This window comes from Phaethon aethereus (assembly GCF_964289735.1).
Source record: "Phaethon aethereus genome assembly, chromosome: 4".
Lineage (NCBI taxonomy): Eukaryota > Metazoa > Chordata > Aves > Phaethontiformes > Phaethontidae > Phaethon > Phaethon aethereus.
In genome coordinates, this window is record NC_138578.1 from 28,639,618 (window position 1) to 28,711,105 (window position 71,488).

Consider the following 71,488-nt stretch of genomic DNA (forward strand, 5'->3'; position numbering starts at 1 on the left):
CCAACACATAAAAGTGTCCTGATGCATTACCGCTTAGAACTAAGTCACCCCTAACACACATGTGCCAGAAAGCGAATCTGCAGCTCTGTGGCCATGTTAGCACATGGAGCTCTGCATGTGCTGCTGTAAATGTATCTGTCTACCTTTTAAGCAAAGTAGCTGAAAGCCCCTCAGGGTGTTCTTACGAAATGTAAATTCACTGACTTGGAGACCTCAGCATAAAATTGCTGCTTTTAGTGGATGGCAGTTTAACCCTCTCCTTTCCATGAGAAAGCGAGGAAAAAGAAATGCAGTCCCATGGCTGTTTTTATGTACATTCAGTATTTGACTTTTTTCTTATTCTTTGACAAAATAAAAGCAGTTTAGGCATCTATAAAAGTAGTATTTTTTTTTTTTTTTAGAAATAAGCGATAAATTCTTAATGCCCTTGTGACAGATCAGTCTCAACCTGTCAGTAATTTGTATTTGATACTTCTGCTATTTAAGTTAAGAAGGAATTGTGAGGAAAGATGATGAGCCTTCTTTTGGGTTCAGATTGACACCTCCTGCCAAGACTGTTAATATGCCTAAGGAAAAAAAAAAAAAGCACACACATGGGAGCTTAAATTCATTAGTGATCTTCTTGCAAGTATTTTGACAATACTGCGTAAATCACTCGCTTTTTCTTTGAACGGTGCGCAGGCACACTTGATTTAATGTGTGTTGGAAAGTCCAACTAATTGTAGATTCAGACACATAAAAATACTCATCCAGAGTGGAGGCACCCACATATTTGACTTCAGTGGAACTGTTGCAGTTCCTTCACGACTGAAAATCGTTCAATGTGGAGTGGGGTGCCCAGTGTTATCTGTCCAGTTCTGTGGCCACTAGGCTGTGGCCATGGGGCAAGAGCAAAACGCGGGTGCCCTTGGGAAGAGAGCTTGTTGCCTGGAAGACTGCTGTGACTTGAGCGCTTTACTCAAGAGTCAGTCGTTCAAGTCTTAAATTATTTTTGTAGTAAGGTTGCGTTCTTGACGGGACAGCAAACCCAGGACATGTTAAAGACGACAGTTAAGAAGAAGATACTACCTGCCCCAGAGCAGTCAGATGAGCTGAAGTCGTCACGACTGCTAGCCAAATTCTGGATGCTTTCAATTTGGAAAACGGGCTATCTAAGACAAATCATAGAAGTCAGGACCCAAAGGTTTTGCTCATGATCTTTCTAAGCACTTTAAGACTTAAAAAAGTAGGCATTGAGAATATTTAGTGCATTTAAAGATCTCTGCATGCCTTTCTGAGGTGAATAGACCCACTGTCCTAGCAGTGTTTTTCAACTTCTTCCAGTTTGAACATGCTTAAACATTTTCCAGTGGATGGGCAGACACCCTGGTCAGCAGGTGTAAGTTTCCTTACAACAGGCTTCCTTTTCTCAGTTACTTTTTTCATCCTATTGGAAAGAGTTAATGGGAAACCACCAGTCTTAATGCATTTCAATAAGCTAATTCTCTTCGGGATCTTTAAAGGGCAATGTTAAAACAGCCTTGAGTTTTAAAGCGTAGCGGTACTCTATGTAAAAATGTTCTCTGAGTTTCTTGTATATGTTGCTAGTGATGTAAACAGTCAGCTTTCTTCCATTTAGAAGTTAAAATGCTACTTTTCCTTGTCTAATTCTTCAAATTTGGCTGGGCTCTGATGGTCATGTCTCTGTTCTTTTTATTTTCATCACCGTCTTTCCCCCCCCCCTTTTTTTTTTAAGATCAAGTGAACTATTTCATAGACTGGCCGATTAATATGAGCTGCCTCCTGTCCTAAGTGCTGTACAAACATAGTGGAAGATATGGTTCCTTCCATGAAGGTCTTCCTTGATGATCTAAACCCAGAAGGAGCTGATGGACATGTACTAAAACAGGCCTTGCAGGTCAGTGATATCAGTAGATTTTGGCTGGTGGGGTGATGGAACAAGTTAGCAGAAAATGTCATTGAAAATGCACAAATTGAAAAAGTTTATTCAGCGCCGGATCAGAGAGGTGTACAGAAGCCGGGGAGAACTTCCTCACGATATGCTAAGGGAACAGGACGCACTCATCCTGTTCTCAGGGCTGTGTATGAACTGCTTCACAAAGCTTAAAGGGTATATCACAAGGCTAGGGAAAGGGTGCAGTCCTGCTTACCCCCCAGGGAACAGGTAAGAGGAAAGCCAGTTGTATTCCTGATGTGCAGTAAAGTCTTAATTTCTCTGGGCCAGTGTGGTTCTGCAGCTGTCTTCTCTGAATTAACCACAGCTGGTTTCTCAACCCAAGCAAACTCTTACGGAAACTTGCTTCTCTGCTGTGAATGCATGCAAGGAAGTGATTTTTTTTTTTTTTAATGTAGTCATATTTCAGATTAGAACTAAATGATATAAGCACAAGACACATCATTAACTAGGGGAATCTGTTAATACCCATAATCAATAAATGGGTACAGGACTGTTTCTTGCATTACAGTCACAAAACGATGCATAGTGTTTGCTAACTGCTGTTCACTTCTAAATACTGCATGTTACTCGCTCATTAATTACTGCTGCAGTTTGCAGGAAATTTTCCATAATTAATTGGCCTCTAAAACACTCTGCTGTATCTCTTTCACATTTGGGAAGTGCTACTCAACATCCTATTTTTCATACAAGTTTTTCGTACAAGCTTTGCCAAAGCTCTTCGAATATGTCACCTTGGCAGATAAAAACATGACTTAGGAATGGCTACAAGAAATGAGATAGTGTGAAAAGTTTTAGAAGCAATGAAATATCACTATTAAATGTAAAAATAATGTGGCATTCCTACATCATGAAATCCTTCCTACCAAACTATAAACCAGGCAATACTGTAAAAAAATTTGAATGCATACTACTTAATAATTTATGTAGTAATTCAGGAATTGGTTCAAGCCTTAGAAAGACTGATTTATTTGAATCCGTTTGAACAATATGACTGACATAATGGCCTAAATAATAACCTATACAAACCCAGCATCCTTCGCTAGCGTGGATCCCAAAGTAAAGCATCCGTTTCGATACGAAACCACCACTTCAGGCACCTGTGCCAGCTATATTACAGATCCAATCTTCCCCGCTGCCTCTGGTGAGCCATTTATGAACCGCAGGGATTCAGCGTCACAGATGAGTGGGCCAGCCTCTGTTAGGAAAGAAGTATCTTCTCTACAGAGAGTTGCAGAGAGAGAAGGGCAGGCAGAGAAGTAATTATTTATGTGGCACATAGCTCTTTATGATCTCTAATGACTGAAAATACTGGGAATGAGTTTAAGTCTCATTTGAAAATACTGGGAATGAGTTTACCGTCACAAATGGTAAACAGCAAAATCCCCACTTCACAGGGCTCAGTTTTCAAGAGCCAATCTCATAGTGCCAGTCCACGCAGCACTCAACATGCAGGGCTCCTGGAAAATCTTGACATTTATTTAGGTGCTTACATGGGAGCAGAAATCTTCCAAAAATCTAGTCCTAGCTGCAGGGGGTGCAAGACCTTTGGGAAATTCCAGCCGGTAGCTGGACTGTAAAGCAAGAGATCACACAACAGCCTCGGAGTAAATCAGTATTGTGCGCTGTTAATCCATACCCACTATCCAGCCAAAATAAATAAAATAAAAGCTCTTAGTGCATTACACTAATGCACAGCCCAAGACAATACAGGCGAAGCTCTCCCATGAGCCAGAACGCCTGTTAGGCTGAGCTGGTGAGCGCTGATGATCAGGGCACGACCGAGCGCACCGAGGAAGAAGTGTCAGGGACAGAAAGGGAGGCGGAATAGGAAAAGTTGGCTACAGGCCAGAGGACGGTGTCACCCCATCCATCAGAACCACACATGCCACAAACTAATAACTCCTGCCTGCTCTCTGCTGGTAATGACGTCCACGATAACCTGCCTATTGCCCGCTCTGGCAAATACCACCTCGCCCAGTCAAAACAACTAAATGGTGTTTCATTTTCCTGTACCTTTCTCCCTAAAAATCCTCTGTCATGAAGCTTTTGAACTTTTCCTCTTCGGCCTTGGTTAGACCAAAGGGCAAGTTGAGACCTTTGCTTTCCTATTCAACTCTTTTGGTTTTGTCAGCTCTGGTTCCCTATTGCGGTCTGTTTTTCCTGTGCACTGAAGCCATCCTCAGAAGGCAAACTCTTCAAGGAGAGCAAAATCTTCCCAGGCACAAACCTATACAGCGCATAGTGATGAGGGTTGCAAAGTGCTTCCGTGAAAGTGATCTCCTAAGTCATCCCTGCTATGAGGTAGACACAGTTGTGGCTTTTTTAGTAGAGAAAATGATTCTGAACTGTATATTCATTAAAAAAATTAGATGATGGTTGTGGAGATGGAGGAGGTCAGTATTGTGGTGGCTCCATTTAGTAGTAACTGAAGATTGATGTGGTTTGGGTGCCTTGATAAGCGTTGAAGATGAATAGATGTGTACAAAACGAAACGAAGCCGTAACCAGAGTTAGCATGTCATCTGCCTTCTGGCCTCAGAAGGGCTAAATGGGTACTGCAGCTGAAGGACCAACCTGTACAGGTGGCCTCACAGAATAAAAAGTGATACACATTACACAGTTAAATACGGCAGAAGATTCTACAGTTGTGTGTTCAGCTCCTGTAAATACATCAGTGTACTTTGATCTCCAGGGTTGCCAGGCCAGCTTCCGCTTTTGTTAAATCGGATCTTTTTTTGATGAATCTGCAGTGGATGTGGTGGGTTGTTGAGCATTACACTGAGCTAAAACTACTGAGACAAGCAGTTGTGGACCTAAGCTGAAGAGCATTAACGATTAAGCTTTGGTGGCAGTATTTGATAAAAGAAAGATACATTACCCTAACTTTGCTGAAAGGACTGCTAATGTTGTAGAGCATTGGACGTGACTCTGAGGAGAGTACGAATGGATTACATGAGTAAAATGTGAAGGAAGTTAGTATTGAATTAAATATGAAAATGGTTGAACTGTAGGTTTAGCTTGGAAGTTAAAGATCTGAATTTTTGCATAGTAACAGAAATTTTACCAGCTATTTGATGAATGTATCGTTGCGTATGAACAGGTTTGATTAGAAACCAGTGGCTAACAGTGATCCAGAGCACAAGAGAGAGCACAGAAACGTACTGAGGAATGCAGAATCGACTGGCCCGTATTAATACTGTGACAGCAAATACAGCTAAGCTATCAAGATAGTAGAAAGGCTTTCTAGCTCTAATACAAATTCCCAAATTGTTTTGGCACTGAACTCAGAACTGCACAGGCAGAGGCATAGGATGACTCTGAACATGATAGGAACGCAAATAGCTGCTTTTGCTGAAACACTGAAATGCTATCCTTAGTACTAAACGGAAAAAACATGATTTGGGGAGACATCATCCAAGTGTTGTCAGGTGAGAAAATGAGGTCAAAGTAAAAGAAATGTGCTTTTTTCTAATGTTTAAGGAGGCAGAACCAAAGCTGCGTTTCAAACTGGCAGAAAAAAATCGAGGGAGAGAAAATGATGCAGGAATCTGACTGAGACTGCAGCTAAATCAAAGGGGTAGGAATTAATGATCTACCCTGAGGTATCACCCACATGGCATAGTTGAGGTGGCCCAGCAGAGGCAGCAAATCAAGCTTAGTGAGAGGTTTGGAATCAGAAAAACTGGGGAAAAAAAGATCAATTTATTGCAAAGGGAGAAAAGTTTATAATAAATGGGAAGTAAGGTATAATACAAAGTGAATATGTGGGATTAGCTAGATGCATTGTTTTCTTCGTGAGCAGTATGACTGAACACTAATATAGCTTCTATATATGAGAAAAGTAGCAGAGCTTTGCAGGAAGAGCTTTAATGTCTTATCAAAATACGGTTCTCAACCTAGAACTTGAGGTAAAACACTGCAGTTGTCACTCCCCTGCACCAAAATGATACCAGGGAGACCGAGTTAGACCAGCTGTACTTTCCTACCAACATACAAACGTCTAAACCAAAAGCTTTGTTGGTCTAATTATCTGCTACAGCTAGTCTAAATGGTACCTCAAACCATGCAATTAATGTTACTCCATCCTTTTGGTTGTTAGTCTGCCATACGTGTGTGGCACTTGAGGATAAAAATGAGTTTAGGTTGAATGGGAAAGTCTTCTGTTCCCTTCACTGATGTATGTTAACGCTGTTAGAGCATACATGGATGATACCATATTCTATTTGATCTACCTGACTTCATCTCAAATGTTTTAAAGGATGGTCATAGTCAGTGGAGGAAAACATCAAACAAGAAGCTATAACTGAGATGAGAGTACGACTGAAAGGAAAATGCAGGTTAAAATTGTTGATGCTTTTTACAAATTATAGGAACCGAATCATCTATTCCCTTTCCTCCTACCGCCAAATCAAACAACGTACAGCTAGAACCAAGGGAACTGTCCTTCTGACATAGAAACAGCATGTAATCATTAATATATAGCTTATGTTTTCTATGCTGTACCAAGCCATGTAGGTACTTTTTCTTGGGTCTTAACCAGCTGCAACCAGGAGACAGATAGCTTCCTAATGAAATGGAAGCATTATGATATCTGACTTTTATCGCTGTTATTGAGCCAGCAGACTTCCCTTCTCACTAGGTCTATTTCAGAGCCTACGAGATAAATCCTTTTGGGTAAAAAGCCCTGGAGGAATTAAGTGGTATTAGAGACATACGTGTATACGCAGATCTCCATGTATTCTAAGGCTCTTCCTAACAATTTAAAAACCCCTTTTAAAAGATAACCCAGTGTACAAAAATGATCTCTGGAAATCCCTTGTTGGGCAGTCTTTAGTAGTACTTTAGTCTTTAATGGCAATTCCTCTTCCAAGTCAGGGACTGCAAGAGGTCTTAGAAACTTGGTTGCCTTTGGCTTAAATGTGTTTAGACTTCCCAGCAATGCAAGAGGTAACGCTCTTTCCCTGGTACAACACATGTGCAGTACTCGGCACTTCTGTTGGGGGAGAGCTGAATACATTATCCTTAACGAAGAGAGAAAAGGTGAGACTTTCAGCCCTTTTGCTCCTTTGCACCAGATAAAAAGGAAAGAATAAATTAAAGGCACCCTCCATATCCTGTATCCGGCTGATGGAGATGGCTGGAAGCACGGCAGAGGCCAGCTGTGAGGGTCCCATTTTCCCTGTGGCAGGTATTAGCAGGGACAGGGCTTAGAGTGGCAAGGAAAGGAAAAAGACACAAGTCTAGGGAGGATAACCTTAGGGTGTTTATGAAGACTGCAGGACTTTGACTTCTCCCGCACCCTAAAGCTCTAGGACAGCTTCTCCCTTTGGACTAACTCTGATTTTTGTCTTTTTAATTACATTACTGGCATAATGGATAATCAGTTAGAATCACATAAAATAGGGAGGAAACATCCAGGAATCACATAAAATAGGGAGGAAACATCCAGGAATTTAAGTTACTTAGAAAAAAGAGCAACTTCATAAATATAACAATAAATGTGAACTTAAAAGTATAATATTATTTTTTTAGTTCGATAAGTGGAAACGTAGCAAGGAGGAACACATGTTGGAAATGTAATCCTGAAAATTCTTGACGTGTTGAATGACATGTTAATGAATTCTGAAAACCTCAAAACTACAGAGAAAGTAAACAGTAAACAGAGAAAATAGAGGAAACTGTTAAAATAGGAAAAATAGTTCTTCGGGGTATTTTTCTGGGACCTGACTACTTTCTCTCACCAGCGTATATGTCTTTCTGTTCCCTCTTTCTCTCCCTTTCTCCCTCCTAAATATTGTAAGTGAGGAACGTGTCACTAAATATTGTAAGTGAGGAACGTTCCTGTGAGGAACAGGGTCGATGGAGAACACACTGTGATTGTACATGAACGGGTTGTGAAACGTGCTGAAGAGCAGGTGTACAGGCTGGGCTAAAGTAATTGCAATAACTATATGTTACTATTAACATATTTATTCATCTTGGTAGCAAGATTTATTTTGAGGGAAATGTTAGCAGGCATTTGATGGCGGAAGAAACTGAGACTTGCGTACTAGAGATTCCTGGAGACAGGTAATACAGTCGATCTTGCTTACAACTGGAGCAGACTCTTCCACAGCGACAGACAGAGTGATCTTACGTGTCCACTAGATGGAAGGAAGACCAGTGAGTCAAATCATGTCCACCTTTCCCTCCCAGGGCAATACTAATTTTCTTTCCTTCCGTAAGGATCTCTAATCCATCCCAGCTGCATCTGCCTCTTAAATCCTTCTTCAGAATCCACTTTTTACTGCGATGCTTGAAGAAAACACCTTGACAAAGGTACCTAGCTTGATTGGTAATTGAGGAGAAATGGTTTTATTTATAGTTAAAGAGACCAGACCTAGTAATAACTAAAACTGCTTTGATTCACAACTACCCCCTTGTGCATAGTTGCTGTGAACATATGACTACTACTATTACTTATATCTTCTCCAGTCTTCCCCTTTTCATTGCTTCCCACCCTTACTAATTGTATTGCTTCTCAAATTAAGTCTGCTGTAAGTCTGATCAATATTTGAGTTTTGAGTCTTCTCTGGATCAGTCTTGGATTGTGCTTTGGAAACCTGTCGTTTCCATGCACGCTCTGTCTCACAGCGTCGAATGCATCGGCCTCCTCATTGTGAATGGATTCTTTGGGCACTGTGGGTTGCACTCATCTCACCTGACTTTACCTTTTAACATGTAAATCTGAGTCGAGGGAAATAAGTAAGAATCTTTCAGGTGCCATTCAGACCTATCTGTGACCTGTACTCTAAAAGCAGATTATCTTATTGACAGCTCAAGTTTGGTCTTCCCCAGGACCACTGCGCAAGCAAGCAGCCATTGTACTTATGTAAAAATACATATGTATATGCCTATATTCATTTTGAAGTCTACCCTGGGAAGCAAAAATCACTTGGAAACTTCCAGTGGTTTTTTAGGCAAAATGAATGGGTTTGTTGAGTCGGATCAAAGGCAGAGGAAGGTCCTGTGAACTGACGGTGCTGAAGTGATTGCTGTGGGATGCAGCGGCCAAGGACAAATATCAGCCAAAGTGAACAGTGAACTGAATTCTGGAGGCTTAGCATGGGTGTGTTTAAGCATGGGATGCATATATTATCTGTAGACTCATACATCAAACTGGAATGAGCAGGATGCAGGCAAATGTTTGAAATACAGATTTGATAACAACAAAAATGAAAGATGAGTAACCCTAAAATCCCTAAATATAAAAGGACATTTATCATGGCTGCAGCAGGAAGTGAACCACAGGAATGTAGATAGAATTATACAGAGTGATGAATTTCATATGGTAGGAGAACATGGGAGCTTAGTACCCCTGTCAGTGTTGTGAAAACATACATTCCTTAAAGGTCCGTTTCTTTTACATACTCTGCAGGTCTGCTGCGACTCCGTTGCTTTGCAGCCACAGCATGGCACGAACGGGAAGCTCGAGTGTTCCTGTTTCATCGAACTTTCTCTTCTGTCCACAGTCTGCAGCAGGTTTGGCAGTGGTGGGTTTTAGCACCTGAGGTTCTCCAGACAGGAGAAGGAATGATGGGAGGAGCAGCAAAAAACTAATTCTGAGGCTGACTTTAACAAAGAGGGAGGCTAAAAAGCTCCAATCATTGAAGTAAAAATATTTAGAAGTGTTCCCAAAGGATACATTTAAGTTCTGATTCAGAACAAGACTAATGTACCATTTAACCTACAAGTTTACATGAGACTTAAATGATATGCAGTAGGAACTCTCTCCAAAGAGATACAAAGCTCTAAAACTTGCAGTGTGAATTGAATGGTACATGAAGACATTCATATTTTTGAGGTAAACATATTATTGGTGTTCTCAGTACCTTGCTTTTAAAGATGCAAAATCAATACCTATTTTAAGCGACTATTTATTCACTCATACTAGTGCTTTTACAATAACACAGACATTTAAAGAATCATAAGATAACACCTGCAATTTGTCTAAAAGTACTAAAAGAAAATAATGTATTGTTAAACAAAATGATCGTGTCTGAGGTCTTTGACAACTGTAAAAACAACACCCTCTCACAGGCAGCGCTATAAAATAATTTTTAATTTGCAGTAATAGTGGGGTTCAGGTTCTCTAACGATCCTGTGAAAACATCCACAAAAATATCAAAAGAACATTTATTTTGTGGCAGTACTAATCCTAGGTGACAGACAGCGTTCTCAAGGCTTTTTTTGTTGACGAAGACAACAATAATACTTCTTCATAAATAGCTGTATAATGACTACAATCTGCAAAATCCAAAGTCATTAAAAAAATCTACATTCAGAGAACACAGTCCTCACTCTTTCTGAAAGACAGTTTCCTTCTTATGACTTTTTCGATTTTGATTGAGCCAGATGCCAACAAATTTCTTTTGGGGTCTATTTTTTAAAAACTGAGAGCAAATTATTAGCAGAAGCCACCAGCAAAATAACAACAGAGTGCAGTTTGTTGTAACAAACTTCAGAAATAATTACCAGACCCCTTATGCCTCTTTACTTTCTCCGTGTTTTTGCTACCGAAGAGCAGGATCATCATGTCCATGCAGATGCCAGGGCACAGCTCGTTACTCCTAAGAGGGCTTGTTTCAGCACAGCTGCGATGGGGAGCATGGATACACACCATCTTAATATGCCAAGTCCCTGGGACTGCAGGAGACTGGCACAGCCTCTGGATTAACCTCAAATACCATCATTTTGCCCTCAGGACATCAAATACTGCTGACCTCTCGTAAGTCTGACCCACGTCTTGTGATCAGGGCCAAGAAGTAAACATCAGTCTTGAATTAGCAGTCTTCAGTGTCGCAACCCCATTAGAATTGGCATAAACAAAAGCAAGAAGCAATACTTTCCCCTTCCCACCTCCCAGCTTCCTCCTAGGATGGCTGTGGCCATAAAACAGAGATCGTTAAAGAGGACTTTTGTATTAATGATTGAGTGAACGTTACAGTAATCAGATAATGGCTATATCAGCTTTCATTAGAAGTCTCAAGAAACCCATCTTTGCTATGCGTGATAAACTAATTTCTTCTAAATACTTTGACAGCATTGTTGATTAAAGCCTTAGTGTTCGCTTTATCTATAAGGGCAATTGTTTTTTGGTCAGTTTATTGCTTTGTGTAGCAGCAAACCTGAATATTAAATGGGCTTGAGAGGTGTTAAGGAAAACTCTGCATACTGAGTGATCTCTACCCTAAAGTATTTGTAGAGCTGCCTTTTTTTTTTTTTCTTTAAATATACTTGCATACAGTCCAGGTATAAAAGAAACAACCCTGTTGTTTGATCTCAATTATCAGCTAAACTGTCTTAGGCCATCAAGTACGAAGAGTAATAAAATAATAATATTAATTAACAGCGGGCATTTCTGCCACCCTGCTTAGGATAACACTTTGCAGCTTGGAATCAAGCGGATCCCAGCGGAGCAGGGATAAGAGGCAGAACCTCAGGACCGAAGGTATATTGATCCTTCTTCGATTGCTTGATAGTATCTCCTGGTCTGCCTGTAGCATGTTTTAACAAGATCTCCATACTCCAGGCCTTGTTTCTTCCTTTCTGCAGGTGCCGTGTCAAGTGGGTGCGCGTCTACTCGGGGGGGCTGAAGTCACACCCAGAAAGGGCTGAAGCGCTGACTGAAACGTGAGCGTCATTCAGAGCACGTCGTGAGGCGTGCAGGGAATCGGCTGGCGCGCCAGCGAGTGAGTGAGAGGTGAGCGGGCTTTCTCCGGGGGCTCATCGAGGCAGCGCAGCACCGCCTGCCACAGTAACAACTCTCTTGCTGGCGGATGAGAGCGGCTTAAAATATTTCTGTGACTGCACGTTTGGACGGGACTGCACGCGTGTGAGAAAGGATAGCTATCTTGTTGAAACAAGAAAGTTTGCTCGTGTCCCCTGTGGCACCAGCTGTGTTTTCTTCTGCCCTCATTTTCCTGTTAAATCCTTACAATACGGTTTATCCGTATTTCTTCCACTGCTCTTACCACCTTTTTTTTGTGTTTGCTTTTCAGTGTGTTCATTCTTGTCTTTCCCAAGTCCAGTAGCTTGCATCTTGTCGCCGTTCTTGGGATGTAATGTATTCTGCTGACCACTCGTTGGCATCTGGGGTATCCTCTCCCTTTCCCAACATCTTCTTTCTTGAATGTCTGGGGCCACGGTTGTAAGTAGGTGAATACTGAAAAACGTCCAAGGAACTGGGGTGACAGTCATAAACTGATGGAAACCGGTATTACCTAAACCTCAGCAGTTTATTAACTGTTTATTAACTATTTATTAGTTTTTATTAACTAAACCTCACCTTGTCTGTGAGACGATACCTGCTGCTGAATGTCCCGCCTTACAAAGGAGGTGCTTAGTTGCAGTCGCCAAGATGCCAAGACACTGCGCTGTCAGCATCCAGCTACTTGTACCATCTTTTAAACCACCTGATGTGTGGAGCGGCCAGCTGGCCTCCACACCCCTACGCCTCTGTAGATACCTCTGGAATCAGAGAAAGAAACAAGTTCTGGGGACATCAGTAGAGGATCAGCAGTAATTCTCTGGGATCATCCGTCAGTCCTACACTGTGCTGCACATGGAGTCCCGTTTTTATGCCTTCTGACAGTAAAGCTGAGGGCTGATTAACATGACCTCAGGGGACAGTAAGGGAAATGACCATTCACTGCCTGCTGGTGCTTATTGCAAGTCAGAGCGATGGCCTGTAGAAGGATACGAGTGCTTCTGGCACTGAGACCATCTTTGAGTCATGATTGATTGTCATTCTTCCCAATGAAGCCCTAACCATAAATAATAGTATTGTGTGAAATCAAGTATTTGAAAAACATAAGCTTATTCCAGACAAGCCTGAATCTTTAACAGTGAAAATGTGACAACAGATGAGGGGAGCAAAGCATTTACAAAAACGGGTGTAAAATATACATGCGCCTTTTGCCGGAGTGTGAGATGACAGCAGAATCTCTGGGTGTTTCAATGAGGTGACCAAAGCTATGCAACATCACAACTACAAAGAAAAGACTTTTCTCTAGAGAAGAATCTCACTCAGATTCCCTCCCTATAGAAATCACCTGAAGCAGATACCATTTTCTCTTTTGTTGTTTTATGAGGTAGTAAAAAAGCTGGCTTTACTTACTATTTTGGTCTCAGATGCTCTTCCAGTCCAACAGAGCCTGTAATAGGTGGATGAAGTTAGCCTGGGCATCCCAGGGCCAAAGTCAGGGCTCAGTCAATAGTGCTACGGGCTTGATTTTTCAATGGTATAAGCTACCAGAGGTGCTTGATCACAGTGATATGCACATGATGTGAAATGAGAATCTGGCTCAAGATGACTGTCATTCACCTGAAGCTGGTGTTAAATTGACAAAACTCGGTTTTCTAATGAAATCCTTACTCTCCCAGATTCATTAAATGTGAAAATGGAACTCCCTCATCAAAAACTTAAGTACAGAGGTAAAGCAAAATGTTTTTCACTGCCAAGATGAGTACAAAAACTCAGAAAGCAGCCAAGCCAAGGGGGTAGAAACCTCCAGAATCTTTGCAAAGGTCACAAACTGAAGTGCTCAAAAGCTGGGAGATGCCCGAGTTGAGTTTATCCGTGCAATCCTTACTTTACCATCTTGATACATACGCCTAATAAGGCTCTTAACTGCCTGATCACATACTAGTCTTCCCACAGGATTGTTTCCTCATTTAGTCCGTGGCCCCTTTTCAGCATCAGTTTTTTTCTTCCTTCACTAAGTTGTCCCGGCTCCACACATCCATATACCGAAATTTCTACAGGTTCTCTCTATGGTACCTATGCACTTCTCAAACATCGGTGAGTCTGTCCCCACACTCTGGAAGTGGGATCACCCTTGTTTTGATAACTTGATAAAAGAGATGATACCTAAATTTGAGTGCTCTGTGACAGATGCTTACCTTTTGCTATTGTCATATCACTTAGCATTTCCAGTGCTGGGAATGCATTTACGGAGGGAATCTTTTTTCAAAGATCAGCCAAAAAGGAATTCTTCCCTGCTGCACTTCTTGTGATTCTCTTATGTGTGAACTAATATTTTTTTTCTTAGAGCTCAGAAATCTGTGCAATTTGTCCCAGTGAGGTATATTCATGATGACCAAGTTTCAGACTTTTGCTTCTAAGTGCAAAGGCATTAGAGCTCCTTAGAAAAGTTGTTCTTAAACAGTTATTACAGTTAAACAGTTAGTTTAATTAGTTGCAGTAAGTTAACTTAAACAGTTAGTACAGAAAATGTGTTTGTTACGAGTGAAGTCTGGAAACCAGCTGAACAGTCTTAGAAACCGCATACCTCTCAAACAGGGAACTTCCAGTCCAAAGAGGTGAAACTTGACAAATGGAGCAGTATCTGAAAATAGGGCCTGAAAGAAAAAAACCCCACCTGTCAGGTACCCTGAACTAGCAGCAGTGATGCAAACCTTTCTTATGTGTTTTTTTTTGGGGGGTGGGGATGTGCAAGCCCCAAAAGAACAAATACGCTTTCTGAGTAGCTGCCCCAGAGGAGTGTTTGTACGATGCCGTTTGACAAAAACAGAACACAACCCCCTTAGCGCCGAGGAGCCCTAAAGCTGATTAGGTGAACAAGCCCACACTTTCTGCGTGGTGGCCGGGGAGTGCTTACTCTAAACCCCCTTGTTAGCCACTGGCATGACATTTCTGGCATGTGAGGTTCATACAGCATTCGCAAGCAACATGGCTTTTAAGCTAGTCCAGCCCCGCTCCGATAACGGGCAGTTTTTTAAGAACCAGGAAGAAATGAAACCATGGCACCCGCGCATGGGACATCTTTCACGGCGGAGAGACAGATGGAGATACCGAGGTGGTCTAAGCAAACCCGGTGTTTTTAGTAGCCAGCTCTTTGGACCCAGGTGCCAGAGCCCTCGGTCTGTGTGCCATGAGGATCCCAGTATCAAGGGTCTGAAAATTGCTGTGGGTTTTCTTTTTCCTGGGCACTGCTGTTTCTCAGCTGGCAGCGTCCCATCGAACGCAGCGCTGCAACGTTGGTTGCATCGGCCGTGGATCGAGCCCTCGGGGAGTCGGCAGAACTGGAGATCAGCAGCCTGGACTCCTGCCTAGGAAGCAGCAGGAAAGCAGCTCAGCTTGAAGCAGAATCAAACCAGATTCAAAGTAATGGGAATAGTTAAGCTGTGACAACTTTTTGTTAAAAAAAAAGGCTCTGCTACATTATTTTAGTAAATATTTGTAGGTGTCTGTAATAGGGGGGTAATCACTGCCCTTCCTTTCAAATAAAAGCAAGGAGAGCAGTTTTCAGTACTACTGGACGATAAGCAAGGCATCCTAATGGGTGGTTTTCATCTTATTTTTGCCGGCAGATTATGCGTTACAGCAGTTCTTGGGTGTCTTTTCTTGCAGCACACAAAAACTAGTTCGTGCCTGGTCTTTTCCTTCCCTGATGCAATAACTCCACAGTAGCTGGCAAGCAGCGAGGCGTCCCTCCTCGGCAGGGAGCTGGGATGTGCGGAAAGCAGCGGGGGCAGGTGTGAGGTGTTCGGGAGGTGCCTGGCCACAGCCATGTTCTCATGGAGGAACGGTACATACGTGCCAGCAGAGAGGTGGGCACCTACAGAGGAAGGAAGGCGGGTGCCTGGCGCTGCTGGAAGTCACAGCTCAGAGGGGCTGGGTTTGGTATTGTGGCAGTGCAAGTGGACAGCTTTCAGGCTAGATTAGAGCCCTGGTCCCAGAGCATCCGTAGAATAATTTGTAGCTCAAAGGATGTTAAAGAGTTATGAGGGATTCCAGGCAGCGGGGTGCAGGTATGCTGTTACTGTTGTGGATGGTGTACAAGACGTTTCTGTATGTTTTGATGTGTTTCTTGCACCAATGAAATAAAAAAGAAATTGGTTTGGGAACTTTGAGAAAGCTCATGCATCTCTTCTTCAATGTACCCCTGTCCCAGAAGGGAAGGACCATACATTCGGAGTGCCCACAAGACCGGGGCTAGAAGAAGGGCTGTGCCAGAAATGCATCTCAGGTTCTTGAGGGTGGAAAACAGCTGCGCTGCCGTTTCCTTTTTCGCCAAGGGGTGAGGCGCAGAGCTGGTAAAGGAACGTGGTCCTGAATGAAAACCTACCGCTTCCAGGGCAAGGCGGGAGATCTCCCAGCGGGCAAGCGAGGGGAGCAGGGGCAGCGGCTTTTCCGGTCCCCATACGCAGCTCTTCTGTAGCAGAGGCTGGTGCCCCAAGGGTAGCCTGCCCAGGACATGTGCCGGTGGCACCCGGGGAGAGCAGGAGTCGCAGCATGTGGGGTCAGGGACGTTTTAGAGCTCCTGGCCCCCATGGAAGGGAACCCAAACACAGCGGCTGGGTGAAAGTCCAGCCCTGACAGTGGATCCCTGGGCTTTAGGAGCCCTAGGAAAGCAGTGCACCAAAGGAAAGAGTAACAATGTTAGGAAAAAAGACCCAGCTCTAGCAGTCTGTGACGAGCTGCTGCATTCCCCGAGGGCTTGCTTCACCTCCCTTTTCCAATTCTGGCGCAATGCTTATAATACTGATGGATCAGGGTGGGTTTACAACAGCCAGTTTGCAGATACACACTAGAGCCAGTCACAGAATGAGCAAGGAGAGAAAGTGAATTTCTGTTTGTTTCTTTTTTTTTTGCAACTTACTTTCAGAACAACCTTAATATTTACAAAGGCGGGGAAGCTCCCGCTTTCACACTGTTGCAACATACAGCTCTTGCTACATTCCTGCTAGAAATGAAACAGGAATGGTTTCTGGACAAAAACCAGAGCCTATGATTTTTAACTTTCCGTCCCTCCCATCAGAGCACGGATTATGGTGAAAAGGACGATCTGGAATTGCTTTCTTAAGACTCATCATGAGAAAGTTGTAGCTGGAAGGTTGGCTACCTCACCGATAAACACCTGTACATTTTCCAGTCCTCCAGTCCTCCTTGGCTCCCAGGCTCAGGGCAAGGCTGCAGGACAAAACTGATTCATACCTGAAAACAACAACAAAAAAAACCCTCTACTGAACAAAATGTTTTGGAGAAAACCCATCTGCATTGGATTCCACACTTCTTCCCCAGCACTAGAAAAGTGTGCAAGTTTTCCAAGCTGGAGCAGAAAGGTTATATATAGCACTGCAGTTTAATTCACATGACAATTAAAAAATACATGAAATGGTCTTCCTTATGCATGAGAAAAGATTATCAGAGTTTTCCCCTTTTCCTCTTTTAGGTTATTAAAAATGTAACTCCTTCAAGAGTAATAAATTAACTCGGAAAGGATTGCTTAAGTGAGACCCGGGTTGTGATTAAAGGAAGTTTGGAGTTCAGGAGGAGCCTGTGTTTGAAAAACGTCCTCGGTGTTTGGAGTATCGCATATGGCTTTTGACAAGTAATTTGGGAGAAAAGTGGTAGGGAATGAACCTCAACAGGAAAAGCGCTTGGTTTTTTTGTCACTTTGAGACATTACCGAAGCATCGTTTCCCCTCATTTGTATTTTTCCCTGTAAGTTCATATTAAAATGTATCAAAATAGAAAAAGACTTTGAAAAAGGCAGCAGAACTGTCATAAGGGATGACGCTCGCTAGTCGAGAGGTTACGCTTTATTATGTAAATACATGTTTGGGGGGTATTTTAAAATGCATATTGTGTGGTTAGAGGCAGATCATGAGTTTGATAAACCGTACCGGTTCCAAATAAAGGGTACCAGTGCATAATGTAAATACCAGTGGGGTGACTTCTTGGAGATCTGCGAGCTGCCCGATTGACTGTAACCGTCCCTCGTCGGTACCAGTTGGCCTCACTTGCTGGAGTAGGAACCGCCAGGCTGCTGGTCCTCGCCAAATCCCACTGCCGAAATCCACCTCTTCTGACTGCTCAGGGAAGAAGTTCCTGCGGCGCTTGCCGGCGGGTAATTCCCTGGCGATGCGCACCCCCCGCTTGGACTCGGCTTGGAGCGGAAGGAAATAAAACTTCGGTCTGCGGCTAAAGCCTCCACTTCCTTACATACAAAGCCAACGAGACGGTATGACTTTCTCCTCTTATTCCCTAACTTACAAATGGCTAAAATGATTTCCCTGGCAGAGACATCCGTTGCTCAACCGCGTAGTGCCCGCGTCAGCTGCGCCGGGCTGCAGCAGCGTCCCTGCCAGTGCCAGCGCTCGCTCTGGAGGTACCAGGAGGAGCTGGATGAAGAACTTGCCATGCGTAATTCGTTCGGTGAATATAGGCCCTTTTTTGGTGCGTGCGAGGACCCCGGGGAAGGCAGGGGGTTTGGGTGGGTTGTTTTACGCTTTGTTGTTGAAATTCTTTAAGGAACCGCTGCGTGTTCGCACGCGATGTCCATCTGCCCGCGGCTTTGCTGAGAGAAGACGTTTTGGGTGTCGGCAGGCCGGGCGCGGGGTGCGTGTGGCCTGCAGGGACGGGCGCCACGCACCTCCGGCACCGACGTGCTCACAGGCGAAGGGCAAACGCTTGGGAAGCGCTTCCAAGCAATCGCCGGGACCGTTTTGCCTACGTGTGCCCGAAATCCGCAGCACCTCGCGCGCCCGCAAGAAATAAGCGCGTGTGCGCGCGCGCGTGTGCGTGTGCGTGTAGTCACGAGGGATGCACAAATGCGCTTGAAAAATTAAACATCGCGTGGCGGTGCGGGGGCTGGCGCCCTGGCCTCCCGCTCCAGCCTGCCGGTGCGGCCGGGCGAGGCGGGGGGACCCCCGCTCCGCCCCGCAAACTTCCCGGAGCACAAACTTTCCCGGCAGCTCCCCGCCGGAGGGGGTGGGGGGGATGGGGGGTGTCAAGGCGAGGCGGGACGCGCCCGCCCCGCTGCGGCGCGGCCCGGGCCCCGCCCCCGCCGGCAGCCCCGCACCGTGCCGCCGGGGGGGGGTGTGTGTACGTGTGTGCGGGGGAGGGGGGGGGGGCGCGGCCCCCGCCGCGGCCCGTGCGCGCCGCTCGGCGGCGGCGGGTGCCCGCACCTCTGCGCCCGCCCCGCGCGCTCCCTCACCTCGGCGGCGATGGCCGCCCGCCTCCCGCCCGCCCCTCCCCCGCCCCGCCGCCACACGCGCGCGCGCGCATCACGCGCGCTCCCGGCGCCGTATGCGAGGGCGCCGGCAGAGGCGACCACCGCGCGCACGCACTCTCTCACACACACACACACACACACACACGCACGCACGCACTCCCGCTGTGCCTGCTCCTTCCTCGCCCCCCGCCGCCTCCCCTGCTCCCCCCCCTTCCTCCTCCTCCTCCTCTCCTTTCTCTGCAAGGAGAGAGAGAGGGAGAGGGGGGAACGCAGCCACTTACAGGTATTTGTTTAGCGGATCGGCGGCTTCACGGCCCCCCCGGCCCCCCGCAGTTTGTTTACAAGTATCAAAGTTGTACCCGAGGAGCTGCCACGGCACATCTGGATATTTTTCTTCTTCTTCTTTGTGTTAGGGACTGATGTGCAACTAATTAAAGGCAGGCAGGCTGGTAGCGTCCGCACACTCAAGCCCCCCAAATAAAGAGCCTGGTAAGTGACTGGTTTGCCTTTTTTTTCTTTTCCCCTCCTTCCTACCCCTTTTCCGTCGTGGTGTTTTTTTTTGGGGGGGGTGGTGGTGTTTTGGTTTTGGGTTTTTTTTTTTTGTATTTTTGTCGGGGGCTTTTTTTTTTTTTGTCCTCTGGGGTCATAAAAGTAGATTAATGCTAAGACTTGGGCAATAAAAGGCGCCGCTATATTAATTTATTAATTAATCTGCACCCGCCCCTCCTCCTGAATGTTAAATATGACCTTTGATCTCCCTGTCTTTGGCAGAGCAGACGTGCAATATTGAACATGTACGGCCACATTTGGCTTAAGCGGGGACAGAACCGCGAAGCCCGGCTAGCAATTTCTATTTATTTATTTCATTCGTGGAAACGAGGACGATAGCTGAGGCGGGGGGGGCAGGGGGCAGAAATCAATAACTGCCTCCCGGGTACCCTTTTCATGCTCCGGAGATGCATCGATTAAAGAATAATGACCCGGTTGGTGGGCACCAGCATTTTCTCGCTCCTGGTGGCGATAAACCCCGCGCAGGGGCTGCGGGGAGAGCAAAGGTAGCCGGCGAGGGACGCTTTGTGGAGAGAAGCCACTTTAATGCTGGGGGGGGGGGGGATAGGGCAAGCAAATGCGTATCTTCCTTGACTTCTGGCATAAAAGGCTGAACGCTAACGCTTTATTCCTTACCAGATGCGTGGCTTTCCTACACATGGCTGGCAAAACTAGTTTTATTGAGTAGTTGTTATCGAGGACATACGGCTAGGTTTTCCTTTCTGGAAACGGGAGGAGGGTGTTTTTTGGGTTTTGGTGGTTTTTGTGGGGTTTTTGTGGGTGGTTTTTTTTTTTTTTTGCTATATGCAAATCTTCGCATCCCTCCGCAAGACGACGCTTAGCCTAGAGCTTTCCGGGGCAGCCTTTGTATTGCCAGCAGACCTCTGAAGGCAGCGGAGCCGGGGTTTTTCCCTGACGTGGAAACACAGAGGTGGCTCCTGCGGGCTCGGGGTCTTTTTTTTTTTTTTTTTCCCGATGGAAAGATGCCCGCCGGTCCCTGATGCAGCAGAGGGTGAGGTTTCTTCTCTAGATTTACGCTCCCTTCACCCGGATTTGTTTACCTAAAGCCCGCTTTTTTAGTGCACGACGTCGGGAGAAGACGAAGTTTTTGCACTCGGTAGGTTGGGCTGCAAACGGTTCATTAATCTAATTATGATCGTAATTACCGTAATTGATAACCATTTTGAACCAAACATACCGGAGTCTGGAAACTAGACGTAGCCCCAGGAGCGTCCCCGAAGTGAACGTTTCTGATCGATAGCCCTACATCGGAAAAGATGCTGGAAATAAATATCTAAACTATTCAGGGAGAGCATCGGGAAAACAAAGAGGCAGTGTTCATAAACTGAGGGCTTTTTAAGTTTATGTTTTGCTTTAGTTCGTGCAGCCTGCCATAATGTGCCTTCCTCGTTGCCATAAGCTAAAATACCCCCCTTCATCTCCCCGGAGGGCGCCGGGGTGGGGGGGCCGCCGGGTCCTTACTCCCTCCTAAACTTTGCTAACCCCGGAGCCGAAAGCCATGGCTCCCCGCCGGGGGCTAGCTCAGCAGGTACCCGAGCGTCCCCGGGTTCTCTCTCCCGCGAAGCCCTCCGCCCCGCGGCGCCCGCAGAGGGGCTGTCCCCGTGTCCGTGTGTCCCCGTGTGTGTCCCTCAGCGCTGCCGGCGCACCCCCGGCGGCGGGGGAATCCTCCCCAGCGGTTGGGATAAACGCTCCGTCTTTAGCACAGCTGCAGGCGCCGGCATCACAATCTGTGAAACTGCCTGCCTTAAGTATTTCTTTTTTTAAAAATTATTATTTTATTTTTTAACCCTAGACCCGTTTTCCCCCGCGGCGGGGAGGGCCCGGGGGGGGGCCCAATGCCGCCGCCGCCGCCGCCGCCAGCGCCCGCCGGAGACCGCGGTGCCGGCGGGCAGCTAATGACCGCCGGGCGCGGAAGGACGCCGTGGCAGCTGGCGGCTCCCTCCCCCCGCCTTGTCGTCGTCGTCGTCCTTTTTTTTTTTTTAATTCCTTTTATTTATTTTTTTCCCACCCTCTTTTCCCCCTGCCTTTTCGTTTTCCCCGCTGGCGGCGGTAGGTGGGCAGCTCCCGCTCCCCGTGCCGTGTGTGTCCGTCTGTCCGTCCTTCCCCCACCCCCCGCCCCGCCGCTCGTCCCGGGACCGGGCTTGCTCCGCCCGGGCCGCCCCCCTTACACCCACTGCCCGCGCGTGCCCCCCCCCCCGTGTGTTTGTGTGTGTCCTCCCACACTCCCCCGCCCCGGGGTGGCTGTTGGCGGCCGTTAGCGCCCCCCGCGCGCGCGCACCCCCTCGGAAACGACTTTCTGTGTTTCAGCTGCGGCAGCTCCCGTGAGGATGCAGGAGGAGCGGCTGCCCGGCCAGGCACCGGCCGCGGGGATGCGCCCGCAGGAGGAGGAGGAGGAGGATTAAGCGACACCCCCCCCCCCGACCCGTCCCTCTCTCCCCGGCCCCCTAACCCCCCCCGGCCCCGTCCCTCCCCCCCACTTCCCCACGGCCACCATGAACACCAACGTGTGCGTGGAGAGCGGCCCCAACCCCGAGGCGCCGGGGCTGCCCAAAGACAGCCACCTGCCCGAGGGGGCCCTCAACAGCCTTGTGGATTACAACTCGGAGATGGAGAGGTACCGCTCCTTCGCCACCTTCTACAAGACCAACGGCGGCGCCTTCCCTCAGGCGGCCAAGATCGCCCGCATCACCACCCCCATCTTTCCCAGCGCCGCCGCCGCCGCCGCCGCCCGCATCGGCATGTCCCCCTGGAACTGCGACACCGCCACGGCCGCCGCCGCCACCGCCATGCTCTGGGGCAGCGGCGGCGGCGGCGGCGGCGGCGGCGGCGCGGCGGGCGGCGCGAGGAAGCCCTCCTCTGCCGCCGCCGCCGCCTCCGCCTCCGCGGCCGCCGCCGCCGCCTCCTCGCTGCACGCCGGCAGGGGCGGCATGCACCACCGGAGCGACTCGCAGCGGCTGGGCAAGCCCGGCTGCCCGCCGGCCGAGCAGCCCGCCCTGCCCATGGCGAACGGCAACTTCCTCTCCACCCTCTCCCCCGAGCACTGCCGGCCGCTGGCCGGCGAGTGCATGAACAAGCTCAAGTGCGGCGCCGCCGAAGCCGAGATCATGAACCTCCCCGAGCGCGTCGGCACCTTCTCGGCCATCCCGGCGCTGGGCGGCCTCTCCCTGCCGCCCGGGGTCATCGTCATGACGGCCCTGCACTCCCCCGCCGCGGCCTCGGCCGCCGTCACAGACAGCGCCTTCCAGATCGCCAACCTGGCGGACTGCCCGCAGAGCCACGCCTCGGCCTCGCCCGCCTCCGCCCTGGGCGCCGCCGCCGGCGCGGGGGGCGGCGGAGGCGGCGGCGGAGGCGGTGGCGGCGGCGGCGGAGGGGGGGCCGGCGGCAGCGGGGCCGGGGCCGGGGCGGGCAACCCCGCCAAGAAGAAGCGGAAACGCTGCGGGGTGTGCGTGCCCTGCAAGCGGCTCATCAACTGTGGAGTCTGCAGCAGTTGCAGGAACCGCAAAACGGGACACCAGATCTGCAAATTTAGGAAATGTGAAGAGCTTAAGAAAAAACCGGGCACTTCGCTAGAGGTCAGAGGAGATGATTTCTTTTTCCCCAGCCTCCCGCCGTCCCTCCTCAACCCACTGCCCCCCCCCCTCCAGTGCTTCTTGTCTAGCTTCAAGATGCAGCACCCCTTTTCCGAGGCCTCCTTCAGGCTCTGAGGGTGGCACCCCGCCCGCGGGCGCGGCACCCCCGACGCACTCCCCTGCATACCCCACCCGCGGCACTGCCCCGCCGCCCGCCCCCTCCCCGCCCCGCAGGGAAGAGCAAGGCCGCCCCCGCGGCGCCCCGCCGAGCCGGGCGCCGGCCGCGGCCCCGCCAGCTCTGGCCGTTACGAGACGCTGCTCGCCTGGTTTACCTGCCGTGCTATTCCTCTAAGACTGCTGGCTGTCTCTGGTCTTGGTTTTTTTTCTTTTTTAATTTTTTTTTTATTTTTCCGTGGCGATCATGTCGATTCGGGGCGGTTTGTAGGGATGGGGAGGTGGGAAAGGGAAAGTTTGAGCTGAACGCCTGGCTGCCGCCGTCGGAAGTTCAGGGGAAAGTAATGGCGAGTTCATCTCTAGGTTGGCTGGTAGCAGTTTGGCCAAGATGCACAACTGGCCGTAGAGCCCAGTAGCTGGTGAAACGTGCCCGAGTGATCTCTTTGGCAATATATTTTATGAAATAACCCGCTCAAGGTGTATAAAACACAATGGAAAAATAGCACAGGTATGACTGAACCGATTTCTGACTGAACTGTACATAACGGTTATTTTTACGACATGTCCTCGGAACCGACTATTGCGTTTCCCCAAGCTGTAACGACAGGCTCTCAGGTTTGCTAGACGTACGAGAGACAGGCAGATCCCATGTCGCAGATGTTGTGGTTGATGTATCGGGGACGACAGACAATGGGAACCCACATACACAATGGCACGGGAAACAGCAATCGGTTGGTATCGTTAGGTGAAGGAAGCAAGCGGGAGGAAAGACTAGTAATCATACTTAATCCCTTGTCATTATTAAAATTATAGTGTTGCTGGTTAGATGCACGTATCAGATGCATCTGAAGGTGTTGAGGATGATGGATTTAGTACAGAGGAGTCGTGTATGCTGGGTGACACCAAGATTTGTAGTTGCAGAAATTAGCAACCAAGTGAGAAATTGTAAGTTCCCTCTGTGTGCGTGTGCGTGCGTGTGTGCAGCATGGTGTATTCCCTAACTCATTGCTTACAGGAGTTCCCTCCAAGAAGAGGTGGGATGAGGGATTCCAGGGAAAAAGCAACAACAAGAGCCCATTAATTTGTTCTGTGTTAAATGGAGATAATGGTGTTGGTATTGGTACTGCCATAGGACAAAAGCAACATTTGGGGGTCTAACTGACTTTTGGCTGATACCATTAACTCTTTCCTAACCAGCCACATCAAACTACCTAATTAATTCCTCCTTGCAAGAGTGAACTGTCCTTGCTGAAAGTTTGATTTCTAGCTCTGCACCCTCATAGCTCTTTTTTTGTTGAATGTACGGTGACCCAGCATCACTAGTGCAAAACCCAGGATGGACTTCCCAGCTGCTAGGAACTAGGTTGGGTTTTCAACTCTTGGTTTTCTCAATAATATGCCTTTGTTGGTTTCGTAGCAAGTTTGCAAAGAAGATACCTAATGCCCTGGCCTGTTAATGATGGATTATAATGCTGAGTACAGCCTAAAAGAGACTTCTCTGAACCAGAGACGTGGAGAATCCCCACCCCACCCAGCACCGGGGGTGCCTTTGTGCGCCAGGTTCCTCATTAGGCTTGCAAACCAGGACACTGCTGGGATTTAATGTTTGTGAAAAATGATAGGTTCTGATGGCTTATCGATTTGTGCAGAAAGTGAGCTATCTCTGGAAGAAACGAATTTGTACTTTATCAGATCTTCCTATGGTTTTGTGTGCATCTCTGAGCACATTCCCAGAATATCCTTGCTCCTGACAGAGGTGTTCGACAGCCTTAAAAACTGCTCAGGCGTGTTATGAGAATGCCGCCCGTTAAAATTGTTTAACCACTGTGACTAGTAAAAACCATGGTTTTATTAGCCACTTGTGTACCCTCATAACCACCTGCCTTCACTTCTTTTCTCCATTCTCTCTGTCTCCCCCCTCCCTCTCTCTCTCCTGTTTGTGCTCCGTCAGATACGTAAACACAAAAGCTCTGCTGCTGTACCGCGACTCGAAGGAAACAGGTTTCTCTTTCCAGCTGTGGAGATGTCAGTAAGGCATCACTTCTCTTCAGGTCGTGGCCCGTCACCAAGTTTGTCACGGGATGTGGCTAATTTCTTTGCAGAAATGTGGCTTTTCAGTAGGAGAGGAAGAGTGCCCAAACTGAGTAACTTGCTTATACGGTTGTTTTTCTTATGTCTTCTTTCTTTTCTTCTTACCCCTCCATTTAAATTTAACTAATAAAGAGTGACAGCAGGGCTGCCTAAAGCACCTGTGCAGCAGCAGCGCTCTGGCCACAAGGCCACCAGCTGGAAGGGTGTGGGGAGCAGCAGGGCCTGCAGGAGGGCACTGCGGCAGCGCGGCTGCGGGCGGGCGAAGGCAGCCTGCCTGCGGAGCGAGCTCCTGGGGCTCGCTGGGCCTGCGCTCTCGGGGAAGCAACAGCTCTGCGGAGGTGATCCCCCACCACCTCGGCAGGCATGGTCCTGAGGAAGTGCAACAAGGATCGAGGGGCTCACGGTCCACTACATGCTTGTGAGATTTGAGACTTGCGCTCGACAGCGGCTGCAAGTTGCAGAGATGATCAAGGGCAGGGGATGGAACTGTGTTTAAAACCGAAATAAACGAAAAATGAGAATAATAACAATAAACAGTAAACTGGCTGATCCCATGGAAATCTCTCTTTTTGCTTTAAATCTCTTCTACGGGTGCAATTGAAGGCATAGGATATAACTCTCAAGGTTAGTACACGGAGTTGAAGACAGATCCACGTGAATGCTTTCCGGTCCCTGACTCTTGCATTTTTAATGGAATGCTTCCCTCCCAGCATTTTTTTTAAACACTTGAATTATTTTTTCCTATTTTTCTTGTACTATTTTCACGTTAAAAGTGTCCCAATGCTCTAGTATTTTTCATAGAATGTTATTACTACTAGGAAATTTTATGTACGGTAATAATAAATCTATAAAAATAAGATTGACGTCACGTTGCACGCTGCCTACTTGTGTATGTACATTATGCGTTCATTCAGATTTACAGTCAGTTTAAAGAGACATAATCTTTATTTACCCATAGAGACTACTTATTTTCCTCGGATTGGTATCCGCGCCTATAACTTCAGCTGCAGGTTATGAAGATTAGGAGCCTGATATTACTTTACATCCCCCTCTCTTTGAAGTAAACCATCCCGATTCAGCGTATGAATCTCAGTTGCCCCACTCCTCATTTTTATTAGTGTGGCGGCAAAGTCGGGCGGAGGGGCTGGCTCGCGTTGGCAGGGTCTGAAGGGTTCGGCCCGAATGTGAAATATCTGTTGTTTGGGCATGCCGTCATCATCCTTGCTTTATTTGTAACAGCCGCGCTAATTGATATGTGCGCTATTAAAGTAAACGCTTGCATACTGACCTGAAATAGTAAATACCAGCATCCAGATCCGAGGCACCTTGCTGAGTCGCATTTCAAGCCAGCGGGAGTTTGAGACGGCCTTCGCCGGGGATAGGGTTGTGATGATTGATTTTGACAAGAACGGCGTCTGATCCTGGGAATCTTAACACCATATGGCATTGCCACGGGGGAGAGAGGCTGCGCTGGCAACCTCCGAACTTGCACTTCGTGTTGCGGTAGCGCGCGTGAGCACCGTTAAGGGAAGATCGCTGAGCGCTGTGGATAGGGGTCAATTAGCAGGGGCCTCAGAGGGAGCAATTTCACTGCCGTCTACCTAGCTTTAAATTACATGCATAAGTTAAGCGATGGCATGATGGCATTGAGTAGCATGAGGGGGAACTTAAAAGCTTGATAAGGAGCAGGCAGCTAACACGATCCAAGTGGCTAACTGGAAGGTGGAGAGAAAGACCACCTTGTAGCCTGCGTTGCCATTCTTCACTGAAACGTTGCCGTATGGCAGTGTTTCTTGCCTCCCTGCTGTTGCCTCATAGCCCTCCATTTGGCCAAGGCTCCCCGTGCCGTTAAACACCATGCAAGCGGGCAAAAAAGCAATCCTTGTCCCCGGGCTTTTACAGCTGGAGCAAGAACCGCCATCTGTGCCGAGCGCGATTCACATTGGCTGTCGTCGGCTGTAGAGCCCTGATCGGCACCGAATGCTGGGTTTTTTCCTCTCTCCTCCTCGTGCGTGCCAGTTGTGCTCTGCCAGGCTGCTCCTGTTCTTCTGTTCCCAGGCCTGAGCCTGCAGGGAGGGTGCCTGGCGCTGGAACTGGCTGCTGGCAGCACAGGAGAGCCCTCGCCGGGTGACTGCGGCGCACTCGCTTGGGGCTTCTGACACGGCACACGATCCTGTGGTGACGGTGTTGGCAAGGGAGCGAGGGAAGCAAGAGGCAGGCTGAGATCTGATCTTTGTTGAGCATTTTGCAACAGTTTGTGTCACTTCCATCCAGATTTTACATGCCTGAGATAAACATACGTTCGGTGACGAGTTTTCCTTTTGACCTCTGGAGGTTCTTGGGGACAACACAAGGCCTCCTACTGCCACCTCCGGCAGAGACAAGAGCAGCTGCAGGCGTCTTTGCTCACTGGACCTGATCTCTGCCGCTTGGAAATCTCACTGAAGCTTACTCGACCTTCTGCATTAGGATCACATCTTGCAAGGCAGGAATGCATTAAGGCTGGTGGGAGACGTGGGATCGAGGGAGATGTTGAGAGCCCAGTAGAGCCAAGCTTTTGGTCTCCTTACAGTTCTGGCCAATTACTGAGCGCAAGGGATAGCCTCTGAAATGGAGTTGGATGTCATCTGTTTTACCGTTTCATATGCTGTCGTTTCCCTTTCCTTGTGTGATACTTAATAAGCAAAGAAAGTGCCCAAACCCCATGGCATTAGCGTTCAATTTAGAATATGTTATATAAACTGCTGTTTGATATAGTGTAGTTTGTAAAAGGGGGGCAAATTTTGTTTTCCTTTTTTTTTTCCTTCCCAAATGAAGTTTCTCCTGCCTAAGGAAATCTCTCAGTGGTGGGATTTGGTACTGAACTGAACAGAATTTCAAGGAATTCAGCAAAATTGTAGGCCAGTCAAGGACTTAACAGCCTCTTTCGTACAAACACGGCTTTCTACTTGCATTGGAAATTGCTTGCTTTAGATTGTTGAACTATGAGTGTGTTTGCTGGTGAAATTGTCTCTATGGTAAGAGAGGTTAACTGGTTGTGGCGGTTCTGCATTTTGATTGCACTGAATAGTTCTTTGCACATTTTTCTAAGTACTAATACAGGTTATACTGTTGGGGCATCAGGATTCTGCCCCAGATTTTGGGTTTCAGTGTCGTGACTGATTAGTTAGTCTATTTTTTTAAGTTGATATAATGAAATCTCTGGGTATTGTTTAGGACGAGCTGCATGTGTTGTGAGAAAGATGATGAATGAAGCCATTTTTTTTTCTAGAGCTGTAATTAGCATAAGAAGTACTTTTTTCCTTTTTTTTCCAAATTATTTAAGTCACTTTGGACTATTTATTTCTAGATATGTTCACCACTATTTAGAGGTGCATAGAACCATCATGACTTGGACTCCTATGCCAGCTACAGCACTTTTGGAAAATCTTACCAATCCTGGTTTTGTACAAAATGTTGTGGACTATACACATCATGCTTTATTCATAAAGGGAGACTTATTTAAGCTGATAGATATGTGTTACATACCACCCATTCGGGGTGGGTAACAGTAAGTTACAGTCTCAATTTTTGTCTGCCTGTACATGTATGTTCATATTTTTGGGCCATTTTCCACACAATTCTGTTTGCTAGGTGGATACCTAACACTTTACTGAAGTGAAGGAAGACCTTGCTCACTTGGAGAATTAATTAGGATGTCAGAAAGTGTTTCCTTTTGAAGAGCAACATCTTGGTACTGCATTTTTGGTTTTAAAAGAAATGTGGTCCAGAGAGACAAAAGGCAGATACTACTTTCTGTACCCTGTTTTATGCATTTGGTGCGTAGTAATGACTGAGTATAGGTCCTTTCCAAATATTCTAAAAAGAGAATTAGTTGTCTTCCAACTCTTAACGTGCATGTATTTTAAGGGTTAGGCTTGTTGAAATATTTCTAAACAAGCAAACCTAGAACATCCACCTTAAAGTGTCATGAAATACAGCACAATCCTTTCGATTGCTGGTTGCAATAGGAAATGGCTGCCAATTGTGTAGGGAAAGGCTTTAAGATAAGCTTTTCAGACATACCCAAGCGAGTTAGGAACAATAAGAAGGTAACCTGTGTCACCGTAAGAAAGTTCCTGGGACTTGGCCTCGGTTGCTAACAATTCCCGAGTCACCGACTATGTGCTTAAGAATTGCTGTCAGATACCATGTTTTCTGAGGAACACCACCATCCGAAGAGAGCGTTTCTCTGCCTCTGTAGTGTCTGTATTTTTTGATAGCTCATCTACTTTGAATGATCATAGTGAACTACAATGTCTTGAAGCATGCAGTTTCATTTGACACTTTTTTGCTATTTGGGAGCCCAACCTGCTGTGTCTGTCTTCTCTCTTCTTTTGGGTACCTTTATTGTTTGCCACAGTCGTATCTTGTTCAGTCACATGCAAACACCTGAACCAAAATTGAATTACTCTGCAGTGTAATCTAAAGTCATCCCCCATTTCAGCACCCTGAGCTTTCTGTTGTGTGTTGAGTTATGTTGCACCATACTTTAGATGCGACAGCCATTTAATAATGTTGAAGACTTAGCTCTGCAGGGGCTAAAAAGATCCCAGCAGCCTTGTTAACTTCTACTCTCAGACATTATGGGAAATATTTTCTCCTCCCTGGAACTCCTAGGCATCCTCTTAATTAACACTATAAAAATCCATAGCCAGGTGTGCGTGAAACCTGTTGATTTTTTTTTCAGTTTTCCAGAGTTTCTCCGTTCCTTCCTATTTAACCAGACACTCTAGTGCCAAGTGAGAGATGAGAACGTAAAAAGAGTAAAGGCAGCCTGGGTCATGCTGGATACTGCGCTCTTGGCGGGCAGCAACCTCATCAAATGCCTTTCCCTTACTCACCATGGAGTTTTATTCTTTCCCCTGCTCTGCTCAGTATTTTCCTTTATCTCAGTGTCGAAAACATTGGACATGTTAAAACTCTGAACCTCTCTGGTCTCAGGACAGTATTCCTTTCAGTTCCAGACTGCTGTGGCCATGGTCTCTGTTGTGCTCCTATGTAGGATCACCATTAGATGGTATCAGACCTCATCTGCCAAGGAGTTCATTGTAAAGAGACAAGAGAGATTATTCAGTGGTTTTGGAAGTGGAGAAGCAGTATTAAAATTTGAGGTGGAGGGAGGAACTTAATAAACACTGGAAAATAATGGGGAATCCTAGGGAGGTCAGGATGGATATCACTTAAGATGAGGACAGAGGAGGAGGAAAGAAGAGCTGCAAAGTTTCAAACAGAGAAGGACACAGAAGGGTTTGAGAGTTGATTATAAGATGCAGAGCCTCAGTGAGGGAGTGATTGCTCCTCCGTAGGGGTGACTCAGTTACCGTGGGGCAGACCGTCCGAGCACTGGAGGTGATTTGCTGACAGGAACGGTACAACAGTTGTGCTGAATGGCAATGAGGTCTCTCCTGGTGAGGAGAGCGTGTGATATATCTGCTGCTATGGGCAGGAGGTTTGCCATTAGTAATTCTGGTGAGGCAGTTGAAGAGCTCACCAGTATCCATCTTCCCAGCACTTTTCTGGGGGATGGCAAAGACTTCATACAGCAGCAGGGGACCTTGACGAGGGTGAGCAGGGTTTTCCACGTTCCCTTGTTGATAGGGAAATCCAGATTCTTTAATTAATTGTTTAAATTGACTAGAATTTGTGGAGAGAATCTGGGTACTGGGGTGAGCATGTGGTATGGGAGGAGTTGCATGATCCGAACAACTTGTTCAAGAGCTAAGGAAATTATAAAGGCATGCATACAGCCAAGCTGACAAATGTGAAAGAGGGAGGGGATGCTTGCAAATGAAAGGCTGAAAATGATGATTTGTTGCATGAGGACTGCTTGGGCTTAGAGGTTTCTTCAGTGGCGTGTACTGCGTGTCCTAGGGAAGGTAGAGCATGCTGACAGCACGTCAGTCTGCACTACATTAACATAAAGAATTTGCTCCATCATCATGAAAGAAATATCCCAAAACAACTGTGGTTGCACATCCTAACTCCTGGGTGGGGATGCAGAGGTGGTGCAGCAACCTTGGCACTAACAGGCTTGGAAGAGAGCTGAAGAGCTCTAGCCACCTTTGTAGAAGGTACAAGGAGGGCACTTTATAGAAGGTACAAGGAGGGCAGAGCATGATTATCATGGTGCAGTTAAAGAAGTCAGAAATGGAAAAGGAGAGGCAGGGAGTAGAGTTAAATATGTGATCCAAAGTGAGTGGTATCAGTCAAACAAAGGTCTTAGAGTAGGCAAAAGACGATAAAATATATTTGAAAGGGTCGTGGGTTTGAATAGCTAGGCACCAGGGAGTGAGTGGGAGAGGACTTGGCGACACAAGCTTAAGTAATGATGTAAAACCTGTTCCCTCTAAAACACCAGTTCATCTGAGCTCTGGGAGGCAGGGATCACAGCTGGCTGGTTGCTTGGAAGCTGATGTAAAATAAATTGGAGGTCAAAGTCCAGTGGAGGTGCCAGTGCCATGAAAATAATCACTGAGATGGGTCTTAATCATCATCCTTGAAAATTTCAGAAGACATACCCAGGAATGAATGGAATTCAGAGCCATTTACAATCTTTTAATGTTTTCCCTCCAGTCTGGAATTTTGGTCACCTGCTGTATAAGAATTTGTGTTGCTGCTCCTCTCCCTGCATGTAATTGGACAATACATGGTGCTCACCGGCTGTGAGCGAGCCCGGCTGGTACCTGTAGTGAGTCTTAGGCATTGGCTGAAAATACCCACTCAGCCCAGGTTACTGACCGAGTACTGCATTTCAGTGAAGTTATTTTTTCTTTTTCTTTTTTTTTTTTAAAGTTTTGCATAAAAAGAAACAAGCAAGCAGAGGCCGAGCTTTTAATGGATATATTTTTCACTGGCTCTTTTATCAACAGCATATGAAAAATCCCAAAGGACAGGAGCAGTTAGCTAACCAATGAGGCATCGTAGCCGATTTTAGGTTCCATACAGGAGAAAAAGATGCTGAAACCTCAGCAGCTCTAGGGGAAGGAGATTTAAATTTAGGTTTGGTACTGAGAAACGTGCCTCCCCTCTGCTTGGAGACCCGTCCGTAAGAGATTACTGTACCCTAGAGCAGCAGTTTGGAGAATGATAGAGATGTCAGTCTGTGAGTGCAAAGACTTGTACCCCTGGATGACGGACCAGCAGGGATTTCTCATTAATGGAATGAATGTTAACAAGAGTAATTCTGTTTTGTGAGCTTGTGTGTGGGGGAAGGATAAATGATAGGGACTGATGGATGGTCTTCACAGGGATTTGATTAGGGAGAAGGTGAATGGCAGTGTGCGTCTGAGAGAGGGGGAGGTGTATGCACGTGGTACATCCATTGGAGAAGGCAGGCCCGCTTCTAGTTGATAATGTCTGACAGAGGAGAGTCAGCAGAAGTAACCAGGCGGGTCCTAGGCAAAAGGAGGAGCTGAGCAGTGGTGTGAATATTTAATTTTTAGTGTCTTTTGCATTGTAGCGTCTTAGGTTTTATGTTGTGTGGTGCTAACAAGCCTGTATCCAAGAATTTATCTTTAAAACTTTTCTCAGCTACAGCGGTTTCTGCTTTATGCTAATAAAACGTTTGGCTATTTGATACTAATTCCCACAGTCAGTATGGGAGCACTGAGTGACAGCTTTTCTGACCTGCTTAGCATCAGTCTTGGCTCTGAACTAGCGCTGTGTTAGAGCTTGTACGAGCCCTTCCCCATCCCTGAAAAAGCAGGAGGCAGGCCAGACCTACTGGTTGAGAGGCCAGGCAGGCAGAACCAACAGAAATAATCCCTCATCCTGCCCGAGGCCTTCAGATGCTGCCAGAATGCAAATAATAAGTGAAAAAAAAGCAAAATAGTCACATAAGCTGAGTAGGCACTCTAGTGGGCTTAGCAGCTCCGTCCTCAGGTACAGGAATAGCTGAAAAACCAAAGGAACTGCAAGAACTGTTCAAGAGGGATGTAGAAATAGGGAAAGGAACGTGAATCGCTTTGGCAGTGAGATGTTAGAGACCCCTAACCTGAAAACCCAAACCTCTGATGTCTTTCCTTCTGCCTTTGCCAGAAAGCCTTTAGGAGCCCCCGTCTGAGGCGGGAGCGTGGCCAGCTGGAACACGGCTGCAGGCTAGCAAATGGCAGGAGGAGTTCCCGACCCCGGCTTGCCTGGCGCTGCCAGCCCCACGTGCAGGGTGCCAGGCACGGGGAAGCTGGCAGCCAAGCCGGCTGCTCCCCTTGGGAGCGAGCGGGACAGCAGAGGTGGAGACTTGGCTCCGTCTCTCGGCTTGCTGGCCAAAAGAGCTGCGCTGGCACAAGGGAAGGAGTGTGCTGGAAGGCGACCGCAGCCAATTACTCCCAGCTCGAGAGGGAAGGGGGAGAGGAGATGTGTTCCTTTCCAGGGCTCTGCCTGCATCCTGGGGCTACGCTTGTGCCTGCCGGCCTCGGCGCAAGCAATGCTTAGCGGCTCGAGCTGCCTCCTGGGCATTCCAAGGCCAATGGTGGAGCGTGTGAGCCGCTCCGATGAAAGCTAGCGTGGCTGCTCTCAGCTGTAGGTGCTCACCGGCACGGAGAGGGGCTCCGCCACTAACATTTCCTGGGACTGGGCTGTTTGACAGCATTAGTCTGGATTCCTTATGATTTCTGATCTGTATTTGCCATCTGTTTTCCCCAATGGTGTTACGCATTTTTTCAGATCAAAAAAGTGAAGTTGTTTACCCATTCCCCAAATTTAATCTCATATATAAAGTGGAAAAAATTAATATATAAAATAAACCATGGTGTGTGCTGAATGTAAATGAGGGACACATTTGCTCATTTTTTCTCCTGTGGAGAAACACATTACTCCTCAGACTAATCGTATTGATTTAGTTGGGGAGCTACTGCTTGCTGCTGACACCAAGTCCAAGTGGCAGCATCTGGCCCTACAGTGACAGGTCTCCATGACCATGGGCACAAATCCTTTATTTCCCAGCTAGCCCCATTGAAATCTCCTGAGGTTACCCCTGAGTGAGCTATTCAAGAAGAGCTGGGTTTTCAAAGCATGACCCTGAGTCAACTCCCTGAGTTAGGGGTACATTTTTTAAATTTCTATATGCAGCGTCCCATGGCAGAGGTTTACTTTCTCTTGGTGGAGCTGGCGGCAGAGAAAGTCAAATGAGTTTCCTAATCTGGTATGTTCTAAATCTGGTTTGTCTCAAATACGCCTGAGACATATGCAGTGCAAGTGGAAAAATAACTGCCAGCATGCAGATGCATGTCCTCTCGGAGTAAATAAAGCTGACTTTTAAAATAAATGTTAAATCTCATCCTTGGTATGAAGGGAGCCAGGCTTGTAGCTCAGGTATGGGGAGAGATATCTTAAGGTGGGCTGTGGAAGCAAACTCACCACTGAGCTTCTGACCCAGCGTATGTGTCCCTTTTTATCTGCTAAATCCAGTAATAAGCTCGTTATTAGAGGACATCTGTTACCGCCTGATAACACGTACAGCGAGCAGGAGCACAGCGTAGGAGAGCAGCCAGGGGTTTTGGCATCTGTGGGGAGCAGCAGCTTCACGGACTGTTTCACACCTTGTCCGGAGGCGCGGAGTCCCTCCCGTGGGCCTGCGGCTGGGTGGGAAGATGTCAGGGGGAGAGGCGCGGGCTGTTCCCACACAGAGCTCTCCCGTGCCAGCCGGCGTGTGCCGAAGCCATGATGCCTGGCTCGTGGCCACCTCATCCCCCCGAGCCGCAGCTGGTCCCCTCGGTGTCAGTGTGGTGGGACTCTCGGCATACCTCCAGCACTGGGAGTAGAGCGGCTGGGAGAAACGCCATGCGCTGGGCTCTGCCTTTTCCTTTCTTCCACATTTTCAGGAGATGCAATTCACAACACCGGTTTCTTGCCCCCAAGCCTCCTTGCCTGAAGAAAAACATTCAAGGAGACTCTGTGTGAGCTGAGCGTCAGGAGGTTTTCCCCAAAGTCGTTGCTGTAGGTAATGTATATTTATGAGCGGAACAAAGTGGGCCATAGATACTTTCAAAGGCTGCTTTCCTCTCGGGGTGGCTCAGTATTTAGGCAAGTAAGGAGGGGAGATGCTGTCCAGACTGCCTTCACCGGTGGCAGAGCAGGCTGGCACAGAGGAGGCAGCAGGCATCCTTCACCCACCAGTGGTGGGCTGCCTCTGCTGCCGGGGAGGGCGGTCAGGAGATGGCATCGCTCTGCGGGTCGGGAGACGGCGTCGCTCTGTGGGTCGGGAGATGGCATCGCTCTGCTGGCTGCTGGCGCATCTCAGCGAGATGTCTCAGCGAGCCTGGGTCCGTGCCACCACGCGCGCCCTGCAGCCTGGCGCTTGGCTGGGGAATCATCTTTCCAAAGGGCAACTGGGGATGGAAAGTGCGTTTTGGAGCAACGTAGGTTTGCACCAAATTCTGCGCTGTTTATGTAGGAGCAACGCTGTGTGTGTCATTTCCAGCGTGATCAAGCTGACACCTGAATTAGCTTGTGGTGCTGGAAGTACAAGTGTGACTGGGAGGAAAGGCCAGTTTGCTTTCTCACTGGCAATCATGTGAGTTTTATGGGACTGATGGGGTGTATATTCCACAGTCGCACAGGTGTAAGAAAAGCATACAGTCACTGGTTTATGGCCAGTGGCGGCCAGTGTTTGCTGGTCTGGTCTGCTGATTGATCCAAATTGCATTTTGTGCATGGGCCATGACTTTCCAGATGAACTTTTTGGCCACCGTGGAACATCAGATTTCTCCATCTCTGATCATATATCTCTATATATACATATACGTGTATATTGACATATACGTACACACACATATATGTATATAACTTAGCAGGCCAAATTTCATGCCATACATCCACTGGCCTAAGTGCCAAACTGCTCCCCTTGTGGAAGGCATTTCAAGAAGGGATGGTTGTCCAGGGTGAGAAGCTCACATGGGGTTCTGTGTAGACCTTGGTACGGTTGTTTCTTCCCCATGTGGCCAGCACCAGTCCCGCTACTTTGGGAAACACGGGAACATCTACCAGTTCTGCTTGTCTTGCCATGTGAATTTGAGATTCCTTAAGGACAAAGTTCCTTCACTGCTGTTTATGTCTGTGGTTGTGTAGGTCTTTGTAAAGACTGTCAGGTAGCCCAGATCTTATTGAACATACCTCAGCTGCAGTATACCTCCCAAAGAGCCTCTGTTGAGCTGGATCGTTGCAGCCAGGACTCCTTGAGAGAAATGAGGAGTGCCACATCTGGCCAATAATTTGCTATAGCCAACGTGTGCATTTGTTTCAATGAGAGCAGGATTTTTCTCATGGATCAAACATCAAAGGATTCCTACATAATGCAACATCTTTTAACATCAGTAAAGTATTAGGTCATAATCATGTAGCGCTCTGACATATTTTATTATTCTATTTCTGAATGTGGTCCACCTCAACCCAAGTGATTCCCTAGCCTTGCAGAAAATAACAATACTTCTGACTTACAGTGAGTCTTGGTTATGCAGCTGTGAATCTGGGCTGCACCCCAAGCAACAGCATCCCGAGGAGGCATGGCCGACTTTCCTGACCTCTGTACCAAACCTTTCTGGCATCGGCGAGCTGTGAGACTCAGAGAGCTGAGGAGAGGGGCATCTCTGGCAGGTTTCCTAGGCATGAGCTCGCCAAGGGACGGGGCTAGGCTGGGCAAGCAGGCAGGCCTTGAGCAAGCAGAGCCTTGCCAGCCTGGCCCTGTGGGCTCCATCAGTCGGTCGGTCACTCTGGGGAGCTGTGGGAGGCATCGTTCTTTAAAGAATGCTTTTGCTGTGAAAATACAGAGCTCTGCTGTTGAAACAGAGTCTCTGGTGAGGAATTTACAGCACCTGCCAGTGTGCTGTTTTTATGCGCTGGCGGCATGTGCACGCACACACATGTAGCAAGGGTCTGCTTTTACGTTTCTGTGTGGCGCAACCAGGACAGATACCTAGGTATGATTTTCTGTTGCTGTTTCATTTAAGGGATTTTCACTCTTCGTTGGTTTTGGTTGCCTTTTTTAACTCCTTCTGCAAAAACGTAATGCACTTGGTTCCCTATGTGAAGCTGATTTTTCAAGGCAGCAATTGAAATTTCCAATGTTTGAGCTACATTTTTGTGTGAAAGCTGGCAAGAAGGGAACGGAATAGAGAGTTTGGAAGCACAGAGGTCATTTTGTCCCAGGTTTGTACAGGGATAAATTCTCTCGAGCGCCATGCTTTATGGCATTACCCGCTCGGAGAGGCCGGCGCTGCGGGTTTCTGAGCATCCTCCTGGGAGCGAGCCTGCCGTTTGTCAGCATTTGCACCGGCACGAGCCGTGAAGGCTTTTACAGCAAAACCACGCCGATCAACTGTGGTTCTGCTCCTCGCCGCCCCTCCCCTGGCTTCCAGGGGGATCTGTCTTTCCTGCCACTCAGGATAACGATTCCCCGCCGGCAGCACGGAGATCCAGAAACACGCTGTAATCTCGCCGAGAGTTTGATTCCCTAGCTGGGACTCCTGGATTTAGACAGCCAGGCGGTAGATGGTCATTGCACTTAAGCTTGTATGTTGGTGTGCTGAGCCTCTAAATGGGCTGCGGGGTCGTTTTTTGTCTGGAAATAACCTTGATTCTTGGAGTGGTAAAATCTATGGGTTTCATTGCATAAATTGGTTTAGATTTAACTCAATCCACCTATTCAATTTTAAAAGCTTTCTTTTTTGTTTAAGCGTGGATTAATAATTCATTCCCAAATTGGGGGTTAGGGCAATGGATATTTAATTGTAAATGTGTGTGTCTTTAATTAGCACTTGGTACGCAGATGCAAAATTCCTTATCTTGTAGTTTTTCAAAAGCACACATATTAAACCACAGCTTTGCCCTTCAAAAATATTATTCTGTGTATTTAAAGGTCTGAATGACCTTTTAATCAGACATTGCACCTTTACTTCCAGCTGATATGACAACGTCTGACAGTAACTCAACCTGATGCCGCAAGAAAATAAATAAAGGCCATCTCAGTCACTATGTCTTTAAATCTCTCTGTCTAGCTGTGGTTTTGTGTTTAGGCAGCTGGACCCACAGCGGCGTATTACATTTAGTTTTCAGGTGAAGACAATCTATTGAGTTTAATACATTTGCATGTTTGGCTCTTCTTTTGAGGTCAATTTAGTCGCATGATTGTTTCCTGTCATTCCGAACTCCAGCCTCTTCTGCAGTCAACCTCTTTATAAATTATAAATCTGTATACCTCGCTCTCAGCAGCCATCTTACAGCCCGCACAGACCGGTGTGGATGGTTTAGCAATTGCATTAGCTCTCCTCGTTGTACCTGGGGAGGAGGGCTGCTGTGCTTTGTCACTACTTGTGCTTACGCTAAACACATGTAACGGGGCAGAACAGGGGCTGGTAAAGATGGATATCAGCAATTGCTACTTTTGGACCACTGGTACAAAGAAAACTCATACTGGTTAGGATGATTGTATTCAACAAACCAGCTCATTGTCTTTGGAAGTTAATTTTTCGGATTATTTAATGAAGCCTAACATTTACAGAGGGGATGCGGCTATTAAATTGACCACAGGTCAGAATTCTGGTGACAGAGCAGAAGTACTTTTGGCTCTGGTATTTCCATGGGCACGACCGATAAACATAAGAATAACAGCTCCCCTTTCATATAGCTTTTACAAAAAGAGACCTGTGTACTGCTTGAGCCTGACTATCACAAAATGGGCTAACTATTCAACAAAAAATACTTGCCATACGAATGAGCAATTCCCTGGAATTCAGAAAGAAATATTCTGACATCAAGTACAATGCACACTGTATGCTGTAGGGTCTATGGTTTATTGGATTTTTATGGAAAAACTAGGAAAATGTTTAAAAGGAAAAAACTAGGAAAACAAAAATGAAAGAATTCCTTCAAAAAGAGACATGGTATTTATATATGACACCAGCAAAATCAGTGAGAACTCTTTCATTACAAGTATTTATTTGCAAATTTCCAGAGTTTTGCTTTCAGGGAATTTCGTCAGACGTCATGCTACGATCTGTGGGCAGTTCTATGGAACAAGCACTTGTGAGCTGGGACTGACTGATACAAAGTCATCTCAGGGCTTGCTCTCTCCTCCCTGGTCAGTGCATAGTCATTAGTTCTGGAGGAGAGACATGTGGGTCTAGATGGATGGGTTCAAGGACACTTTCATCATCTTTTGACTTGGAAGGAAACTGAGGGCAAGAAGTACCTCACAGAAGTGGCGCAGCCCTTGCAGGCTCAGCGCCTCTGTCTTCTCTCATGTATGTTGTACTTTAAAGCTGAGATGGGAATTTGCCTGTACTCAAATGTGTATGGAGGCACCTGAATGCAAGTGGATATCATTTTCAGGGGGACAACAGGCATGGGAAGGAGGGAGGGTTGCAATTCTGCAAGTAGACTGTTTCTGTGTAAGCTAAGGCCCAGCACGTGTACAAAAGAAAGTTCATGGGCAGTCTGGGCAGCCCCCTCGCCAAGTCAGTAGGATGTTTTCCTCACTGAAATGAAGTCAAGGATGTCCTTAAGTGCTTTCTGCGTTGCAACCTAAACATGGAACGAGGTGACCGGCCTGAGGTTTGAAAATGCCAACCTCTGCTCCCGAGGCATCTGTAGGCGCAGCACCCTTTCTGAATGACAGATCAATGCCTTCGTTACTCCCCTATTGAAAGAAGTGTTCTTGCCAAAGCGTGTGTCCAACCTGCAAACCTACCAAGCCGTAACTGCGCATCCAACATGCCAAGGCACAGGCAGAAACCATTGAACAACTGTGTGGTTATTCTAACTGTCTGTTTTCCAGGAGATGTTTTTTCTAGCAATGTTTACATTTCCATGACTACCTTGTTTAACTAAGGGGAAGACAGCATGTTAGGTGTGTTATATACTGAGTATGATGTATCGCGTGTGATCCTAAAATGGTGGGTGTTTGGAGAGAGGATGTTTCTATTAATTGTCACGCAATGTGAGGCATTGTGTTGTTCCTAGATAACTGAAGCTATGCCTAAAATGTAAAGGAAAAGAACAACTAGAAGAACTCGAGTATGCCAATGCCGCAAAAGAAAGCTTAACTTGTTTTCTTGCTTTTTTTTTAGAGAACACCTGTTCCCAGCGCTGAAGCATTCCGATGGTTCTTTTAAGCAGTAGTGTATCTTATTTTCAAGGCAGTCCGAAGTGAATGGCAAGCTAAAGTCTTGTTTTAAGAAACTGCTTAGTCCACCATTGAAGAATACACTCAGATACTATTTTCATTTATGTATAGGGGTTTCCTCAAAAGCAAAAGACAAAAATCTGGGAGCCTGGGGAATTGGCCAGCTTCTTCACATTCAGTACACTGATTCTTTCTTTGATGTAACTTAGCTATACTAGTGAAGTTGTTGTCTATTTTTAAAGTGGCTGTAAAAAAAAAAAAAAAAGTTTGGGTAAACCCCTGCTATAAAGTCATGTATCTTTGAAAAGTAACATATCTATACTTCATTTTCAAATATATGTGTTTCAGTACTGTAAACTGTACAGATAGCCGCTTGTATTTTGTGTGTTTAGACACAAGGAGACAATCATGTCTGAGCATCTATGGAGATTAACGGTTTGTACACAATGGTGTGGTTCTGCGAGTTAAATCTGGAGCAATAAATTCTAGCTTTAACTATTATTTTGCTAGTTGTTTAGCAGCAGCAGCAACAGCAGCACTGTTTTACCATGCATCCTTCCATAGAGACTTGATGCCAAGTTTTCCAAGATAAAAAGATTGTGATGTATCTAGCAATTATCTTCTGTTGTGGTGGTGTAAGAGGGGAAGACATAACATTTAAAATTAATCTTTCAAGCACTATATTAGAGTAGTGGTTTGTGCACTTCCGTTGCTTCCAGAGGAGCTTTACAGAGGGGTATCTCTCCAAAAATGCCGTCTGGTGTCTGACTCGCTTTTTACTGTGCTCTGAGGTGGAGTGCGCAGCATAGGCGGATGTGCAAAACCAGTTGTCTATATAAAAGTTGTTCTAGGATGCAAAACGAAGTGAGTATGAGACCTTAGAAAAAATGATGACTCAGACTAATTACCATTCACCTATGAGTTCTTATGTAACGTTTTCAGTCAATGGAGTCAATATTTTATAAAGTGGAATGCCATATTTTTGGTCCAAGTGGAGCTCTTCACAGTTAAGTGAGTTTTGACGGTTGGACTGGTTTGGGTCTCACTTGCACTTGTGTTCATTTGAGAGCCTGGATATTTTTGCAGTATAAAAATGAACTTTTTAAAAAAAATGTTTAAAGAAAAGACCACTTCTCCCCACACGTTTGTTGGTCCACTGATCTTGGCTTTGCTGAACGGCTGGTCCCTTAGGCCCCCAGAAGAATGCTCTGCCGTTCTTCTTCCTGCTCTAGCTGCGCGGAGGAAATGTCTGCTCCTCGAAAAGGCAGTGCATGGAGGGATATAACTCACCTGTAAAAAATATGGAGGATACTGAACTTAGGGATACTTACTATCAGTTGATCATCACTTTTTATTGCTTGGCTTTGTCATACCACTCACGTGTGAAAAGGCCGTCCCATCAAAGTAAGCGAATGCTGTTGTGCCACGTATTTGATAGATTTATCATTTTATACAAGATAGGACTACCAGTAGTTTCACAGACAAGGTGCTGGGCACGAAAATAACCACTTAATGATGCACAGCACGTTCAAATCTTCTATTTCAGCTCTTTCTCTGTTTTTCGCTATGTCCTTCAACCTTTGGCCCCTGGTCACTCTCAGTGAAGCACATGGGATGGTTGGGAGCACCGTGGTGTGGGACCTGTGCAGGCAGAGGAGAAGCCGGCTTTGGCAAGGTTGGGATCTCACAGGACTGGCGGGTGTGGGAATGGCCCAGAAAGCAAAGACCGAGGGATGGAGGAGGGGAAAGCTCCTGAGGTCACATGTGTGTTTCAGCAGGCCCGGGCAGAGCATGGGTGACCCCAGGGTAACTGGAGGAGTGTGGGTGGGCTGGGCTTATACCTGCGTCCTCAACTTAGGGTCAATGCACGTGTCTACATCTTTGCGTTGTATGACGTCACATACATGGCTTCAGAGATGGAATGTCACACTTGAAATGTTTCTATCATGCAGTTTGCAAGAGGTCCCCAGTTGAATACTCATCCAATACCCATTCAATGAGCTTTACGTCTGTTTGTATGGCAGCCATGTACGGATTTTTTTTGTGTTGGAGACTTTTTGGTTAGGGCCTCTGTTATTGACCACTAGACCAATGTGAGCTCTGTAAGGTCTTCTCTACCAAAACGCTGATTGATTTACAAACTGAAGCCTTATTTGCACATCTGGCTGGTAAGCTTGCCTTGCTTTTTGGAAAATTGTGATTGCTCTTACAGAAGCAGAGACAAAATTAAGTTCAGGCTACATTAGGTGTACAAAGATATTCATAGCAATGTACTTACTGTCTAATACCCTAATGTTGCATGTGTTGATGTGGTTTCTTTTTTGTTTTGTCATTTTGTTTTAAAGAACTGATGGATCTGTATATTGTAATTGTGGTGTTTTACATGTCAATTCAAAATTGTTAAAACAAACAAACAAACAAACAAACAAGCAAACCTGTTAATTATTGAAAATGAACAAGATTTTATTTTTCTTTGATTTACGCATATGGTTTTCATTTTGGATATTGTTCCTTTGCACCATCAGATTTTTAGATTTTGCTGAAGCAGTATTTATATGATGTAGTGCGCATAGAGCATTTTAATTAGTGATGTTTCAAGAAGGAAATCCCTTTTCTGGCCTGTCTCTCTCCACCCCAGCCCTAGCCCCACCTCCCCCCACCCCCTCGGTTTATTACACATATTTGTCAATCGGATTACTGTCGATTTCTAATTACCAAATTTGTGCTTTTCACAAGGTCCAAACCCATTTTCCAGTATGAGAATTTGTATTCCTCTATGTCTTTCATTCTCGCAACGCAAAAAAAAAAAAAAAAAAGAAAAGAAAAAATAAAGCAGAACAGGCTTTTGCCGTCTTCTAGGTGTGAGCACTAAGCCCAATGGAAGCATTTTTGGCATACCCCAGATAAACTTACGAAAAATGGTAAGGCTGAAAGGGAGGCACATGTTCCCATTCTGTCAATTAGTAACAGACCCTCCCTACAAGGGGAAGTACTCCCTTTTGTACAGAACCCTTGGTATGTAAGTCCTACAATTAATGTTAAAGAATATAAAGTCTGTAAATGGGCTATATCTGTAATCAAATAATGAAGAAAGAAAGTAGTTAAATGAACATACCATTCAGGGTCGAATGTATTCAGCAAAAAGCAGTAGTGGGTCTTTGATCATGGTTAGATGCATAGTGATATCAAACAGTGGGTTCTCATGTAACAGCTAAATGTTTCAGATTTTGTTTTTATTAAATTTGGCAGTTTCACGCTGAGCTCTACTGTATTCTTAGTGAATAAAAGACAGCTCCTGTGTTAGAAAGTACTCCATTTTCAAAATTGCAGGGAACTAGGAGGGTTTTTTCAGAAACACGGGCCACAGAAATGTACTCCTTTCACAGTGTTCTCCTATTTCTGAACTGTTCAGTTATCTATTAAATTTTCTAATAGATATTTGTGTAAGGTGTATGTATGCTTGTGCAATTATGGAAAAAAACAGTTTTGGAAAACCGTGTATTTATGAAAAAAATAATCACTTATGGGGCATGTACAAAACTGTATAAAAACATTCAGTTTGCCCAGTAAAGTTGTTTTTGTGATATTTCTGTGTTGTTGAATAAAGGACTTTAGTATTCAAAATATCTCTCTTTTTCCATAAACAAGTTTTGTTTGTGGGATCTTAAAGAAAACTTCTTTTAAAAAAGAATCCTCAAAATGAGCGAGAAGGTCCAAATGCTGACCTCAGTCTTGCCTATGGGAATGAATGCTTATGAAGTGATGGTACAATAGCTACAAAACTAACTCCTCCTCAATTGGTGATCAATGGAAACCCCATAAGTTGTATGCCTGAAGGTAATGTTGTACTCTGGATTTTTTAAGATAGCAGAAAAACATACCGCCTTCTTAAGACTGGGAATGTTATGTTGAGATTTTGAGGCTATTGAAAGGGTTAGTGAAGTAGGAGTGAGACGGATTGCTGAAAAGCCTTCAATCCTTTAACAGAGACCTCTGTTGTATAAAAAGAGTGGACCGGTGAGGGTGATGTGACAAATTAGCAGTTAACTTTGTAGGGAAAAGTATACGAAAGTGAAATCTCATCTGTAACTCTTGCAACAAACAATAGTCCTGAGATTAGATGATCCTGTTGCTGTTGGAGTACTTGGAATTACAAATATGATTTGTGAGAGAATGACAATAATATCTTCCTCTTTGTTTTACTGCTGCTCAGTTCAAAGTTCTGCTCTTTACCTGCCTCATAAACTATGCATAGCAAATGAAACGGTTTCCTCTTGCCATTTTATTTCCCCATACTACTTGCTGACATTAGAGCAATTTCAGATAAGTGGGAGAGTTCGTGACTGTGCCGGCAGCACGTCACCTGATTTTGGTGAAATTTGGGATGTCATTTTTCTGCGAATATTCCTTTAATAAACAGGATGTCAGCTCTAAGGTGCCAAAACAGGATTTTGAAAGGGTTTGAAACACGAGATAGGTCCTTTGGTCTGTGAGATTTCTTCAATGCCAGCTGATTTTCCAGGGAAAGCCTCGGCGTCTCCTTTTGTTTTTTGAAGAAAGCAACAAAAGTGAAAGGAATAGAAGTGGATTTTCCACTGATCCTGTCTGCTCTCATCGAAATCTGTAAGGATATATGTTCTTGGGAGACGTAGCCTGCTCATTAGACAATACCAAGAGTGGATCTTGAGGTCTGTTTGAAGAGGAGGAAAAGGGCTGCCAGGTTGCTAAGGCATAGTCAGTGATCTCTCTGGATTAAATATAGAATTCACAGGGAGGAAATACACTCATTTCGTGAGATGGTCGATTTGGAGGCGGGAAGAGGTCTCTCAGTTCCTATTCCTTTAATGCTTTCTCTTTCAACTTTTTGTCCCCTCAAGTATTGTTTTATACTAGTCTGAATGAAAAGCGTCCCTCAGCTCCAGAGAAATACGCGCCCCAGATATGAACCTTGCAGTTTAAAACTACCTCTAGCTTTTTATAGCTTTTATTTTTTAATTAAAAAAAAAATTCTAAAAAAACCCCAGACAACAAGCAGGTAATTCTTCAAAGCCAAAACTGACAAACTCATTACTGAGCCTGTTAAAAGGAGGGAAAATACCCTTTTGCGTGGAAACTCAATTCTTCTAGGCTGTGTTGGACTCAATTTGGTTTTGCCACTAGCCATTTCAGCGCTGTCTTATATTTCTCCAAGGAACAAGTCTGAAATTATGAACGGTCTAGTGATACGGGGCAACGTGCCTTCTGGGAGGCTCTAGTCCTCCACAGATTCCCATGGGCTTTACTAGATAGCTCGTGAAATTGGAGGGTATTATATAGGTGACTTATAACTAAGTTCTACCTTACTTCACTGTAAAGATCTACTCAGTCACCAGTGTGCGGTAAGCACGGATAGATGGCCCCAAAATCTATGATGGTAAGAAATACATCTTCTTGGTAATAACCGCAGAACATACAATAAAGTTTGAGACCACTGGAACTATCTGAGGAAAGAAAGGTGAAGTTCGGCATCAGCAAAGATGTCGGGATTCACTCCCGCTCTAGCTTTGTTTCTGTTTGTCGTTCGGTTTTTAGGATGGACATACTTGGCTGGATTAGCTGGGTCCTTCAGCAAGGCAGTTTTGCCTAAGATAGGCAGAATGAAGGAAATGTGGGTAGCAAGTTGTGATCTTCCGATGCAAGGATCTAGACTGCCTAAAGAAGCTGCTATGTTCGGGAAGTATTTCCATTGCTCTTCTAAGTTTTCCAACGATATTAAAGGATTGCCACATTACTCTTAATCTAATAAGCAGGAATAGTTTGTCGTGCTACTGCCCGTTCCCTGAAAAATGGGTTTTAGAAATTAGCCTTAATGGGTTAATTTCCCAATAAACTTTGAAGGTACATCTTGGTGTAATATGACTTCCCCGTAAGAGAAGATGCTGTAGCTGTGGGTTCTCTGGCCTGTATAAGGCCCCTTTGACTTGCAGAGTCAAGGATTTTTGCTAGAAAATAATTCAGCAGAATTCTTGTAGAAAGATCTGCAGGTGTCATGATGTCAGCCAGAGCCTGAATTAATTATTCAGTGCAGTTCTCCCCAGCTTGGTTTATGCATCCTACATTTGAGAAGAAAACACCTTTCTTCCCTTATGCCTTTAAATCTGCTCTCTTTACAGAGTAAATAACACTAACCCTCTACACTTCTTCAGGAAAACCCAAAACATTAGAAGAAAGACATCTCTTTTTTTGGCTAGACATTTTCCTTTGGAAAGAGAGAGAAGAGTTAGCCCAGGTCAGAAACCCCTGTTGCTTACCCAGATCTCCTAACACAGCTGTTCTCTGCATCGGATGTAGCTTGTGAGCAAAGTTTGTCCATCAGCTTGGCAGTCGGACACAACCCTACGGAAGATCAACACCAAAGCAAACAGGAGCCAGTGGGGGACGTTCCCACCGCCGCCTCCCTGGTACATGCGACGCACACAAGTTTGTGCCAGGTGTCCAACGCCCCTTCCCCTCCCAGGGGATCAGGTTTGATATGCCCAGGAGAGAGGTGAACCTCCCCAGATCCGATGAGGAGGTAGAAGCTGGAGGGTATTTAAGAGGAGAGAAGGTTTACACATCCAGACAGTGACTAGAATATCTCAACCCCTGTGTCTCGCGGTAGCTTCTGATTTCTAGCTGTGAGTGCCTGAGGCCACCAGGCTTTAGGAGTAGCTGGACTGCTGGGTATACCTAGTCTTTTATGTGCCTACATTTTAATAGTCATACCTAGAGATTGATAGTGAATTTGACCTGCTGATCTGCTGGCCGAGAATGTACTGTTTAATGAAAAATTATGGCAACTGGCTTTCAACCTGGTTTTGGAGAATGAGTGGGTAAATAACCTGATCTAAAGAAATGTCACCCACATTAGGAACTGTGAACTAGTTATTGCTTTCTGATACTCTGCTTTTACTTGTTTTGCCTTTTTATCCTGATTGTTTGCATTCCTAGGACTGATTTGCCTTTTTGATGCAATGCTATGTGATCTGCTGATTAATTTTTGTGAGCAATCATAAACTCCAACCTATGGCTGATGCAGTATATTTTTATGCTATGCTCCATAAACATTCATTCATTTCTTATGATTACTGTGTGGAAACAGACTTTTACAGGCTAATAAACTTGGATTTGAACTGGATTAAGAGTTTCCTTGTGTCACTTTAAGAAAAAAAAAAATGGAGACGTAAAGGTGCAAACCTTGACTTAAGCATGTCTCTGTAGCTATCTATCTCCACAGGTGCTATCAGTAGTAAACTTGGAAATACCAACAGCAAAACCCCACTCTCGAGTTGATGTCATTCACAGTAAGAAAGGCTCCTCGTTGAAAATAAAACAAACTTTCAGGGTTTAGGGCTGGGAGTGAGGGGGAAGGGAAATCAGGGGTTTTCTTTAATTGGTTACTCTGGCGTCTTCTCTCCTGTAGACCTGCTTCCTCAAAGACGCTGACATGCAGAGAGCAGCTTCCAGCTGAGACCAATTAAGCAGAGCATTTGCCTCCAGCATGGCTCGCTTGCTCTAGCCGGGCGACGCTGGTTGCAGTCTGCGTGTCGGTGCGGGGGACAGCCGGAGCACGTGCAGGCAGGCGACCTCTCAGCAGGCAGAGGTCCGGCGCCAGCATCCTCCCACGCTCCTGGGGCCCCTGACCTGCGATGCACGGCAGAAGTCCGGTCAGACATGACTCTGCGGGCGGTAGAGGTATTTTTGCCCTTAGACGGCTAGTTCAAACTCGAACAGCTTGGAAGTGCTGATAGTAAGTGTAGTAAACAGAAGGAATATGAATTCTCGTGTCATAGCTGTTTAAGGCATCTCAATAGACGAGTAAACTGGCAGTAATTGGTAACCCTTTAAAGGGTTTCTTCAGGGAGGCTGTTGGGATGGAATAGCATTTCTGCAGGGAGAGGCAGCAAGGCTAGAAATAGGTTGGCCTTATGCCTGCACATAACTACATGTAGTCCTCTGATGTAAGGAAGTCAGCATTCTTTCCATATGTCAATCTGATGCATGTCACAAATATTATGCATAAAAATTGTAGTTTTCAGACCGTTCAGGGCACCGCTGGAGGCCCAGGGCACACACGTGATCTTAATCCCACCAAAGAGCATAGAGGAATCTGATAGCATGTGGTGGGTTGACCCTGGCTGGAGGCCAGGTGCCCACTGAAGCCGCTCCATCACTCCCCTCCTCAGCTGCGCACGGGGAGGGAAAATATAACAAAAGGCTCATGGGTCGAGCTAAGGGCAGGGAGAGCTCGCTCAGCAGTTACCACCATGGGCAAAACAGACTCGACTTGGGGAAATTAGTTTAATTTATTACCAATCAAAATTCGAGTATGGGAAATAAAGCCAAATCTTAAAAACACCTTCCTCCCACCCCTCCCTTCTTCCCAGGCTCAACTTTACTCCTGAATTCTCTACCTACTCTCCCCGAGCAGCAGAGGGGGACGGGGAATGGGTCTTGTGGTCAGTTCATCACATGTCGTTTCTGCTGCTCCTTCCTCCTCAGCGGGAGGGCTCCTCACACTCTGCCTTTGCTCCAGCCTGGGTCCCTGCCACAGGGTGCCATCCTTCAGGAGCAAGTCCTTCCAAGGAAACCTGCTCCAGCCTGGGCTCCTCTCTCCACAGGTCCTGCCAGGAGCCTGCTCCAGTGTGGGCTTCCCACAGGGTCACAGCCTCCTTCAGGCATCCCCCTGCTCCAGCATGGGGTCCTCCACGGGCTGCAGGGGAATCTCTGCTCCGGTGCCTGGAGCACCTCCTGCCCCTCCTTCTGCACTGACCTGGGTGTCTGCAGAGCTGTCGCTCTCACATATTCTCACTCCTCTCTCCCGCTGCAGTTGTGCGTTGTTTTTTTTTTTTTCCTCTTCTTAACTCTGTTATCCCAGAGGCGCTACCACCATCGCTGATGGGCTCGGCCTTGGCCAGCAGCGGGTCCATCTTGGAGCTGTCAGGTATTGGCTCCATCAGACATAGAGGAAGCTGCTGGCAACTTCTCACAGAAGCCACTCCTGTAGCCTCCCGCTACCAAATCCTGGCCACGCAAAGCCAATACACAGCAGAAGGAGGGCTAATGCTTTATCAATTTTCAGGCCTTGGACATAAGCAACAAGATCAAACGTCACTGAGCTGCGCAGCTGGACGAGACGACCCAGCGCCCGCACATGCTGAACTTGCCAGAGGCGCAGCCGTTCTAGCCAAGGACCTTTGGGGCCACCAGTCTTGTCCCTGCCTTTCATTTCCTAGTTCTGCTGGAAAGAGCGACTTTTATAAGATGGGGATGATCCCGAGGCAATCTCACCACAAAGATGAAACATAAGCAGGATTATTAGCTGATCTGTTTTCTCCCTGTTGTGGCCCAGCACATCTTACTCCAATGATGTAAGCTAGAATTGCAGCAGCTGAAAAAAGGAAGAGAAGCCGGGGAAAACTGCCGCTCCCCCAAGCCAGGCAGAGGAAAAATCTCACTTGCTCACTCTTTCTTTTTTTCCTTGCCCCTTCCCCTGTATTTCCTTCCTTGAACTCCTCCCTTCCCTTAGAAGAAGGCAGTGGCGGCAGCTGCTGTGGCGGCTGCCGGCGCGTCCCCAGCTGCGTGGTTCGCATCCCGGGCAGGCGGCAGAGGCCTGAGCTCCCGGAGGCTGGAGCACCCGTGAGGTAGGCAGGGCGCTCGGGGCGCGGAGTGGCACCCCAGCAAGCGTTGAGGGCGGGAGGGTGCTCTGGGGCTGCTGCTCTTCTTGCCTGCGCCAGCACTTTCCGTGGGGAAATGATGGGGGATGTTGGCCTGAAGCAGTCGATGATGAACTTTCCACATCCCCAGGGTGGCAGGGGCAGAAGCCGATGCAGATCGCAATGGCAGCAGTGAATACATAGGCTCCTTCTGCCCTAGAATGCTGCTGCTGAGCAAACCTAGGTGGATTCCGAAGGGGTGGAGGGTAAGACGAGCTTGATCCATCACTGTTGTCTCCTAAACTTTCTCCTGCCGTAGTTGAGGGTTTTGCAAAACAGATTAAAATACGCCAGACGCTAACTAGTTTTTCCGCTAATGATTTTCTTGGAAACAGATGAGTTGGTTTTGCTAGGACTTTGAAAGCACATCGAGCTCAAGGCAGACACCTTGCCTGGAAGCTCTCAGCCCACAGAATTAAAGGTCTGAATAAAGCTACAAGCTGCTGAAGACAGGACCTTGCAATAGGCACTTCAGGTGGTGTGAACTGCAGGTGTTGCCACCGGCTTCGCTGGGAATAAAGGAGGGAGCAAGAAGGGCGTTAATTCTGCAGCGCTGCACGGGGAGACCCAGGCCGGTTCTCCACCAGCAAGGCTGGAGGCAGCCGAGGTGGGTATAGGCATCCCCTCAGCATAAAACACCGCTCGGATGATGGAAGCATGGCCGCTGGGCAAGCCAAGCAGGCGGCTGCGGCTCCCGGCACAGCGGCAGCCCTGGCCAAACAGCTCCCCACAGTTGCTAAATGGTGCCCCAGGGAGCAGGCGGGCGAGACGCTCGGCCGGCACATGCCCCACGTGGGCTTTCACCACGGTTTCGCCTCCGGCTCGTCTAAAAAGAGCCGGCAGCCCAGCTCTTCACCCTGCCGCCCCGCCTGCTATGCACTGAGGCAGGTTATATCCAGGATGGTTGTTTAAAGAAACCTCCCGGGGGTGACGGCGATGCCCCGGCAGAGCTGTGCCGGGGTGTGCCGCGGCCCCCTCCCAGTTCCCCGCCGCTCGGGCACGAGCCACCGCCATGTTTTGATGCAATGCTCCACGCCGCTGTTCTGACACATCGCCGCTCCTGCCGCAGTCACTGCATTTCTCGTCTGCTTTATGTTAAAACAAGGAAGGTGTTTAAATATTTATTAGCGCTAGAAACTCCAGAAGCCAAGTTTCATTTGTGTAAGCGACTGGGATTTTTTCTTTTCCAATTGTCAGTAATAATTCATTAATTATTATTTTAAAGTTGTTGTTCTCCCTGTGATGTGTCACCTTCCCACCAGCTCGGTGACAATCTGCCCGAGATGTGGGGTGTACAACGCAGTGGTTCTTGCTCCTGTGGGTTGTCGCTGCTCCTTGAAATACCTTCTGCTTAAACAAAGTGGGCGTTGGAGTTCCCGATGTCTGTTGCACCAAAGAGAGATTTTTTTTCCTCGCTCTTCCTCCAAGTTATTTTTTTGTGTCTGAGTGCCTTCTGCTGCCATTACCACACCTGCAGAACTGGGGTCTGCTCCTGCCCCTCTGCAGATGCAGGAGGCAAAACTCATGTGGCTTTCGGCACCCACCGATGCTGCGCTTGGCCGCAGCGCTGCTGGGTTGCTGCTGGACGAGCATTTCTGCTCGCCCCGGTGGGTGCACCGAGCTGTGCCAAGCCTCGGTGGTCTTTAACACAGGCTCTAAGCATCGAAGCGGCGTGTCCTGGAATACAGAGCCATGCTAAAGCAATCTTGGTGGCCGTGGCAGGTTGGCATTTTTCTTAGATTACTCTAAATGCAGAGCATTGCTTGCTTTCCCCTGCTCCTGCCTGCAGACGAGGGAGGAGGCGGCTGGGGACTGGCAGGCTGCACCTGAGGGAAATGGGAACAGGAAACTTGCACTGGCAAATGCTTCTTGTTTGCTTTTTTAGCCCAGAACATAAAGTTTGTCTCTTGAATTCCATTTTTCCAGTGCCTTTCCCTCGAACGCTGTCATTGCCACTTGTGCTTTTGTCCCTTTTCACTGGAGAGGACTCTCCCAGGGAGCAAAGCCGCTCCCCATCTGACGCTACCAGGGACACGCCTAATGCCACCGCCACCATATTCCCAGAGACCGTGGCTGCGCTGGGTACCAGAGCCACCAACGGCCAAGGAAACCGGGTGGCAGGCTGCTGACAGCCCTAACTGGGCTGTCCGAAACCTCTGCCGGGAGCTGGGGAGGAGGCAGGGAGGGAGCTGGCTGGGGTGGGTGAACCTGCTCTCGCCTGCGGTAACCACAGGGATGGAGCATCCCTGGTGCCGCCCGCCGGGCTGAGAGGAGAAACTCCTCCCTTGGCCTGAAACGTGCCGATGAGGACGACTTTATGGGGTCACCGAATGCGGCTGGCCGGCCCCCGCTCGCTTGGGAAGGGCAGCTGCTGCCCAGCCGGGAGGTACAGGGCTGTCCTGGTCTGTACAGATGGGGCTTCTCCGCTCCGGCAGCTCGGGGCAGGGGACACCTCCAGGCAGAGGAGCCGGAGCAGGAGTGGATACCCATGTGCTGCTGCACACGCTTACAGGTACGCCTGCAGCCGCTCCTGTGCCACGTCCCCACCGGCCACAGCCCAAGGATCTCTGCTGTCAAACCCATCGGTGACACCATGCTCCACTGCGGTATTTGCATTTATCGGGTGTGCGGACATGTGAGTGTTAACAGGCAGTGCTGGGCTGGAAGTTACATTTGTTATTCAGATCCTACTTTTTAATTCTTAAAAGATACGCCATGCAATTCAGCTCTGTTCCCATTCCTTCCCTTCCTCTTCCTCCTGCCCTTGCCACTGAATGGCTCCGTTACCCTCATTTCTTTATGGGGAGAAAAAGAGGGAAGACCAAGAAAAAATTAGGCTTCGGTTAGTGTGGCCAAGCCATCCCACCAGGTCTGGCCTTGCTCTCCTCGGGAACCCACGCACCAACGTTGCAGCAAGGCAGGGAGCTCCCCCCAGGGCAGTTCCGCTGGCACCCCAGCTCGCTGCTGCGGTGGCTGGGACTGCGCTGGGGTAAGGGCAAGTGCTGCGGCGGCTGCACTCATCTCTTTTTTTTGGGGGTGGGATGTAAAATTCTGCCTCCTCTCCACAGGACAGAGCTTCGCCTTTGCTGCAGCGGCAGCTGGTGGGAGATGCTTTCTGGGAGGCAGGGCGAGCGGCGGGAGTGGGGGTGAGCTGCCAGCACTCTGCGGGATTCGCCGCCCGGATAATACGTGGCCAGGATTCAGCCTGAATGGCCGGCTCGCGTTGTGTGGTCCGTTGTGGGCAGGAGCCGTTTGCCCAGAAGAGCTAGGATGAATTGCTGCACCTCCCAAGGGGCCCAGAAGCGGGGGGAGGCCAGCCCCAGCCCAGCGGCACCCGCGGTTTCTGTCACCCCTCGCCAGGGGGGGGCTCTGCCCCAAGGGAGCAGTGCTCCCAGGAGGATTTTAATGGGGAGCCCAGCTTTGGGTCAGGATTGCGTGCGCCGCCGGGTTGTCCAGCGGAGCTGTGGTAGTGAAGGAGAGCTTTTGGTGAGGATGCTTTAGCCAGGGAAGGATGCTGAAATGCTGCTTAAAACATACCCCCCTCCCTGCCCCCCCCCACCCCCCCCAAATAAAGACACAGCAGCTTTGAGGGGGTAACCAGGTACTAAAAAAAACTCTGAGTGCAGCCCTAACAAAATGCACGTGAGCATCACTTGCTGTGCCGGGAAATGTTCTGTCATTTTGTCCCCCATCCATTCATCAGAGGAAGGTCATAGTGCTGCGAGGAGAGGAAATAGGAGAGGAAAAAAGGCCAGCAAGCGCTGCTTGGGTGCATATGGAGGAGGTGAGCATGGGGTGCTCGGGCGCATGGCTGTGCCCTTGCGGGTGTACCTGGTCTCCAGCCCTGCCCACGGCCCTGGCTGGGCTCTCCTCCCTTGCTGCAGCCCCCCCAGCCCAGCACCTGCCTCTCTCTGCTCCTCATAGCCCTTCCCAGCGCCTGAGGAGCCCCGCGGGGTGTGAGGGATATGGCCACATCTCCGGGACAGGCCCTGCAGGGACGCCCTGCTGCAGCCGCAGGACTGGCACGGGAGAGCTGCAGCGTGACGCGATGCCTGTGCCGGCTCTGTGTGGCTCTGCGCTACGCGATGCTGCTCTGGGCTCCCTGTTTCACGTTTTGGTGATATTTTTTGCTCCATTCCTGCTCTCATGGACACCTGTCACAACCAGCTCCTGAGCCCATTTTTTAATTTGACACTTACTCGGCCCGCAGAGGTGTCTGCAGCACCTAGGTGGGACACCAGTGGAGGAATCTGGGGAGCTGCAGTGGTGTCCAAGTGGTGTGGTGGGGACTCCCTGGGGCAGAGTGGAAAAGAGGACCTCAACCTCCACCAGGCAGCAGCAGCCTCTTTCCCCAGAGCGTGCAAGCAAAGCCCAAAGTTGTACAGCAGTAAACTGGGGCTGCTCCTGGGTGGTGGCTGTGTCCCACACCAGCGCTTCTTCAGCACCCTGGGGCTCTGAAGCACCGTGGGCTTGACCTCCCTCTTCATTGCCCAGATACCAATCCAAATAAGTACTGGTGTCTTTGCACGGGCTGCTATCGCAGACCAGCACCCCTCTCCCGCTCCCTTCCTGCGTCCTTGGGCCACCAGCTGCTGCTGTTGCTGACAGGGCTGCGGGCAGCAGCGTGCCTGTGCCCACACGTGCAGGGGAAGGGGCCACCAACCCCTCCCGGTGTTGAACCATCAACTTGGGATGGTGAAACATCAACCAACAGAGAGAGAAAGCACGAGCGGGCTGGTCTGCACCGGCGTGTCTTCCCTTACAGCCACCAGCCTATTTCTGGTAAGTCAGTTTAACTGTGTTTCCCTTAACAACGTGGTGGTATAATGCCCACCTTCGAAAAGGTCATGTTTACTGGAAAAGTGATTTTTCTATTCGGGTGCCGATAGTGTCTACGTTGCACGTGAGTATTGCAGGGTGGACATGTAGTCTGGGCTTACTTCTGGGCCTGCCTTCATCCAGCAGCATCTCCAAGTCAACTGTATGTCAGATGCTGGCAGGAATTGGGGTAGGAGTAATTTGCTGGGCTGGGGTGTCGCTCAGCAATGAGCGGCGTGTGACAGCCATGATCGAAAGGGACATTTATTTGCCTTTAGGATGGAAGGGACGTGACACCTCTTGTCAAATCCCATCTTTGCAAAGTTGGGCTGTGAGGCAATAAGGCAGAGGTCATGGCAAAAGGTCAGACAAAGCAGCGCTCTGCCTAGGCGGGCGTTTGCCCGGGTGCTGCAACGGCACGAACTCGGCACGGGATAGCGGCCAGCCTGACGCGCAGCTGCTTCGCCTTCCACAGGCTGCTCCCCTGAACAGCTCAAGTGGTCTTGCCAGTAATGGCTTTCACGCTGTTTTGACGTATGCACACTTGATTTTACACCTTGGCGATATTCTGCACCACGAGAGTTACTCAGAAGACCAAGGGATGCTTCACTGTCGCTCTGTGGTTGGATGGTGCCCCGTGTGGGTTTTCGCTGCTTTGGAGGCCTCTTCGAGAACTGGAGCCGTGCAACGTCTGTGAAATATGGCCATGAGTATGGATTTTTTAAAAAAATCCCTTTGTTTAAATACGGACTCGGGTCTGTAGTTGAGCTCTGGTGGTCAACAACTGAAGTAACGCGAACTAGAAATGGCCATCAGCTGTGGCCCATAAGGGGCTCCTACTGCCTGCTCTGCTGTCGTAAGCATAAACACGGGAGGCTAAAAACACAGGTGAGGGACTTCCACCAGGGAGGTGAACCGTGCTGGGCTGCAGCCCAGCACCTGCCCCAGCAGCGCGTCAGGGTTGAGTCCTGGGTCTCATTCCCACCTCTCCGGCTGCCAGCGACACCGTGGCCACCCCGCGGGGCTGCGGCACCGTGCGAGCCCTTCCCCTGCCCTTTGCTTCTCCGGCCCTGCCCACGCTGCTGAAAGCTGCTCTTTTTCAGCTTTCGTGGCAAAACCAAGCCTGCGGTTTACAAAGGTCGACTCAGCTCCTCTTTTCCCATCAGTAAACGCGTATAACCAGCACTTCGCACCATTACACCTCCTTAGAGATGCAGAAAACACATAGGTTGTTTGTTTTCACATATACCTACCTAATTGATGGGTTGAGAAAGGGGAGGCGGGAAGGGAACTTCAGCCCTATTAAACTGTTGGGAATTGCGTGCGTTAGATTAGAAGTGTTTGTATTATAAATACCGCGAGGAGCTGAGGCGGCGAGCGAGCTGGCTCTCGGCATCCGGGATAAAACCGCTGGCGATGGTGGAGCCCTTTATAAACATTTGTGTTTTTCCGGATGCGGGGGATAGTTAATCCAAACTACACGCCTGGAATTTAGCTCCCGCGGCCGGCGGCGGCGTTGCCTCCGCGCTGGGACAGGACCGCAGGCAGCAGGGCCTTGCCTGCCGGGTCCTGTTTTCCAGAGCTGGCAACCTGCTCCCTGGGTGTAAATACCCACAGTCTTTGCAGGTGGATTTTTAAAATGTAGAATTGAGCTTTGCAGCTCTGATCTATTTATATACAGTGTGCGGGGCAGAAGTGTATTCAGGTGAAATTTTTCAGGGACCAGAGAGATTTGTGGCTTATTTATAGATGAGCATAAGAAAAAAACAACTCCAAAAATCACCCAGAGTTTTTTCTTTTTTTTTTTTTCACCCACTTTATGGCTGCCCACCATGCTAATGCTTAACCAGAAGAAGAGCAGCTGAAGCAGACCCAGAGGAGTGTCTGAAAAGCCATGTTCATATTTCTCAGGAAACACTGATGGCTTTTTGTTTCTGGGAGCGGGACTGCATCCTGCAGGGTCATGGCACCTGCGGCGAAAAGCGCAGTTATTACAGAAAACAGAACCAAACAGATCCCGCTCCGTCTTCGCCTCTTTTCAGGGGGGTTACGGTGAGATTTGGATGAGCAAAACCTCCTGTTGGAGCCTTTCAACTTTTATCCTGACGAACGGACCCGACACCGTGCGAGCACTCCTAGGTTGGAGATTTCTCCCTCTGCTTCTCCCCAGACCCACGTCCTGAGTTGTGGGCTGCTGCCCCCGGCCCCTGCCTCCAGCTCGGGCCAGACAAGCAGCCCAGGGCATTTCGGAGCGTTGGCAGGTGGATTGGGCCGTTCTAAGTGAAGCGTGCAGGGAGGAGAGCCGGGGGGCGAAAGAAAAATACCAGGGCTGTGTACAGTCAACCTCTGCTGGGGTGACAACCTCGCCAGGGCGGCGGAGCTAAACGTGGCTAAAAGGGATCCTCTGGGGTGGTGACTCTCCCCTTGCCATCGCCGGCGCAGAGCTGAACGCAGCCTGGCCGCCTGGAAAGCCGGAGAGGCATATGCATGGATTAGCGATTACCTTTCCCCTAATAAAAAAGAAAAAAAAAAAAGAGGGAGAGCGAGAGGTCCTTTAGCAAGTTATGGCTTTTATACGCCGCACCTCTGTGCGCTGAGCTGAGACGGCTTCCTCTGTGCATTCAACTGAAAACAAAGAGTGAGAAGGAGAATGAAAGAGCAGGACGCAGCCTTCCCCACAGCCGGCTCTCAAACCTGAGCCTCGCTCCGCTGCCTGCCTGCCTGCGTGGGGGGGACGCGCTGCCCTGGGTGCAGGGGTCTGCGGGGGGGCACCCATCAACCTGCGCTCTCCTGCCCACCCTCAGCACCTCCAAAAGAGGAAGGGGAAAAGAAGACTGGGCACAAGTATGCAATAACTAAAAAAAAGAAAAAAAAAAAAAAGCCTCCCGCCACCCTCAAAAATAATAATAGTAATAAAAATAATTAAAAAAACCCTCAGGACCAATCAGGTAATAATTTCAATGTGCACAAACCAGTCTAAAATGGAGAGCGTTGCAGAACTGCGGTCAGGTGTCTCTTCGGTAAAATGGGTGCGTTATCTGCAGTAATATAGCGATCTCGCTCTTTCACCTCCACCGCTCTGCCGGCATGGAGGCGATTGCACAGACAATGTGCCATCCCTCGCTCCCTCCACTTTTAATTCCGCCCCCCCAGTCTATGCAATTTTCCGTTAATAAAAAAATAAGAAAGGAACTAAGCTCTTCCTCAGAAATCTAGACATTAGCATACTTGCCCTAATACTTTAATCTCCATCATTGTTTATAATCGGGCTACACACAAGGTGACGCACAGTGCCGACCAATTTATGAATATATATATATATTTTTGTTTTTGTTTTAATTGAAACGGCAACGTTTAGGTTCCACCTTAACAGTGCACCTTAAAAGATTATCTCGGTTATTTCACAGGCACCGAGCCGGCACTAATAGTCCAAGGCAGATATTGAAAAGCAGCACAGGGCCAGGCAGATCTATTAGAAATTCCCATCCACGCGCCTCATACATATTGATTTCTGACACCAAGCAGCAGTGAAAGCCCCCGTGGGAATAATATATTTAGCAGGGTTCGCTGCGAGGAGGTCACAGAGTGCATACAGATTAGCTACAGAGGACCAAGGCACTAGTGTTGGAGCCAAATGCTAGATTTTATATCATTTTAATCTGAACTTTTATAATCCTTTTAGTTCTTCTTTCTCTGGATGGCAGAGGGAAGGCTCCTCCGCATGTATCATGCATCTTTTTTTTTCTTTTTTTTTTCCTTTATTCCTCCTATAAATGTGCAAATGCCGTTGTAATGGGGAGGAATGTACCCTAAGCATTAGCGGGTAGAGGCACAGATTTGGGGTTTATATATAGGTAGGTGTGTGTATATATGCATTATATATATATGTGTGTGTGTCGGCGTGTGGATAATAATGGTCATTTCAGCTGGAGACATCTTTATTTGAAGGTTTCTTTCCATGGGGGGTGGGAAGGGGTGTCTGTAAATCTCAGGCTCCAGCTTCAACACGCGGAAATAAAGAACCGCCGTTAAGACCTTTTATTTTTATTATTTTTTATCCCAGAGCTTAATTTGAGCGGAAGTTGCATTTAGGCTTGTTGAGCCTCGGGAAGCAGCAACAACAACCAACAGAAACACCGAGACAGGTTTAATTACCTTCCCGCACCCGCCGCCGGGGAGGGCCAGCCGGCTCACCGGGCGGGGTCTCGGGGGAGCCGGGCGGGGATTTGGGGGCTGGAGGGCTGCCAGAGGGGAAGGGTTAGAGGTGACACACTTGGACACGAGAGTGAAACGCGCCCCGACAACAAAGAAAACCAGGAGGTTGCAGCTAAACAGGCACAAAAGCTGACGGGCGGCTTGCGGGCGGGAGAAACGCGCTGACTCCCCCACCCCCCCCCCTTTTTTTTTTTTAATTTTTCTTTCTTTTTTAAGGAAAAGTTCTCCGTTCTTCCCGGTAGCCGGAAAATATTCCCACACTGCTCCAATCCGCCGTCAGCGAAGGGCGTATTTCACACATCGCCTCAACTCATTAATCCCAAACGGCTACCACCTCCCCCGCTCCCCCGCCGCGGGTCCTCTATACGTGTCTCCGGCAGGAAAGTCCCTCCTAAACCTGTCCGAGACGCGGCGCCACCTCTGCGAAGGCCCCCCCCCCCCGCGCCAGAAGCCCTGCCTGCCTGCTGCCTGCCTGCTGCCTGCCTGCGGCTGCCTCCGCGTCTGCCGGGGGGGGAGCCGGTGCGAGCGCGGCTGCGGCCGGATGGGTACGGGCCGGTGCCCGCCTGGGAGCCGAAAACTCATTTGAGGCGCGTTTTCTAATTTGCAAAAACGAAAGGGGGGGAGCAGCTTTTGCCTCTGCTCTTGTCCCTTAAGCCAGCAAGGTGCTGTTCCTTGTGCTAGGAGAGGCTGCAAGCGCTGCCTGGGAGACAGGAGTTGTCTCTCCCTCTCCCCTCTCCCTCTCCCTCGCCTCTCCCTCCTTCTCTCCTCCCTCCCTCTCTCCTCTCTTCTCTCTCCTCTTCATGATTTCCCTGCCAGAGGTGCCCTCTCCCTCTCCCTTCCTTCCCTTCCCTCCCTTCTCTTCGTGGTTTTCCTGCCAGAGGTGCCCCCAGTACCTCAGGTGGTGGTAGGGATGCCATGTGGGAGGGAACCTGTCCACCTGCAAGAGCAGATGACAAAACAAGTGGGTCAGAAAAGCCCTGGCAGGTGCTGTAATGCCCCCCACTGCCGGGGGCTGCCCCCCTGCCTCGAGAGGGTGGGCTGGAACCCACCTTTCCCTCGCTGGTTTTCCCACCCCAGGGAGCCCAGGGAGAACCCCAGAAGGGGTCCCTGGGCGGCGAGGCTGTGCTCCCCCGGCAGCTGAGCGGCCCTGGGCCAGAAGCAGGGCTGCAGCAGAGGCAGGGTTGGGGCATAAGCCCCCGAGACTCACTCTTCAAAATAAAACAAAGCATGCAGGGACAAACCCTTTGGGCAGGAGGGCAGCCTGGGGTCCTTCGCCCCCTGCCCGGGCTGAGCACGCCAGCCGTGCCCTCGCTCCGATGCCAACATCGCCGGTGCATTTTGGGAAGAAATTGGTTTTTTTCTTCTGCTGGATGAAACACACAAAGTCGGCAGCTTGGGGAAAACCACCGTGCCAGTGTGTCCCCAGGGTCCTGGTTGCCTGTGGGGTAACAGCGAGTGGGCAGGGGTGCCTGGGTCCCCAACATCCACCTGTGTGACAGCAGGCCTGGGGACATCCTGGGTAAAGAGCAGGGTGCTCGGTGCTGGGCACAGGGCCTGCCCGTGGGTTTGGTGCCAGGTTGGGCACCAGCTTTCCAGTTCACGAGCTGCCCGCATGTACACTGGCTGCTGCCGACGTCAGGTCATGCCTGACTGTCTGGTCATGGCTCTGCTGCAAATGGCCGGAGCTGGCCAGGTGTCCTCCCCAGCAGAAACACAAAGAGCAGCTCAGTCCTTCCCATGCAAAAACTGAATCTGTATCCACTGCAGTCCTTCATGTGCATCTTGAAGCTGTTTGCAAGGCGTTTCTGCTTTGAATAGCAAGCTGCAGTAAAGTCATACGAGCCTTCGCAGTTGACTGTTTGAACATAGGATTTATTTCCCAGAGTGGATCATCTGCTCCATTCTTGATACTGAAAAAGTCCCAGACCAGATCAATGCAGGAAGAGTGACGTTAATCACCTCTTTGCTGCCCACCCGCACTCTCCATGAGCACCCAGTTGCAAGGTCTTTGGCAGTGGGTGCTCCTAATCCCATGGGTGCTGCATGACGGTCACTGTGGGCTCTTTACAGACTGACTTACTGTTGGTCTCGTCTCTGGATGCTTCCTGAGCGCAAAGATAAATATACCTCTGCCTGGGTTTCTGCAGTCAGCAGAAAGATTCAGAAGCTATGAGGAAGGTGCAAACTGGCCGTGCTGTGTCACTCGAGAGAGCAGAGCTCTTCTTTCCTTGTGCTTCAGAAGTGCGCTGGTTATGAGCACCTCAGCATCATGCTTTTGTCTTGTTCCCTGCTAAACCTTTCCAGGCATCCCCAGCGGGGAAGGCCCCTCTACGAACTGCTGGCTAGCACCCATCTCTGTCAGCGCAAGCACTCAGGTCTGTGGGTGGCTGTGCCGAGCGTGGCTTTCATCAGTGGTCAGAGATGGCAGTGGCACACGTCTTCCACCTTTCAGGGGTGCACTGCCTTGAAAAATCCCATTGCATCACACCTGCACTTTCCAAGGCACCCAGTCGCAAAGTCTGCGGCAATGGGTGCTCTCAGTCCCAAGGGTGCTGTGCTGCAGTTAATGCACCTACCTGTCCTAAAGGCGGGCTTTACACAAATGGCACCGATGGTCAGGCCCGTACAAGGCCAAGACGGTTGTCCTCTGAATCCTCAGGTTATAAACCTAGGGATGCTTTCCCAAGGCTCTGAATAAATCTGTCACATCAGTCTTGTTCTGTGATTCCCCAGGCCAGGGCTTAAGGTGATGACAAAGTTTGTTAGGGGGCACGGGGTACCTCTTCCCACCCGAGCACTGGTGGGAGCAGGCACGCTACTTCACAGGCTACTGGTTGTGGCCACTTGCAGTTACCACTGGTACATCCACCACCATCTTCTCCTGAGAGCTTTGAGGGTGTTAACAACTGCTTTGTTGTGGCTGCTCTAGTGAAAAATTTAAGAGCTGCATGACAAGTGTAATCTGAATGCTCTGTCCGGCTTTGGGTTTGAGCAAAGGGGTGAAACTTGGTGCTGTTTGAGGAAGATCGATGGGAGTTTCCGCAAGAAATATAGATGCTCCTTGTGGGTTATGGGAACCTTAGGTCTCCTCGTGCAGCTCCAGCAGCCACTTGGGAGGCCAGCAAGCCGATTTATGGTTTTATTGACCAGCTGCATTCAGCCACTTGTCTCTTTTTTTGAGCAGTCCCAGTCAGCCCCGTACTGTGTCTCCAGAGGGCAAAGAAGCCCCTGGCAGGAAGAGACATATGTAAGCTTAATGGTGTCGGAATGGCTTTGGTTTCTTGACTTCTGCTTTGCACTCTTGGCAGCATGAGCAGGTCTTCACCATGACGGACAAACTGTTTTTCCATCTCTTGCTGCTGCTACTTACTTGGTGATGCAAAAAGGCTCTGGTATTTCCATTGCAGGTTTAATAAGTTAAAAGCCCAGAGTGCCACTGTTGTAGCGCACTAGCCACATGGCCTCTCGAGCCGCCAAAAACAAATGGCTGGCCAAGCCTTCAGGAGACAACCAAATAAACCAACCTTCCAGAAAAAAGCCAATGGCAAATGCCTTAGGATTGGAGTTCTTTTTAAATCAGTGTGGCCTGTGATGTTGCTGTATGTACATGCTGCACCTGTGCCGTGGTACGAGGAGATACCTGTTCAGATCATCAGACAAAAAGAGGGCTGACTATCAGTTTGATAACGATAATATTGTAGATGGCCCATCACTGCTCCTGCCTAAACAGGATCCACTTCTGAACAACGACAGTGCATTTATTCATGCTTCTCACAGTCAGCTTCAATCACTGCAACCTCATGCGAGCTGCTGGGCCTGCCCTAGAAGACTTAAAATGTGGTCACCATCCAGTCTTCATCTATCTTCCAAATCCGATGTCTGCTCTGTGGTATATGAAGTGGAACGAAGCAGCCCATGTGCTCTGTGCTTCTTAAAGGCTGAACTATGAGGGGAGCAACAAACCTGCTTGGTTTGAATCCCTTAGCCACCATCAGGTCTTTCATGATGCTTTGCATTTTAATTAAGAATAATCTCTTTAAATGGTGACACTAGCAAAGAGGTCCCTTCATCAGATTCAACCTCCCGTACCATAAACTCAGCATTTCTTATGAGTTGTGCTTTGTTGAGCCAAGAGCTGGCATTTTGCAGAAGAGTTTGGTGGGAACCGTCTTGCGTCAGGCTCTCTCCTTCGACATCTGGAAAATACTAGGCCCATGTCGCATCTGCGCTGCTGGTGAGGTTATTCAGTTGAGCAGCTGCCTGGAGCCAAGTCCCACCTGCAAAATTTGTTCTTTGTCTGAGCTGGAACTCACTGCTTGGGCATAATGCGGGTGTTGCCAAGGACCTCACTTGTCAAATAAAATGTTTATAATCCCTTAATTATTTTTGTCAAGATAAAAGATTGGCTTTTATCCTCTGTTGTTTACTACTGGATACTTTAAATTAAACTACAGCTGAAAAAAACGTAGTAATTGACCTTAAAAAGATAGTGGAAAGGGTGCCTGATGCAAAAGTGTTTAGGAATGGGGGCCTTTACAGCAACCACTGCTTGCTCTGTATCAATAAGGATGCCAAATGGAAAACCACATTTTAGGTTTATATACCACCTCAAATACCTGGCCGCACTTTTTGGTTTACCCAGGACTCCAGCCCGGTACCATCCATCCATTCACTGCTCAGACAAGATCTTGTGAAAGTGAGGTCACTTTTCCCCAAGAAGCTGATTGGCCAGCAGCAGACCCAGGACCAGAATTATGTGAGTTTGAGGTACCTTCTGGCCCTCCCTCCCTGCCAGGTCCTCTCATGGCTGTGGTGGCCGGTGCCTTGCCGTCAACCCAGACACACTAACGACGAAGAGGTCTCTCCAAAACGCGTGTCTTTCTACGCTGTTGCGCTTGGCGTGTGTCCACGTGCCGCAAATGCACCTTCCCCCCCGCCTTGTTTCATCCTCCTTCGCCCAAATTGTTAAAACCTGGAGGTCCGCGGGCTGACGGAGTGATGGGTTGGTTACGGGTGACGCACCGGGGCGTACCTGGGCCCTGATCCCACGGCAGCGACCAGACGTGGCATTGCCCCGTGGAGAGCAAGGCCAAGGAAAAAGAGCAACGAGTTGGGGGATGCAAAATAACCTTATGCTCTCGGGGGTCTCGTCCCAGCGAGACAGGAGTTAATGAGTTCTTCTTTGCCTTTTCTGACGTGGTGGGAGTTTGATGGCTACTTTCTTAGACCAGTCTTTGGGTGACTTGTTTTTACTACGATGGACAAAAATTCCTCAACACTTGTACCAAGGCAACACTTTTTTTCCTGTCCAGTATTGTAATTAATCTCAGATACAAGTGGCCTGAGCTTTTCTGGCATATAGATATGATCTCTTAAGCACCCCATTCCTGAAAGATGCTTTTAGTTATCACGGATAGTCAACATTATCTAACAAAACCGGTCTAGTCACAGCTCCCTACAAGTATATTACGGTCTTTGAGGGGCTGCATGTTTTTTGTGGGAGTTTTATGGGGTTTGGTTTTTTTAAATTATTTTTAATTTTTACAGTGCAGACCTGAATACTGTTTGCATCATTCCCAACTAAACAATGATCTTCTGTTTTTTTTAAGAAGTAGTCTCTGCTCAGGATTTCTCCCTCTTGAAGAGGGAGTCCTCAGCAGATACCATCAAACCCCCTCAAACTGATTATTAATTTCAGAGTCCTGGGGTAATCTAGAGATGTTCCTCCTCGATGCAGACCATTGTGTTGGTCAACACGAATGCAACAGTCTAAGTTTCTGCAGGGAGGAGGAGAGCAGGCAGTGGGGCAGACGGGGCTGCGAAAGTCGCGGCTCGGCCTCTGGCTTTGGGAGGGCTGCACCACAGCTGGATGCACATCTGGCTTATGCTTAAAAGCATGCCAGCATCCTACTGTTTATACAGCTGGGTTGTAACACACCAAGCTTGTTCTGGGCTTTTGTCTCATCATGTGGTAAAAAGCTGAGGCTTGGTGGTATTTCTTTTGGCACACCACCTCGCAGGCGTGGGATATCTGAAAATGAGCAGCGTTGGTACTGGAGGAATTCCCTGTCCACATGGGCATCCCACCCCTTCTGGTTTCGTAGTACCAGCTTTTTTTATACTCATATATTTGTTATATATTTATACATTTTTATATATACATATATACACTTTTTATCAAGCGGTTCTGAAACAGGAAAAGGAAACATTTTAATTCCAGCGCAGATATATACATCATGTCTGTATCAACGACAACTCTACCCTGTGTGTAGTTTCAGCTCATATTTGGGCAAGTGATGGAAAATGGTGAAAGTTAACAGCTGAAGTGGTGACCCCTGCTTCTGTTGGAAAGGGAACGCAGTACGATGCAACCTGCCCAGGGTGGTCTTGGGCGTGCTGGAAAGAGGTGTTTGAGACAAAAAGTAGAGAAAACAAGTGGACTTTATCAACAGAAAGTACTTTGTGTAAAATCTGAAGCTAGAAACTGGGTTAGGAGAGTCAAAGCACAAAATTATGTGGTTTGTAATTTGCAGAAAGAAGAAGAACAGTGATGGACATCAATAAACTGAAAGATGTGGTAGATTTGATGAAACCCTGTGAGAAGTAGGGCTGAGGGAAAATGCAGTTCAGGTACGTTAGCATTTCCTTTGAAGAGATGATCATGAGATCCAAGTACAAGCTATTCACCAGGAGAGGACAAGAGGACAGATGGAGAATTATCATACCAGAACAAGTGGAAGCATCCAGAGAGTGAAAAGTAGATCAGGTTGCATACAGTAGCCAGTGAGCAGAAAAGAAATACCATGGCACTGCAGGGGCAAACTGAGACGGTCCAAGGCATAAAATGAGATACAACCTGCAAATGACATAAAGAGAAAACATGTTCCACGAGTCTTTTAGTTACTTCTCATGATGACCAGGAAAGGGTGGCCCACTGTAAATGAGGTAGGAAAGCCAGCAATAGGTGATGTCAAGAAGACAAGAGCACTCTGTATCTTTTTTTTTTTTTCCTCCAGCTTTACCCGTGCCACCACTGATGAACACTTTTTAGGTTGACAGTGTTCATCTTGGCAACCAGGAGGTCAAATTTAGGGTGGAAGAAGAAGACGACAGCAGGATATTTTCCACTAGACTGGATCTGAGGGACCTCACAGAAACAGTCATTTAGCTGTTGGCAATTTCTTTTGAAATTTGGTGGTGACTAGGCGAGGTTCCTGAAGCCTGGGAGAGGATAACCAGAGTGCCCATCTTTGAAAAAAGGCAAACCAAAGGGACCAAGGAGCTATAGACCAGTCAGACTACTTAGCTCATGGAAAAATGCTGGAAGAAATAATCAAGCAAATTATTTATGAGCCTCTAGACTATAGCACGGAGATAAGTAACAGCCAACAGGGATTTGTCAAGAACGAATCATGTCAAACTCACCTTATTTCCTCCTATGACAGGGCAATAAGCCTTGTGGAGAGGCAATGAATATCATATATCTTTGCTTAGCGAGGCTTCTGACGCCGTCTCACGCTGCACTCCCCTGAAGGTGCCACGGGGACACGGGCCAGGAGAGAGAGAAAGCCGCCCACCGTGAGCCATTACCCGTGTGGCCCATCCCTGCGGTGGCATGCACGGCGTTTTTGTGAATCCCTTTGGGATGGGCGAGGAAGGGCAGAGGCGTCGAGGGAGGAAAGGTGGGCAGCTGGTGAGAAGGCAGGGATTCAACATGCTCGCGGCAGGTGGTGGTGGGAGCTGGAGAAAAGGCGATGCGGTTCAGTAAGGACACCTGCAAAGGACTTGGTTTTGGGTAGGAATAAATGGCACACCTCCTGGGTGAGGAACCGTTAGTGAAATAGCGTATCAAAAAGGGATCTGTTGGGGTTGAAGAGCATCACAAGCTGAACACAAAGCATGGCTGTGGAGAAGGCAAACACCTTGTGGGGCGAAGCGAAGGGGGGAATCGGGGGCGAGTGAGGCTTCCTGGGCCACACAGCGCTAGCAAGGGCTCAGCTGGCTTTGTCTGCCCCGGCTTGAGCTCTGCTGTTCCAGAAAAATACGGATTAATTGGGGAGAGTCCAGCCGAGAGCACCGAGGGTGGTGTGCGGTCTGGGGAGCACATCCTGTGCGGGAGGGTGGAAAGAGCAGGGTTTATTTCCTTGAAGGCTGAGGCTCCCCAAATGGTGGGTGCAGGAGGGTGGGGGGCGAGGTGGTGCTCTCCCCGCTGCGGACAGGACCGGGAGCTGTGGTGGGGTAGCAGGAAGGAACCAGGAGGTTGGAAATGGGGGAGATGGGCGGTGAAGGTGCAAAGCGCTGGAAGAAAGTGCGTGACTGCTGGGGAAGAGTTGGGGCAGAGCTGGTCCTGCTGGCCGAGCAGACAGGGTCTGGTCCCCAGGGCTCCTTCCAGCCCCTTGTTTTGGGGTTGGGAATTAAGGAGGGGGGTGTTTTTGTTTTTCTAAATGTTTCCCTTTGGCCTGGGCTTTGCACCGCACGAGGACGTTCTCCTGAAATTGGAGCAGGCTGCTGCCGCCTCGTCAGCGTTCCCGAGCCCCTTCTGCCGACGTGCCAAAACGAGGCCTGCGTTCATCGGCATGATGGGGACATAATTCATTATTCTCAGCACCTTCTCCACGGAAATGTTAGAAAGGAGGGCTAAACTGCTGCCCTCCTCCCCGTAATCCTAGGCCGCGGCTGGCTTTATTGGCTCTACGGGGGAAAGAGGCACATTTGCTCTCCCGCTGAGTCGGCGTTAAGCGTGCTCACTTCACAGGCGCGTGCAGATGAAAGTGTAATTGCACGGAAGGTGAATTGATTGCAATTAACCTCGGGACTTGGCCTCAGGCTGGGGTGTCCCACCTTCCTCCCTGGGAAAGTGCCATCAGGGGCATGACGCGCAGCTGATGAATGCGTGTATCATGGCACGAAACACATACGTTACGGGAGAAAGTACATAAATCATCTAGGAAAACATGTATTATACTGAAATGATCAAATTATAAATGAAGCACATAAATCATGAGATTATGCCGTTGGATTGTATCAGGGACCATAAATTATATAGCGAAGCCCGAGGTTCACCGAGAGGTTCACGGAATAATGAAATGGGGACTCGTATAACTTAAGGAAAATGCTGTTATCTCCATGAAATGCGAACGCAAATATCCAGCCCGACCCACACGTATTTTTGCAACATCTTCTACCAGAAAGGCTTGCAACAATAGGGCCGGTTAAGCGCAATAAGCCCCAAGGAAGCCTCCCCCGCCGAAGCAAACAACAATTACACGTTAAAAAACCCGTTCGAAAGATAAGTTCGTAAGGAAGATAAAAAGTCCCCCGCAGGGCTGATAGTTGGACGGCGAAGCCGCTCCGACGGCTGGCGACACGCAGAAGCCCTCGCTGCCGAGTGCGAAAAGCAGGAAGGGTTATTCTGCGAGCGGGGCCGGTGGGGCAGCTGGAAACGGGCTCAGCAAGGCGCTGCCTTGCAGCTGCGGCAAGGCAACGACAAGTGAACGCGAAAAAGAATCCAAATCAATACGCTCTACAATTGGAAGCCAATGGAGTTTGGGGGGAAAAAAAAGGGGAAAGGGACACCGAGTGCAGTCGTTTCGTACCTGATCTTTTGCCGCTCTTTTGCTTTTGTTGGTCTATTTTCCCTTCCTTGCTCGCTCCCAAAAGTGTTACTTGCTTTTTAACGCCCTCCCCTAGGTTGGGTGTTCAAACAGACACAATTCAGCAGAAGAAAGGCCAGTCCAATAAAATACAGACTCCTCCTTTATTTTTTCAAAATACAGCTTTGTTGTTAGTCAAACAAGCAGCCGTGAAAGAGGCCGGCTGTCCTTCGGCTGTTGCCAGGATCCCGGTAACGGGACAAGTCAGGGTGGTGTTTTTCCCCCCATCGGTCAGCGCGTGAATGATGCTGGTGCTACAGCGGAACTCCGGGATTTACACCCGATCCCAGCATCGCTGAGCTAGGGTTATGGCTGGTGCCTGTGTACTAGGGGATTCCTTAGTCGTAAACAAAGTGTTTGACCCGTTTCATTCCTCAGGGCACGCGCGAGCTGGAGCCAACTGAATTTATGTACTGGGAACAGGCTGGTTTATGGCTGACCCTGGAGGGGAACTGACTCAACCTATTTCTGGCTGAAGATGCTGATAAGGATGCAGAAGATGTCTCAGGTGGGCAGCAAAACTAACAGTTAAGGGAGAGTGCCTAAAACGTTTCATAGTACACAGACATCATTTTTAATTAGCAAGCATACCAGATGCAGCACCCGCTAATACTCAGCAGCAAAATCCATCTTCAATAGCAAAAGCGGCTTCAACTCGGATGCTCAGCTCCTGCAAGAGAGGGCTCCCTGCTAATTTATCCTCGGTGAGCTTGGGATGGGAACCTGGGTTTGTATCATGGGAAAATAAATACACTTTTGAAGAAAGAATGGGGTTTGGGCTGCTAATCCCTGCGAGGGGGGAGGGCTGTGCTCAACCTCCTAACCAAAATAAGTTGGTTAAAAATAAATAAATGGTTGAGCCTGCTAGGTATGAGCATAATCATTTTACTGTATGATCTATGCGTTTCATTAGTTGAGGTACACATTTTGCTATAATAAATGTACTTCAGCAAATGATCTATGCATTTCTTTCTGGAATGTATGTGTTTCACTGGAAAAGGTATGTGTTCATCAGCTATGAGTAATGCTCCTAACGGCACCACATTATATTGCTCGGCTGGTATCAGCGCAGCGTTGCACATCCATTCCCTCACGGCCGCGGAGACGCCAATTCGGCAAGACAGCACGTATCAGGCCCTGTCACTCCTGCACCGCGATGCCGCGCGGGCCGGAGGGCCCCGGCGCCGCGGGAGATGGCACGAAGGAGGGGAAGCGGGAGGGCTCCTGCACGATGCCTGCCTGCTGGGCACGCATCAGAGGTGCGAAAAGCAGTGGAGGCAGTCAGGGTGCAGTGAGGGATGCAGTGAGGGATGCAGTGAGGGATGCAGTGAGGGGTGCAGTGAGGAGCAGTGAGGGATGCAGTGAGGGATGCAGTGAGGGGTGCAGTGAGGGGTGCAGTGAGGGATGCAGTGAGGGATGCAGTGAGGGATGCAGTGAGGGGTGCAGTGAGGAGCAGTGAGGGATGCAGTGAGGGGTGCAGTGAGGGGTGCAGTGAGGGATGCAGTGAGGGATGCAGTGAGGGGTGCAGTGAGGAGCAGTGAGGGGTGCAGTGAGGGATGCAGTGAGGGATGCAGTGAGGGGTGCAGTGAGGAGCAGTGAGGGATGCAGTGAGGGATGCAGTGAGGGATGCAGTGAGGGGTGCAGTGAGGGATGCAGTGAGGGATGCAGTGAGGGGTGCAGTGAGGAGCAGTGAGGGGTGCAGTGAGGGATGCAGTGAGGGGTGCAGTGAGGGATGCAGTGAGGGATGCAGTGAGGGATGCAGTGAGGGGTGCAGTCAGGGATGCAGCGGCGCAGCAGCCCGAGGGTTGCCCGCACAGTCTGTCCTCCAGCGCCCGGCGGTCCTTTCCCTCCGCCCGGCAGAGTAGGGAGATGTCTTTCGCTTCCCAAGCTCACCCGATGTAGTAGCATCAGCATCGCCCCCCCCAGCTCCGGCAGGCCAGCCCCTGCCAGGCTCCCTGCAGAGGCGTCCCCATCACCGCTGCAAACCCTGAATTTCCTCCTCGTGTTCTTTGGCATCGCCGCTGCCTTTTGGTAACGGCCTCTGCCAGCACCCAAGGCGACTAAAACTACGCAAATAATTGTGAAAAGGTTTCCTAACTGCCTGATAATCAGACCCCTCCCCCAGCGAGGCTCCTCACCCATTACAGCATTGTTATTCACTTGTAATGACATCGCTTATTACAGCAGAATACATATTAGTCTTGGCCATAGGACTAATGATTTGTATCTAAGCCTTCATTTTAAAATCACTTTTCATCAATACATTCATTTTTATACATACAGCTTTATAGAATTCATTACGCATATTTCCTTTACTGACCTATTTTGCCGTACCCTGCATCTATCACTGTAGATGCTATTCTGCTCTTCCGAAAAAATCCCATCTTTTCTACTTTTCTGTTCATTAATATGCTCAGAAGCTGCGGTTACATGTATTTTTGTATTATCTTATAGTTTTCTCCCCTACATCTGAAAAGAAATGTTGATTCTGGAGAGGATTATAAAACCTGAATGAACCTGAATTAAT

General features: G+C 48.2%; 1 protein-coding gene across 1 annotated transcript; it reads left to right on the top strand.

Annotated features, from left to right (window-relative positions):
* Nucleotides 1-22,042: 22,042 nt before the first annotated feature.
* CXXC4 (CXXC finger protein 4) lies at nt 22,043-40,917 on the top strand (the record flags this gene model as incomplete). Its single annotated transcript, XM_081998875.1, has 3 exons — nt 22,043-22,870; nt 22,925-23,122; nt 40,486-40,917. The coding sequence occupies 3 exons, from the start codon at nt 22,043-22,045 to the stop codon at nt 40,528-40,530; spliced, it is 1,071 nt and encodes a 356-aa protein (XP_081855001.1). The 3' UTR covers nt 40,531-40,917.
* Between the last annotated feature and the right edge of the window lie 30,571 nt (nt 40,918-71,488).